Source organism: Vipera berus (genome assembly GCF_964194415.1).
Source record: "Vipera berus genome assembly, chromosome: 5".
Classification (NCBI taxonomy): Eukaryota; Metazoa; Chordata; class Lepidosauria; order Squamata; family Viperidae; genus Vipera; species Vipera berus.
In genome coordinates this window covers 82,093,304-82,165,392 of record NC_138207.1, presented here as the reverse complement: position 1 = coordinate 82,165,392, position 72,089 = coordinate 82,093,304, and the positions used below count along the sequence as shown (strand labels likewise).

General features: G+C 39.1%; 2 protein-coding genes across 7 annotated transcripts in view; both read left to right on the top strand.

Annotated features, from left to right (window-relative positions):
• Positions 1-18,027, top strand: part of CISD1 (CDGSH iron sulfur domain 1) — a 23,643-nt gene extending 5,616 nt beyond the window's left edge. The window contains exons 2-3 of the mRNA XM_081330025.1: positions 14,182-14,387; positions 17,628-18,027. Of these exons, the coding sequence (XP_081186151.1) occupies positions 14,182-14,387; positions 17,628-17,717 (296 nt within the window). The 3' untranslated portion in view covers positions 17,718-18,027. The remainder of the gene's footprint in view (positions 1-14,181; positions 14,388-17,627) is intronic.
• Positions 18,028-22,641: 4,614 nt separating this feature from the next.
• Positions 22,642-46,052, top strand: IPMK (inositol polyphosphate multikinase). Of its 6 annotated transcripts, none has more exons than XM_081329037.1 (7): positions 22,850-22,977; positions 32,054-32,139; positions 35,327-35,423; positions 36,154-36,214; positions 36,905-37,077; positions 39,239-39,320; positions 43,127-46,052. In XM_081329037.1, exons 3-7 carry the CDS (start codon positions 35,337-35,339, stop codon positions 43,723-43,725), a joined length of 1,002 nt encoding a protein of 333 aa, XP_081185163.1. In that variant the 5' UTR covers positions 22,850-22,977; positions 32,054-32,139; positions 35,327-35,336; the 3' UTR covers positions 43,726-46,052. The 6 variants fall into 6 exon arrangements, with proteins under 6 accessions (XP_081185161.1, XP_081185163.1, XP_081185162.1 ...); XM_081329039.1 differs by lacking the exon at positions 22,850-22,977 and adding an exon at positions 29,550-29,600; XM_081329035.1 differs by lacking the exon at positions 36,154-36,214 and having other exon boundaries at positions 22,642-22,977.
• The last annotated feature ends 26,037 nt before the right edge of the window (positions 46,053-72,089 follow it).

Sequence of the window (72,089 nt, the reverse complement as noted above, 5' to 3'; positions counted from 1 at the left end):
AGAGCAGTCAGGGTTGATCTCCTCTAGGACTGACCGGTTTGATCGCCTTGCAGTCCAAGGGACTCGCAGGAGTCTTCTCCAGCACCAGAGTTCAAAGGCCTCAATTCTTTTGCGCTCAGCCTTTCTTATGGTCCAACTTTCACTGCCATACATTGCAACTGGGAAGACCATAGCCTTGACTATACGCACTTTTGTTGACAGGGTGATGTCTCTGCTTTTTAGTGTGCTGTCTAGATTTGCCATGGCTTTCCTCCCGAGGAGCAAGCGTCTTTTAATTTCTTGACTACAGTCCCCATCTGCAGTGATCTTGGAGCCCAGGAAAATAAAATCTGTCACTACCTCCATTTCTTCCCCATCTATTTGCCAGGAATTGAGAGGGCCGGATGCCATGATCTTGGTTTTCTTAATGTTTAGTTTCAACCCAACTTTTGCACTCTCCTTCTTCACTCGCAACAAGAGACTCTTCAGTTCCTCTTCACTTTCTGCCATTAGAGTGGTATCATCTGCATATCTTAGGTTGTTGATATTTCTTCCAGCAATCTTAATTCCAACTTTTGACTCCTCTAGCCCTGCCTTTCTCATGATGTGCTCTGCATATAAGTTAAATAGGCAAGGCGACAGTATACAGCCTTGCCGGACACCTTTCCCAATTTGGAACCAATCAGTGGTTCCGTGTCCAGTTCTCACTGTTGCTTCTTGGCCCGCATATAGGTTTCTCAAGAGACAAATAAGATGTTCTGGTACTCCCATCTCTTTAAGAACTTGCCACAGTTTGTTATGATCCACACAATCAAAGGCTTTAGCATAGTCAATGAAGCAGAAGTAGATGTTTTTCTGGAACTCTCTAGCTTTCTCCATGATCCAGCGTATGTTGGCTATTTGATCTCTAGTTCCTCTGCCTCTTCGAAATCCTGCCTGTACTTCTGGTAGTTCTCGATCCACATACTGCTGGAGTCTAGCTTGTAGGATTTTAAGCATAACTTTACTAGCATGAGAAATGAGTGCAATGGTGCGATAGTTTGAACATTCTTTGGCACTGCCTTTCTTTGGAATTGGAATGTAAACTGATCTTTTCCAATCCTGTGGCCACTGTTGAGTTTTCCAAATTTGCTGGCAAATTGAGTGTAGCACTTTTACTGCATCGTCTTTTAAGATTTTGAATAGCTCAGCTGGAATACTGTCACCTCCACTAGCTTTGTTGTTGCTCAGCTTTTCTAAGGCCCACTTCACTTCACATTCTAGGATGTCTGGCTCGAGGTCAGTGACCACCTCATTGTGATTATCAGGGACGTTAAGCTCATTCTTGTATAGTTCTTCTGTGTAATTTTGCCATCTCTTCTTAATCTCTTCTGCCTCTGTTAGGTCCCTGCCATTTTGGTCCTTTATCATGCCCATTTTTGCATTAAACGTTCCCTTCATCTCTCCAATTTTCTTGAAAAGATCTCTGGTCCTCCCTATTCTATTGTTTTCTTCTATTTCTTTGCACTGTTCATTTAAGAAGGCATTCTTATCTCTTCTAGCTATTCTCTGGAATTCTGCATTCAATTGGGCGTATCTTTCTTTTTCTCCCTTGCCTTTTGCTTCCCTCCTTTCCTCAGCTATTTGCAAAGCTTCCTCAGACAGCCATTTTGCTTTCTTGCATTTCTTTTTCTTTGGGATGGTTTTGGTTGCTACCTCTTGTACAATGTTGCGAACCTCTGTCCATAGTTCTTCAGGCACCCTGTCTATCAGATCTAATTCCTTAAATCTATTTGTCACCTCTACTGTATATTCAACGGGGATATGATTTAATTCATACCTGACTGGCCTGGTGCTTTTCCCTACTTTCTTCAGTTTAAGCCTAAACTTTGCAACAAGAAGCTCATGGTCTGAGCCACAGTCAGCTCCTGGTCTTGTTTTTACTGACTGTATAGAGCTTCTCCATCTTTGGCTGCAGAGCATATAGTCAATCTGATTTCTGTGTTGACCGTCTGGTGATGTCCATGTGTAGAGCCGTCTCTTGGGTTGTTGGAAAAGAGTGTTTGCTATGACCATCGTATTCTCTTGACAAAATTCTATCAGTCTGTGCCCTGCTTCATTTTGTACTCCAAGGCCAAACTTGCCTGTTATTCCGGTTATCTTTTGGCTTCCTACTTTAGCATTCCAATCCCCCATGATGATAAGGACATCATTTTTTGGTGTTAGTTCTATAAGGTGCTGTAGGGCTTCATAGAACCGGTCAATTTCATCCTCTTCAGCACCGGTGGTTGGGGCATAGACTTGGACTACTGTGATATTGAATGGTTTGCCTTGGATTCGAACTGAGATCATTCTGTCATTTTGAGGATTGTATCCCAGTATTGCTTTTCCTACTCTTTTATTGACTATGAAGGCTACTCCATTTCTTCTGAGGGATTCTTGCCCGCAGTAGTATACCTGATGGTCATCTGAATTAAATTCACCCATTCCTGTCCATTTTAGTTTGCTGATACCTAAGATGTCGATGTTCAGTCTTGTCATCTCTTGTTTGACCACGTCCAGCTTTCCTTGATTCATGGATCTTACATTCCAGGTTCCTATGGAGAAAAAATCTTTACAGCATCGGACTTTCCAATACATACAAAGGGAATAAACCTGTGTATAGCAAAACATGTGTTCCTGCAATACTTTTCTTTGAGAAATACTTGATTTTCTGGAAAAATTTCTGGGGTGCCAACAATTTCGAGCATGACTGTATGTATATTATATAAAAATCCAATTTTATGTTATGCTGTATCTATGGTATATAAGTACTTATTTGCCACTTGATAATAAGGAGAAGACAGCTAACTGAAATAGTGCTATTTCTTTAAAAAATACCTGGGCTTTGTACCAATTGACTAGAAATATGCAGAGACAAAGAATTCCCATTGTTAGAGAACTTGTGCTACTGACAAATTTCTCCTCCAGAGGAAAGGGAGAATAGATTGTTTGTCCTTGACTGTACACCCTCCAAGAGGACTTAATCAAGAAAGTGAAATTAGCAGGAATATTGGAAGAAAGTCATTGAAGTGAAGCTAAGATTGAATTTATTCAGACATATATCTTGAATTTCAAAATGGATTTTTATCCACAGTGTTAGATTTTATGGCAAGAGAAACCAAACAGAAAAGGATTTCAAGAGGTGTGGGAGTTATTAAAGAAGACATAGTAAAAGCAAAATTGTTCCAATGAATTAAAAAAAAACAGTATAGCAGAAGAAGCTAATATATGGCTGCCTACAAAGTCATATGGCAATCTGGAACAAAAAAGTACAGATACAAAAATATATTTTTATAGATGGAAACAGAGATAGTATTCTAAAGAATACTACATACAATTAATCTTTGCGGAAGGAAACCATGATAATTTATGGTAGCAAAAAACAGTCTGGTAGCACCTTTTTCAATTAACAAATGTTCTTAAAAGTTATATGCTTTCATGAGGACAAAGCTTCAGAGCATTCAATCTCACAGGATATTCCATTACAGATTTCAGAGTCACTATTTTGAAAAAAAAAATGAAATTTAATTCCAACATTAAGCAAGAGGTAGTTAAATTCAAATACATCCAAAGATTTCAGACAATCTAAGAACGTTTCAACCAACATAATGGTTTTTTTTTAACAAATTGCAATTATTAATTGATGAGGTATTTGGAACCTCTCATGTAATCTGTATCTATATTATCAACCTCGACATTTCTGTTGCCTCAGCCCAATTTAAATGCTATATCAATGTAGCCATCTGATGATTTTTATTTTTATTTTTGAAGAACAGAACCTCCCATTTCTGCATCGGAAGGCCTTGGAACACCCTTCTTCATGAGACTGTGCAGGCCTCACCTTTTTAATCTTCCAGAAGGGTGTAAAACAGGGCTTTTCAACCAGTGGTACGGGTACCACCTGTGGTACATTGGCACCTGGCAGGTGGTACGTGACCAACCTAGAAAAGTGGTAGCGGGGGAGGAGAATGAGCTGAACTGGTGGCAGCACCGCAGAAGCCTGAGCAAGAGATGGCTGGAGCTACAGGGCTGTCAGGGCTCAGCGGAAGCGCCAGGATTAGCGCTTCGGGGCAGTCAGGGCTCAGCGGAAGCGCTAAGATCAGCGCCAGGCTCTAGCTGGAGCTCGGCGCTGATCCCAGCGCTTCCGCTGAGCCCATAAGAAGCACCAATGAGCTGGAATGTTGCAGCATTTCCAGGGTCTTGTGCTTTACATTCAGATGCTTGGCAACTGATTCATATTTATGACGGTCACAGTGTCCCAGGGTCATGTGAAGTGATCAAAACCTGCTGAAACCACCCAGCAGATGGGGGGGGGGGAATAAAAACCAAATACCCCCACCCCACCCCCACTGCCAATCCTCAACAGAAATGCTCACAACAATGAAAACCTTGGACAGGAGGAAGGGCACCACCAGGTAGGCAGGCAGGCAGGCGTCTTGCTCGGCTGTGGCTTGGGGGCACTTTTTTCAGTGCCATTGTAACTTCGAACAGTCACTAAGCGAACTGTTGTAAGTCGAGGACTACCCGTACTTCATCACTTTTTTCCCTTTTTTTGGTCAAGTTTTTGACACCTTGCTAGGTGACTGGTGGTACTCGGATGTTGCCACATCCTAAAAGTGGTACAATGGGTGAAAAGGTTGAAAAGCCCTGGTGTAAAAAACTGGGTCTTACCCCAGGTGCTAGGATAGGGTAAGGTTAGAGTTTGAAGACAGCGGTGCTGGTTGCATCAAAGATGTTTTTTTTCTTTTATAACTTGTTTTTATCACCATAATAATAGAATAGAATTATTTATTGGCCAAGTGTGATTGGACACAGAAGGAATTTGGTACATAAGCTCTCAGTGTGCATACATATATTACTTTTGAATATATTATTACTTGAATATATTAATATTACTTGGATATATGTATTACATATATTACTTGATATTACATATCAATACATATACTGTATTACTTTTATATATTTGAGTTCATACAACTATTGTGATTGGCCCAGATGTATGAATGGCCATAAAAGTCTTTTAGATAAAGATGAATTGCCAGCTAAACTTCATTCTTTATATCCGTTTTTCTTAAAGTTTTACTTTCCCTCCCTTTTCCTGTTGGATTGCCAAAGAAGCCATTTATTCTCCCTATACACAGCAAGAGAATTTTCAGATACTGGAGGCTTCCACTCTTACACGGCTTTTTCCTTTTAAGTAGCTGCCTTATTGGATCAGAATGCCTGCCAGAGTGATTCTCCCTCCTGCTTGGCTAATCAGAAGGCAATAGACTCTTCCCATGCTATCTTAAGGAGCAGTTAGGGAAGCTGAGTGGTTCCCAAATGACAGAACGAAGCTTTGTTTCTTTTCTCTCCCCGCCAACCCACTGATCCAGAGTACCAAGGTCCAAATAAAATATTTGGTCAAACACAAATATAAACAATGCAAATGCTACCATGCACAGACAATTGTGGCTTAAGATTTGGAATGAGATCCAATCTAGTCTTAGTAATCCAAGGATATGGTTAAAGCAGCATTGAATAAATAAATATAACAATGGAGAAAACCTAAACGCAACAAAAGAGCACTTTTAGCCATCCACCAGAATGAGAGGTGATTTACTAGAACCCAGATTTGTCCACTTAGTATTTTTCAGCCCCAGTCTAATAAATAAACTTGAGCCTTGGTGGAGCAGTGGGCTAATGCCTCCTTAAGTAACACCAGCTGCCTGCAATTAGTGCAGGTTCGCATCCCACCAGGCTCAAGGTTGACTCAGCCTTCCATCCTTCCGAGGTAGGTCAAATGAGGACCCAGATTGTTGGGGGCAATAAGCTGACTTTGTAATAATGCCGTTTGGGGGTGTGTGTGAAAGCCCTAATAAGCAGGCATATACGTAGAATGAAGGCTACTGCTAAGCTTGTAAGCCGCCCTGAGTCTTCGGAGAAGGGCGGGATATAAATGGGATTAAAATAAAATAAAAAAATAAAATAAATACTAGGAGTCATTTGACACGGGTCAAAGTACCAGCAAAAGCAGCATTGGAAGGCAGTGTTCTGTTTGCTGGTACTTTGCCAAGTTTCTGCCTCGCGTAGAGCTGTAGATAAAATGACATACCAAGATCCACCAGTAGAAGGCTGTGTTGCATCTCCATCACCAGAGCACCTGGGTATTTTGTACAGTTGGTCCTAGCTGCATCATAAAACTGGAAGACATAACCTCACCACTGAGTCATATTGTCTTCCAGGTGGCCGTGGCAAACACTGATGATCCAGGCCATGCAATCATCTGCTTGCCTTGGTTTAATCAGAAAAGTTCTCAATTCTGTTCAAGATATGCAAAGAGAATAGGAACTGGAGAGGGTTGTGAATCTCAGAAGGGTCAGTTGACATGCGATGTTTCATGTTCTGTATAGAAAATCTGAAACCTGTTAAGATAGGCGTGATTCTCCACAGAGGGCAACCTGGATGAAAATGCCTTGAACATCAAATGGTTCAGAGAGGTTTTTTTATGCTTCTTCATTCTTCTTCTGACCTGTTTTCTGTGTAACATGTACATGAAGAATGCAGAAGTTATTTTTGCAGCCATCAATAAAGCTGAAAAGACACTGTCTGAATCTTTATCAGACATGATCTTCAGACATGATCTTCTCTGCCAGACATGATCTTCAGACATGATCTCATGCAGGTCATGTCCACTTTCCACAAGGGATAGGGAATGTGCCGGCCATTTTTTTTTGCCAGCTATCTCTTGAAATGTAAGACGAGGAACTAAATGTGTAAAGAGAGCAAGGATTGGAACTGGTTAGCTAATAACTTTGTTTTTTCCCAGCAAGCTTGACTACAAGCCATTCTTGCATAGGGACCAGGTGGATTAAACCCTGTGTAGCCTATTGCTACAAGGGACAGCTGTTGCTGCCCTGGCAGGTAGGATGGCCCACTCTACTAGAATCACAGCTACATTGGTTACAGGAAGTCCTCAATTTATGATCACAATTGGAACCAGAATTGCTATTGCTAATTGATGCAGTTATTAGATGAGTTGTGCCTGATGTCTCTTATGCCACGGTCATTAAATGAATCCTGCTTCTCCTGTTGACTTTGCTTATTAGAAGTCCTGGAAAGGTTGCAAATGGTGATCACATGATCCCTGTGATGCTGCAACCAGTGTTACTACATGCTGGTTGTCAAGTGCCTGAATTTTGATCACATGACTGCGGGGTCACTGCAGCAATCGTAAGTGCAAGGATCAATAATCAAGTCGCTTTTTTCAGGAGTCATAATTTCAAATGGTTGTTAAATGGTCATAAGTGAAGACTTTACTTTCTGTACAGATGTCCAGTGGAGTAAAATATGCAGGATAATAACACAGTCTCTACCTGTCAGAAGCACTATGAATGTAGTTGGTTTGGCAGATGAGTCTTGCAACAGGTAGTGCCTTCTTGCTGAACCTCCCCAGGAAATAGATCCATCTGTTGGCAACTATTCCAATTCGTGATATTCTATAGCTAGTAAAATCAAACAGTGGATTTCACTCTGAAGCACTTTTATCTACTATAGAAAGACATCCACACACGTACTCCTTAGTTGAAGACAGGTTTTTCACTGTAGACATTTGTGTTTACATTTCTTTTTCTTCTATCTTATTTATGGATTTTTTTAAGCCTTGTCAGTTCTTTAATTAGTTTTTTTTTGGGGGGGGGTTGTTCTTTACTGCTACCTAAGGACTACAGAGAGGGATGCGGTGGCTCAGTGGGTTAGGACGCTGAGTTTGTCGATCAGATGGTCGGCAGTTTGGCGGGTCGAATCCCGAGTGCCGTGTAACAGTGAGCGCCTGTTACTCGTCCCAGCTTCTGCCCACCTAGCAGTTCGAAAGCACGCAAAATGCAAGTAGAAAAATAGCGACCACTACGGTGGGAAGGTAACAGCGTTCCGTGCGCCTTTGGTGTCTAGTCATGCCGGCCACATGACCACGGAGACGTCCTCGGACAAGCGCTGGCTCTTTGGCTTTGAAATGGAGATGAGCACCAGCCCCTAGAGTTGGAAATGACTAGCACGCATGTGCGGGGGAACCTTTACCTTTAAGGACTACAGAAGACTATTTGATCCTGTTTAAAAGGAACCACCTATCCGCCCTGAGTCCTTCGGGAGAAGGGCGGTATAGAAATATTAATAAATAAATAAATAAATTAATTAATTAACTAATAATAAAAAAGAAATTTCGTGATAAATCTAACATTCCATCCCACTTCATGCTGTATCAATTAGACTCTACCTCAAGTGGTGTTTCCATTTAAATATTTAAGAGTTGTTGGGAAAGGCAACAAGGATATTCCAAAAATAAGTATGAAACAAGACTGAAAGAATTGGGAATGTCTGTTTTTGGGAAGAAAAGGATTCTTTAAATATTGGAAAAGTAACTGCGCAGAAGGCTCTCCCTTATAGAGCACAAGGCAATCATAGATTTAAGCTTCAGAAAGGTAGATTCTGATTAAATGTTTGAAAAAGACATTTTAACAGTCAGAGAGAAATTATTCAGTTCCTGAATAACATTGGATTCCAAGTAGAATTGATTGCCTAAATGACCTATTTCAGCTCTCCAAATATAATATCCCTACATAAATCCTGTTAAGAATTTCAGTATTTTTCAATATTCAGTTCCATATTGTATTTTTTGGGAAACAGCACAATGTTAATAACATACATAAGCATCTTTTACAATTTGTATCCTAGAATAAGTATTTCATTTTTTAAAAAATTGAAATTGGCATTTGAAAAAAACAAACATATTCTAATTCTTCCGGTTCCGGTTGCCCTCCGGGTGAAATTCAAGGTGCTGGTTATCACCTATAAAGCCCTATATGGCCTGGGTCCGGGGTATTTGAGGGAACACCTGCTGCCGGCATCAAACGCCCTTCGCCCAGTGCGCTCCCACAGGGAGGGTCTGCTCAGGGTCCCGCCGGTAAGAGATTGCCGGCGGGTGACACCCAGGGATAGGGCCTTCTCAGTGGGGGCGCCTGCCCTCTGGAACCAGCTGCCGGTGGAGCTGAGGACTGCTCCCGACCTCCGATCATTCCGCCGGGGCCTGAAGACCTGGCTCTTTGAGCTCTCGGGCCCAGGCTGAGGAGATATTTATTTTAATTGGGGTTTTTAATAGTACAGGGTTGATTTAATATTTTTTAAATTGGGTTTTAACTTTTGTATGGTTGATTTTTAACTCCCTGTAAACTGCCCTGAGTCCTCAGGGAAAGGGCGGTATATAAATGCAATAAAATAAATAAATAAAATAATTTATTTCCAGTTTCAGGGACTTTGGGAAATTGAAGGTTTGTAAGAATTCAAAAAACATCAACTGTATTTTTCATGTTACTTGATTATTTGATCTCTTGAGTACTTTTTTCACTTGCTGCAAGAGAGACAGAGACATCTGAGAAGCAAAAAGAGATAAAGGCAATCCAAAGATGCTACAAATTGCAAACACATTATTTTTGATGCCTCAAGATGCTTTCTAATCTGCAACAACTGAAAGTGCTTTGGCAACATTATATACTGTTTATTTATTGGATGCATTTATGCCCAGCTCTGGAATCTGAAATGATCCTAGGGAAGTTGGCAAAATAAACAATAAAAGCAAAGTATTCTGTAACCGTTATTTATTAAATGTATGTGCTGTCCATCTCATCCGAGGTTATAGACCTCTTTGAGAGGCAGATAATAATCACTTTAAAGACTGGTAGATTTTTTTGTTTTGTATAATACCTTTTTTTTTTTTTTTTAATTGAAAAGTTTTAAAAATACAGTTTTCCTTTAAAAAACCCCCTTCCCCCTCCCTCCTCCCCTCCCTACCTCCCCCCTTCCCCCCCCTCCCCCCCTCCCTCCTCCCCCCCCTCCCCCTAACCCCCCTCCCCCCCCCGGACTTCCCAGAGCTAAATACAAGGTATATATATATAAAAAAGCAATCATAAACAACCATATACTAACAACTATAAATTCTAAAATCCATCACTCTCTAACTTATATAGGATCAAACAAAACTTAGCATTATTAAATATATATAGAAGACAAAATAAAAAAAGAAAAAAGAAAACGAAAGAAGACTTATTCAAATGCTAGATAAAACTTCTTGACCCTATACTTATTCTGGATAAACTCAATCCATTTTCTCCATTCCATAATATAATGTTCTTGCGAGTAATCTTTCAAATAGGCCGAAATCTTCGCCATCTCTGCCAAGTCGGAAACCTTTAAAATCCACTCTTGTATAGTCGGCAGTTCCTCTTTCTTCCAATATTGACCTATCAAAAGTCTTGCTGCCGTAACTAAATTCAACATCAACTTAGAGTCCACAACTGTAGCGTCAACAATTATTCCCAACAAAAAAAATTGCGGACAAAACTTTATCCTCCGTTTAAAAATCTTCTGCATATTCCACCAGACTTTTATCCAAAAAGCCTTGACCTTTTTACATGTCCACCATATGTGAAAATATGTTGCCTCTTCATCACCACACCTCCAACATTTAGGCTGATAATTCGGATACATACTTGCAAGCTTTTTAGGATCTAGATGCCATCTATAAAACATTTTGTAAAAGTTCTCTCTTAAACTTTGAGCTTGAGTGAATTTTACATTCCTCACCCAGATCTTTTCCCACGTGTCCATTGTAATAACTTCCTGAATGTTTTGGGCCCATTTTATCATACAATCCTTAACAAGCTCTGTTTCTGAATCGATCTCTATCAATGCAAGATATATCCGTTTAATATGTGCTGGTCCTTGATTTCTAATTTGCTTTATCAAATTTTCATCAGTCGTTGCAAATCCATTTTTTTGGTCTTCTTTCCACCTGGCCTGTAACTGAATATATTGAAACCAAGTCTGAACAACCTTCTCTTCTCGCAAGAAACTATATGATTTCAAGCACCAAATATTCCTTTCCAAACTTAAAATTTCCTTGTAAGTAGTCTCATCATGTTTGAAACCAGCATGTATATTTTCTATTGCGTGTTTTGGGATTGCCCACAATGGTATCTTACTGCTTAACTTATGTCTATACTTCTTCCAAACTCTCAGCAATGCCTGTCTTAAAATATGCATCCTAAACACAGTATCTACCTTCTTATCATACAACAAATATGCATGCCAGCCAAACAACAGATCATGGCCCTCAAGATTTAATAACCTCGATTGTGTCAAATTAATCCAATCACTTATTCCTACTAGTGCAGCAGCTTCATAATATAATTTAAAATTAGGCATTTTAAGGCCACCTCTCTCACGAGTATCCTGCATAATCTTAAGTTTAACTCGTGGCTTTTTCCCTGCCCACACAAATTTATTGATACCACGCTGCCATTCCTCCAAATTAGAGTCTTTCTTAAGAATCGGTATCATTTGAAATAAGAATAAAAATTTGGGCAGGACATTCATTTTCACTGCTGCAATCCGTCCCAACAAAGACAATTGCAATTTTTCCCAACTCTCCAGTTCTTTTTGAATTTTCCCCCATAACTTTTCATAATTATTTTTATATAGCTTTGTATTAGAGGGCGACAAAATCACCCCCAAATATTTAACCCTTTTAACAATCTCAAATCCAGTTAATCCTTCTAGGAGAGCCTTCTGCGAAACTGTCATATTTCTAACCAAAATTTTAGTTTTCTGTATATGTATAATACCTTTTTGACTTGTTTGTTCAAACTAGATTTATACAACATTAACCAAATTTAAATTAGATTTTTAAAAGCATTTTTAATGTTTTGTGTAAAAAATTTATACAGAATTATAATAACTTTATTTTACCTACTAATGTAAAGACGAGAGATAAAATAACAGCCCTGCTAACAAAGTTCTCTAAAAGTGCAAAGACAAAAGAATCAGAAATTTTGAGGTGATGAAGAAGAATCTGAAGAGAAATACAGGGGAAATAAATAAATAGTGAAACAAAAAGATGCAAAACATGCTCTTGCAAATTGATTTTCTGGTCTGCAGTGTACCTTTTATTCATTAAAACTTAATTATGGAAGCCACCTATAAAAGGAAATCCTTTGAAAAGTATATTAATTAAGCTCTTCAGATCATCAGTCTCTCTTTTAGAGAAAGCTAGCCAGATCAAATGAGGATATTAGTATAATTAAAAACTGGTGATAGTTGTAGTATATCATGCTATCAATATACTCCAAACATCCATCACAGTTGATTATTTTATTTTATTTTTATTTTAATCCCATTTATATCCCGCCCTTCTCCGAACACTCAGGGCGGCTTACAATCTAAAGCACAAATCAATGTGCTTAGCAATAGCCTTTATTCTATGTATATTCCTGCTTATTAGGGCTTTCAGGGCCCCCCAAGCGGCATTATTACAAAGTCAGCTTATTGCCCCCAACAATCTGGGTCCTCATTTGACCTACCTCGGAAGGATGGAAGGCTGAATCAACCTTGAGCCTGGTGGGACTCGAACCTGCACTAATTGCAGGCAGCTGGTGTTACTTAAGGAGGCATTAGCCCACCTTAAACTGGTAGCAATCCATATCCTGATGATTTCACAAGTATATACCTTCTTACTAGGTAGTAAAATAATTGCAGTTTATAAATAAAATTTATTTGAAACAATTCAGAATAATATATTTATGTACCTTCTAAAAATGACGTGTGAATTCTGAAGAGTATATTTACGGCTAGATCATACCAAACATAATCCATGTCATTTTTATTAGAAATAAGCATGTTAAAGAATTTTTTATGAGTTAATAATTACTGCTTTAGATTATGACTTAGAGTAAATCTACCACTTCTTGTGTTTAACCAAAAATATGAGCAAAGTCAGGTACTTCTGAAAAAGTGGTGCACTGGATAGTAGTTTAAGGAAGGGCAGCTCTAAGTGATCTCGTTAGAAGAGTTTGGTGGGATCAGCAAACTGCAGTTAGAAATAAGAAATAAAATTAATTCCAAAGCAAACATGTTTTTAACATTGACAATTGGGACATATTTTCATGTTTAATAACCCAGAGTCAATTTTTGAAGTTACAAATTTGTCACATGTAGAATTATAAAACTTTTGTACTTTAGATTCTGTCATTTATTGACTTCTGAATGATCAGTTTGCAGCAACTGGCTTGACTTTTGAGGTATACCACAAAGATGTATATACAATACATCTTAACACAATTCTACATATAATCTAGTATCTTGTTCTGGTGATGGGTGGAGTGTTTGTTTGGTTTTGGATTTTGGTATTTTCAAGCCATTGTTGACTCCTGGAAACTGCCTGGACTAGTCCATGCAGTTTTCTTGGCAAGATTTCAGAAGCCATTATCTTTTTCCTATGGCTGAAAAGATGTGGCCGACCTAAGGTCACACCACTGGCTTTGTGCCTAAGTCAATACTAAATTTCACAGTCTCCTGGTTTCTAGTCTTATCAGTCCTGTATCTTGGTATGTGATGCTCTTTCTAATAATAATTCCCAAAATTAAATAGGTTCTTCCCTTGAAGTGGTAATCTAATGTATGTTTCTTGAAATCCTTGATGCAGTGGCTCAGTGGGTTAGGACGCTGAGCTTGTCGATCAGAAGGTCGGCAGTTTGGCAGGTCGAATCCCGAGTGCCGCGTAACAGAGTGAGCGCCTGTTACTCGTCCCAGCTTCTGCCAACCTAGCAGTTCGAAAGAACGTAAAAATGCAAGTAGAAAAATAGGGACCACTACAGTGGGAAGGTAACAGCGTTCCATGCACCTTTGGCATCTAGTCATGCCAGCCACATGACCACAGAGACGTCCTCAGACAAGCGCTGGCTCTTCGGCTTTGAAACGGAGATGAGCACCGGCCCCTAGAGTTGGAAACGACTAGCACACATGTGCGGGGGAACCTTTACCTTTACCTTTTAACTAATATTCTACCATTAGAACAAATATTAAGATGCAGTCATCTACCACTTACTGAGGAGTAAGCCCTCTTGGTTTGACTGGAATATAATTCTGAGTAGTCATGTATAGGAGGACTGCATTTTATAGCTTCAGTCCTGTACATAAAGATAATCGAAGTTCTGAAGAAAAAAGCATGCAGAGAATTGGACAGGTTTGGAGGGAAAAGGGAAAAATTATTAAAAGACAGATGGCAGAAAACGTCTTGCAACTCTTTGATATTTTTCAGGGTCAGATTGTATCAATGAAAATTTTGACTGGTTTTCTATTTTTCGTCTTTCAGTTGAATGGATTGCTGCAGTCGCATTTGCTGCAGGAACGGCAGCTGTTGGGTATCTCGCTTACAAAAAGTTTTTTAGCAAACGCAAAGGCTGTAATGGAATGGTGAACCTCCATATTCAGAAAGATAATCCCAAGGTAGTTCATGCATTTGATATGGAAGATTTGGGAGAGAAAGCAGTTTACTGCCGATGTTGGAGATCTAAAACGGTGAGAGAAGAACATGCTCAATCTCTTGTAAATTTTTATTGCAAACGTATTTGCTGAATTTCCAAAACAAACTAATGAGTGCTAGATTATAATTGTCAGGAGGAAAAATAAACAGAATGGCTGGTGCTAGAGAACTACATTTTCATTGATCCTTGAAATGATCAGTGTTTTAAATGTAGAAATCCGGATGATGTCTTAAGAGAAATGTGAAGGCTCAGGAAAATTGGGAGAGGGAAAAATGTTCAAAAAGATTTCTGCAAAATCTTTTTAAAGAATTGGAATATCCTGTATTTATAAATTAAAGGCTAAGAGTTCCACAGAATATTTTATGGTCTTAAGTTAAAACTAATTCAACAAGATATACTGTTTTATGTTTGTTGGATGTGCCAGAGATATTTTCATAAAGATTGCGTTTCAACATCTTTATGTTCAGAAAATAAAATGGATCAGGGTACATTTATTCATATGATATTGGTTTGTCCTGTTGACTTGTTTTTCGTTCAGTAGCCATATCTTTGTTAAGCTAGGCTTACAAAGATCAGTATGGTTTAAAGATGTGAATCTACTTTTGAGCTATATATATATAACTAAAATAAGGGATGCGGTGGCTTAGTGGATTAGGACGCTGAGCTTGTCAATCAAATGGTTGGCGGTTTGGCGGGTCGAATCCTGAGTGCTGCGTAGCAGAGTGAGCGCCTGTTACTCGTCCCAGCTTCTGCCAACCTAGCAGTTCGAAAGCACGTAAAAATGCAAGTAGAAAAATAGGGACCACTACGGTGGGAAGGTAACAGTGTTCCATGCGCCTTTGGCGTCTAGTCATGCTGGCCACATGACCACGGAGACGTCCTCGGACAAGCGCTGGCTCTTCGGCTTTGAAACGGAGATGAGCACCGGCCCCTAGAGTCGAAAACGACTAGCACACATGTGCGGGGGAACCTTTACCTTTACCTTTTATATAACTAAAACTTGGAATCTATTAAGAATGATAAATTTTTTGGGCATAAGAACAATAAAAGAATCACTTTTCAAGGTAAAGAAAATGCAGTCTCAAGACATTAATTCAAATTATGTTTATGAACTGGTAATTAACAAAGTTGGAAGACTAATAATTCATAAGTCAAGATTCAATTGTTTGTTTAAATCAGGGGTCTTCAAACTCGGCCCTTTTATGACTTGTGGACTTCAACTCCCAGAATTCCTCAGCTGGGCATGCTGGCTGAGGAATTCTGGGAGTTGAAGTCCACAAGTCATAAAAGGGCCAAATTTGAAGACCCTTGGTTTAAAACCTAGTCTGAATACTCTTATAGACCAGGGCTTTTCAACTTTTTCACCCATTGTACCACTTTTAGGATATGGCAACATCCGAGTACCACCAGTCGCCTAGCAAGGTGTCAAAAACGTGATAAAAAAAAAAGAAAAAAGTGATGAAGTACAGGTAGTCCTCAACTTACAACAGTTCACTTAGTGACTGTTCGAAGTTACAATGGCACTAAGAAAAGTGCCCCCCAAGCCACAGCCGAGCAAGACACCTGCCCGCCCGGCGGCGCTCTTCCTCCTGTCTGAGGTTTTCATTGTTGTGAGCATTTCTGTTGAGGATTGGCAGCGGGGGTGGGGTGGGGTGGGTGTTTGGTTTTTATTCCCCCCCTGCTGGGTGGTTGCAGCAGGTTTTGGTCACTTCATATGACTCTGGGACACTGTGACCGTCATAAATATGAATCAGTTGCCAATCATCTGAATGTAAGTCACAAGACCTTGGAGATGCTGCAACGTTCCAGCTGATTGGTGCTTCTTCTGGGCTCAGCAGAAGCACCAGGATCAGCGCTGAGCTCAAGCTGGAGCCTGGCACTGATCTTGGCGCTTCCGCTGAGCCCTGATAGCCCTGCAGCTCCAGCCGTCTCTCACTCAGGGTTGTGCGATGCTGCCACCGGTTCAGCTCATTCCCCTCCCCCGCTGCCACTTTTCTAGGATGGTCGCATACCACCTGCCAGGTGCCAACATATGACATGTGGTACCATACCACTGGTTGAAAAGCCAGTGGTATAGACAAAGGGTTTTTTATTTTAAAACAGAAAATAAAAGGAAGAAAAAATCCTTTCTCTATTTTATCTTGTTTTGTTTTTCTCAGAAAACAGATTAAACATGAAACATTTTTAACCTTTTAGTTTTAAATGATAGGGAAAGTGAAAGAAATTGGTCTGTGATTGCTGATAGCAATAGTGCTTCAGGTTCAGAATATGAAATCTATTAATATTTTATGGAGCAAAATACATGTCCTGCATTTTCCCTACTTTTTCTGAAAGTTTCTTCAAACCAAAAAATGCGTAATAGATGGAATGATTTATAAGATATTTATTTATATATGTATAGTTGCTACTACTCTGCCCAAGCAAAAGTATTTATCACAACGAAAGCTGTTAATCCTCTTCGGATTAATGCATACAAATCCAAGTTTTCATACTGATCCTGGGAGAGATCCACTTTTACTTACAATGAAAAGGGAAGAAATGGTAGGGCTTTCATTTTGGTAGAACAACATTTATTTGTGTGTTTGTTAAATTTATTTGTTGTCCTATCTCACTGTGAAGCTACTCTAGGTGGCTTACAACCAGGGCTTTTTTTCTCATAGAACGGAGTTCCGGCACCTTTTTTAGATGGAACCTTGTAGGGTAGGCAAGGCGGGTTGTATGACGTGTGAGTTCCGGCACCTTTTTCTTTTACAAAAAAAGCACTGCTTACAACAGTAAAAACAAAGAAATGAAAAGTAGTGTAAACATAGCAGTAGCAAAGTAATGGAACAATGGAATAAACAATGAAAAAGAAAACAGTGAGAATACAGCAATATGAGAATAGAAGATGGGTGGGTGGGGAAGCAGGCAGTGAGGTGGGGTTTGCTATCAAACTTATCAAAAGTGCTAATAGCCACCTCCAATATGGTACTCCCCTACTGGGTCCCCAGGCCAACTGGCAGAGCCAGATCTTCAGGCCCTTATTTACAATGCTGCAGAGTTGATGCTTGGAGCAATCAGCAAGTTCTTTCACAGATCTAGAGTTAATAACAAAAGTTGTCTGTCAGGATTTAGTCCAGACTGCAACTTGGATGAAAAGAGAATGGACCAAGAAGGCAGACATATTTTTGCAGAAAAGGTTTGCCAACAACTGGATAGACTATGTTTTCTTTTACTCTAATGCTGACTCTTTATCTTGCTGAAGGTGTACATTAAATACATGTTTTCCTTTCAGTTCCCCTTATGTGATGGGTCTCATACGAAACATAATGATGAAACAGGTGACAACGTGGGACCTCTAATCATCAAGAGGAAAGACGTGTGAGCAGCAGATAGCTGATTACACCATCAAAACGATATTGTTGTGGTGTTTTCTGCTCACCAGTGATTGGTGTGAGAGAAGATCTTAATTTCGCCGAAGATGTTTAGATGTGGTATACAATACACTGCAGCACATGTAGTTCATGTTGCTTGCTTAAAACACTACAACGTGTATGTTAGAAACAATACCTGTGACTTGCTGATTTTTTTTTTGTCGTGTTAAATGCACATTCTCATTAAGTGTAAAAAAATAAAAACCCTTTAGAAGGTACTTGAAACAATGGAGATGATACATTAAATTATTTTCAAATACACTGTGTTCTCCTAAATTGTCCTTGCCAAGAGTCATGAGATTAAACTATATTTTTGTCAATTTCTAAATAATATCTAGCTTTCTGCTTTATCTGCAGTATGCAAGGTATCCAAAAGACCAAAATGTATACATTTTAAGTATGCAGAAACATTGCAGTTGAAAAGTATATTGCACAACATTGGCAGACACAACAGCTTACTGCCTTACGTATCTCTTCTCTTCTTACATATCTGTGGCAGGGTAGGATGGCTGGCTGGAGGTAAGTGGTTGGGTCTGGGCAAAGGTCATGAATTGTTAGAGAAGGCAGATGACTGTATAAGTCCAAGAACGTGCCAGAAAAGTGGAAAATGCTAGAATGCACCTGTTAATTGGCACATGCTTTAGAAAAAAGCAGGAAGTGGGTTATATTTCAGATGCTGTAGGACATGCTACTGGAGAGGAATCACCCTATTCATGTGGAGTGAAACAGAAAAAGCAACCTAATCTGTCAAGTTCAGGGATATGAAAGAAGACCAGGTGGCTTGTGTGAGTATGGAAAGATATAGAGCAGGGGTCTTCAAGCTTGGCCCTTTTATGACTTGTGGACTTCAACTCCCAGAATTCCTCAGCCAGCAGGCCTGGCTGAGGGATGCTGGGAGTTGAAGTCCACAAGTCATAAAAGGGCCAAGTTTGAAAACCCATGATATAGAGGATCAACTGGATTGAATATGCTGAACCATAGAACTTTGTGAATTAAAAGCTTTAGTAGGAAGACAGCAAGGAAAAAAAAACTTAAGGGACATTCCAGTGCCACTACTAACTGGTATAGGAGTGGAAGAAGAAAGCATACTTTATATACTTGTGGATAAGCTGAGAATTTTAGATGCCAAAATGCACCCCAATAATTGGGCTCAGCTTAGGTGTGGATGGGCTTGCTTGTGAGAATATAACGTGTGGTAATACTTTTTTAAAGGACTCATATCTCAAGTTTTTAACCAAAATACCATAAAGAATGTGGGTCAACTTATCCATGGATGGCATGTTTTTCATGGTATTTTGGTTAAAAAATTTCGAGGGCCAATTTATCCTTGCTTATAAGCATGTATATATGGTAATTACAAGCAGAAAGTGAGAGAGATGAAACAGGACTATTTAAGAAGGTTACAACTTGATTTGTGTGTATTTCTTATTCTAAGCAAATATAGAAAAACATACTGGTTTTGCAAATAATGTTTTCACTTGTATAAATTACTAGATCACACTGCATTAAGGTTTAGTACCCTGAATAAAATCCCTCATTTGTTTAATAACCGGCTCTGCTTGTGTCTATATTAGTTCCTATCCTGATCCACTTTCTGACAATATTGACTCCTTGAGCAGTAAACCAATATCCCAAGTTCTGCTACCTCAGCTGGTTAGTAGGAACCAGAATGCCTGGTTTTCTGTCCTTAATGGGAGTAATAAACCAATAAATCAATTCTACATTGTTTACTGGCTAGTGTATTATACTATTTATGAAGTAAGGCAGTTCTGTCCAGTTTTGGGGGAGGGGAGGCCTTTGAAAAAAGGGATAGCTGGAGTCCTAGATGAAGGACTTACCTCAGGCAAATTGAATTTAGCTGAGAGTGGTCAGAATTGCATTAGGCTTTTTTTTTAGTTAAGAGTGGCTTTTTTGTATTTTATCTTTTTAAAGTGCTCTGTGTATCCTCTTTTGGTACCTTTAATAAAGTTGAATTTTGCTTAAATCCTGGGATTGACTATTTGCCTTCTATCATCCACCTCAGCATGGCTGAACTGTTGACTCCCACATTTTTTGTACAACTTCTCTTTCTGTATTTAGCCAGACCTGAGGTGCCCCAGGTAGTGTGGAAGGGAAAAGGGGTTGTGGTGGGGTGGGGTGGGGGGCGTAGGAGTAAGGATACCTAATTTTCTAATTGCTGTTCACCCACAGTTGCTGAAATACCTCAGGAGAGGCAGATTCAACCCCTGAGGTTGCCTTTTCCCTTATTACAAGGGATTGTATTGCATGCCAAAACATAAGCTTTTAAAATTGATATTCCATATGCAGATTTTGATACCAGCTGTACCTATTGTAGTTGAGTTGCAAGTGAGGTTCCTCTGTGGCACTTAGCTAAATTACACTGAGTATTGTAAGTAATAATGTAAGTGCACTCTTTTTTCCACTAGAGAGAATGGAAAATCTTAAACTACTTGCATCATTCTAAACAGTATTATAATCCCTTGCAGATGATGAGGATTTTTATTAGATCACTCAGTTTGGGTAATTTGTTGCTTGTATAGTTCAGCCTGAGTATGATAGTATGCATCATCTAATGGCTTGGGATACACATTATTGAGCCACAAATGACTAATTTGGTTCTGGTTTAACATGCTGTTGAAAAACTATGGAGTATGTGATTCATACAAATACGTGCAGTTTGTAGTGTTTCAGAGCTTGGAACATACTGTTTTGATCCGTTCCAATTTCAGAAAGTGTTAATGATGATCTGTGCTTAATGGAAATGTTTTGAGCAAAGTTTCTGGTAAAATCAGAATAGTGACAGGATAGTTTCTGTAGAATCGGAATGTTACTTTTGGAACTTCAATTTTTGAATTGACAAAACCCAAATACTTGATTTAATTTGGAAGTAGAAGGTGAATCTGAATCTACTTCCAATCTCATAATTATACCATTGAACAAGATTGACGTTTCCAACATTTCTTGGGGTTCTCTACATTCTGAAGTCCTGCATTTGTAAGAAGGTTTTGCTGCCTGCATTTGCTGTGCACGGCAAGTTCTTATTTGACAATGTGGCCTTTAATTACTTTGACACCAACATAAAATTGGTTGGTTTGTGATTTTTTTAAACCCTAACCTTTTCGGAAGTACAAAAAAACTCCAGTGGCTTATAAGGTTTTTACAGTATTTAGACAGCCCATGGATTTATATTAAAGATGTTGGAAACAAACAAAAGGATTGGGAAAAATGATGGGAAGCAGTTGCAAACCTGGAGGATTTCTTAGTTAAAACTCCATAATTGTCTGTTCTATTATATGGCACATTAAGCTGAAAGTTTGATTATTAAGAGCACTTGTTCCATTGTATTATATTGCTCCTTTTGTTTGCTGTTTTTTTTTAATTCTGGCTTTCTGCATTCTCTGAACCTGAAATAACTGTGAAATAACTATGCCTTGGTGTCTCATAAAACTGACTTGTGTGAAACTCAATCTCAATTTGCGCATATCCAAAATGTAATTACAACTTTGGCTCAAGAACACACTTTGATGGGGGTTAATTTGGTATGATGTGCCATACTTTCCAATATTTTGAAGCTTCCCACAGAAAAACTACAGTATTATACACCCAAGTGACTATATTTCTCTGCACGTGATGGAACAAAGTAAAAAAAAAAAAACAGTCAGTCATGCAGCTAATTTATAATTCAATATATTGTGTGAACCCATCCAACTGGGACAATTGAGTAAATTGTGGTCATGGTAATTATGAAGAAAGCTTTGGCAAAACACATTGTACGGTTACCAAGAAAACTACACAGAGGTGTCCATTCAATCACCAGAAATCCAATTCCCTCCTTATTTTTTAACCACAGGAAAGAATGCAACGGGAAACTGAGCCAACTGGATTTGACAACCCAAGAGCCAATAAAGAATGTTTAAGAACACAAGCGTGATTTATGGCTAAACGTGCTTTAAAAAAACTTAAAAAGACAACTAACTCTGCTCTTTTAACTCCACCACAGTGAATTGAACTATGGTTTAGCCCTAATAAGCAGGCATATACATAGAATGAAGGCTACTGCTAAGTGGGTTAGGACGCTTAGCTTGTCGATCAGAAGGTCGGCAGTTTGGCGGGTCGAATCCCGAGTGCCGCGTAACAGAGTGAGCGCCTGTCACTCGTCCCAGCTTCTGCCAACCTAGCAGTTCGAAAGCACGTAAAAAATGCAAGTAGAAAAATAGGGACCACTACGGTGGGAAGGTAACAGCGTTCCGTGCGCCTTTGGCGTCTAGTCATGCCGGCCACATGACCACAGAGACATCCTCGGACAAGCGCTGGCTCTTTGGCTTTGAAACGGAGATGAGCACCGGCCCCTAGAGTCGGAAACGACTAGCACGCATGTGCAGGGGAAACTTTACCTTTACCTTAAGCTTGTAAGCCGCCCTGAGTCTTCGGAGAAGGGCGGGATATAAATGGAATTTAAAAAAAAAATAGCACAGGGGTAGGCAACCTCGGCTCTTTTATGACTCACGGACTTCAACTCCCAGAATTCTTGAGTCAGCTATGCTGACTCAGGAATTCTGGGAGTTGAAGTCCGTGAGTCATAAAAGAGCCGAGGTTGCCTACCCCTGGTTTAGCACGAGACTGTTAACCCGCTTGAAGAGCCGAAGCCACTTTCAGAGATAGCAAAGGAGGAGACGGCGCATAAAACACCTCTCTACCAGTCACTAAAGCACCGCGGCCGCCAGCGCACGCTTCGGATGGCTGCCCAGGAAGCACACAATTCAGGGCACTCCGAGCCAGAGGCGGCTTCAATCGCCGCCAGCGCGCAGGCGCAAGGCGAACGACGCGCCTGCTCAGCAGCGCCTGGGTAAGGTATTCTTTTGCCTCGCCGAGCTGAAGAGCGCTCAGCTCCCAGCGGGAGAGAAACGGAGGCGGACGCGAGATGGAGCCGCGGGCCTGGCCGGGTCCTCAAACGGCCGGCCGGGGGGGCGGCGGCGGCAAGCCTTGAGGCTGAAGCGGGAGGCGCGGCTCTCTAGGACATGGCCACCCAGCCGCCTCGCTGTGTCGAGGCCGAGCGGTTAGACGGGCTTCCCGGCTCGGCGGCGGCGGCGCCGGCGGGGGCAGCGGCAGCGAACGGGGAAGAAGAGGTCGAAGCGACGGCGCGGCTCCTCGACGGCTGCGTGCCGCTTTCTCACCAAGTGGCCGGGCACATGTTTGGCAAGGATAAGGGCGGTAAGTGGCCGGAGGAGGAGGAGGAGGAGGGAGAAGGGAGAAGAGGCGAAAGTTTGACCCGCGGGGCTGTGCCTGTCGGCGGGCGGGACAGCGGTCTCGGTGGTGGTGGTGGTGGGGGGGGGGTGTTTCTGAATCCCCCTCGCCGCGGTGTAACTTCCTCCGGCCTGGTGCCGGGAAATCCATTTGCAACGGGGTCGGTAAGGCATCTTTGTTGTTGTTGTTGTTGTTAGTTGCGAAGTCGTGTCCGACCCATCGCGACCCTATGGACCAGTGGTCTTCAAACCTGGCCCTTTGATGACTTCTGGACTTCAACTCCCAGAATTCCTCAGCCGGGCATGCCTGGCTGAGGAATTCTGGGAGTTGAAGTCCACAAATCATCAAAGGGCCAAGTTTGAAGACCTCTGCTATGGACAACGTTCCTCCAGGCCTTCCTGTCCTCTACCATCTTCTGGAGTCCATTTAAGCTCACGCCTACTGCTTCAGTGACTCCATCCAGCCACCTCATTCTCTGTCGTCCCCTTCTTCTATTGCCCTCCATCTTTCCCAGCATTAGGCTCTTCTCCAGTGAGTCCTGCCTTCTCATTAGGTGGCCAAAGTATTTGAGTTTTAGCTTCAGGATCTGGCCTTCTAAAGAGCAGTCAGGGTTGATCTCCTCTAGGACGGACCGGTTTGATCGCCTTGCAGTCCAAGGGACTCACAGGAGTCTTCTCCAGCACCACAGTTCTCTCTAGTATAGGAAATATCTAACAGATACATACCAGATTCTATAGTCTTCAACATCTAAATGTGATGATTTAGCATTATTGCCCTCAATCTTTCCCACCATTAGGCTCTTCTCCAGTGAGTCCTTCTTCTCATTAGGTGGCCAAAGTATTTGAGTTTCAGCTTCAGGATCTGGCCTTCTAAAGAGCAGTCAGGGTTGATCTCCTCTAGGACTGACCGGTTTGATCACCTTGCAGTCCAAGGGACTCGCAGGAGTCTTCTCAAGCACCAGAGTTCTCTCTAGTATAGGAAATACCTAACAGATGCATACCAGATTCTATAGTCTTCAACATCTAAATGTGATGATTTAGCATTATTGCCCTCAACCTTTCCCAGCATTAGGCTCTTCTCCAGTGAGTCCTTCCTTCTCATTAGGTGGCCAAAGTATTGGAGTCTTAACTTCAGGATCTGGCCTTCTAAAGAGCAGTCAGGGTGGATCTCCTCTAGGACAGACCGGTTTGATCGCCTTGCAGTCCAAGGGACTCGCAGGCATCTAGTTCCCGGTTTGGGTTTGCCTCATCTTTCTCTGGGGTTTCCTCTCCTCTCCTCTCCTCTCCCCCTTTTTGCATCGATGCGTGTTGCAAGGTTTCCATAGGGGAAAAGAACCGGGTGGATGGGAAGAGCTGTCCCGGAGGGCTGGGTGGGACCCAACCAACCAGCCAGCCAGCCCGCCCACTCTTTTTAATGGCACGTCGCCTCGTTATTTGCGGTCCTAAACAGCTCAGGAGACAGCCTGCATGACTGACTGACTTCCTTTTGTGTACCAAACAATCCTGTCGGAGCGGTGGGAATGTGACATGCAAAAAAAGAAGGGAGGAAGTCAACAAGGCAGCGATTTCGGGCTTTTTCTGGCTCAGCTGATCCAGTGAAGAAGAGGCTTGAGTTTGGTGAGGCGAGCAAGGTGGTTGACTAGGGAGGGACGTCCAGTTGAATTTCCTTGTTCTCCGGATCAGGAGGCGCCTGATAGCCGCTTCTCTCTCACTACCTCAAAACTTTCCTTTTCCATCAGGCTGACCTGGATTGACGATGGGTTTTTAAAATGTTTTAATTTTTAACTGTGTAGTTAATTTATTTTGGGGCTGTTATTTAATTCTTTTTTAATTTTTGTATTGTTGTTTTTATTGCTGTTAGCCGCCCTGAGTCCTTCGGGAGATAGGGCGGCATATAAGTCCCAAAAATAAATAAAATAAATAAATACTAAAGGCATTTTGTTTTCCGCTCACTCCCGTCAAGAGCGAGCATAATCTGGCTAAATTGATGTAGGGTTTAAGTTGGGATGAGGGAGGAAAAGAAAAGGAAAGAGAAGGTTGGTTATGTAGAGGCCAGCAGATTACCAATGCTTTTAGTCCTCAACTTGTGACCACCGCTGGAGCCCAACATTTCTGTTGCTAAGCGAGACGGTTATTGTGTGAGCTTTGACCCATTTTGTGACCTGACTTGCCACAGTTAAGTGAATCACTGGTTAATTAAATAAATGATATTATTTAAGTGAGTCTGGCTTCTCCATTGACTTTGCTTGTCAGAAGGTTGCAAAAGGTGATCCCATGACCCCGGGACACTGCAACCGTCGTAAATATGAACCAGTTGCCAAGAGTCTGAATTTTGATGATGTGGCCGTAGGGATGCTACAGTGGGTGTAAGTGTGAAAATGGTCATAAGCCAGGTTTTTTTTTTTTGCAGTGCTGTTGCAACTTTGAACGGTCACTAAACAATACAAACGGTTCTTGTATTCTGTATTTGGTGAATGTCTTATTAAATTCTACTGTGCGTTCAAAGGTTTCTACCCCATCAACCTCAATCTTGACATGTGTGATACACACACACACACACATAAAAAAGGTAAAGGTAAAGGTTCCCCCGCACATGCATGCTAGTTGTTTCCAACTCTAGGGGCTGATGCTCATCTCCGTTTCAAAGCCGAAGAGCCAGCGTTTGTCCGAGGATGTCTCCATGGTCATGTGGCCGGCATGACTAGATGCCAAAGGCGCACGGAATGCTGTTACCTTCCCACCGTAGTGGTCCCTATTTTTCTACTTGCATTTTTACATGCTTTCGAACTGCTAGGTAGGCAGAAGCTGGGATGAGTAACAGGCGCTCACTGTTACGTGGCACTCGGGATTCGAGCCGCCAAACTTCCGACCATCTGATCAACAAGCTCAGCGTCCTAACCCACTGAGCCACCGCCACTTGTCATCTTCAGGCTGGTGTCTTCGGTTTCTCACAAAACCGAAGACACCAGCCTGAAGATGATGAGTGGGACCTCGTCGAAACATCGCCAAGACACCCTCAATCCTACACGGGAAAAGACCCGAATATGCCAACAGGTAGAAGTACTTGTACTTTGTATTTGAATGTCTCATCAAGTTCTCTTGATTTCAACAACTTCCATCCCATTAACCTCAGACTTCACCTTTACGCAGACTACATCACTTTCTTGATGTTATCATAAGTTTGTAATCTGACTCACTTGTAACCTACATCTACCCATACATAACTAGCCTTCTTCCCCTCTGTTTTTCCAATCCCAGTTTAAATCCTTCAGTTTAGCTACTTTGTGTATCTAATGAAGTGAGCTAAAGTTCACAAAAGCTTTTCTTTTAATAACCTTAGTTAGAAAGGGTACTACTATTTCTGATTTTTTTAGTATAGGGCAGGGGTAGGCAACCTCGGTTCTTTTATGACTCATGGACTTCAACTTCCAGAATTCCTGAGCCAGCATAGCCAGCATAGCTGGCTCAGGAATTCTAGGAGTTGAAGTCCATGAGTCATAAAAGAGCCAAGGTTGCCTAACCCGGTATAGGGTAAGATGACTGTTTTTCTATTTCTTCTCAGGCAGTCCGACTTTACTGACAGTTTTTGCATGAACCCAATACTAATTGCATGAAATTTATCATTACAGTAATTGTTTTAGCAAAATTTACAAAGCAAAATAATTGAAAATTTAAAGTTCTGAAATTCATATAAACTTGTCTTTGCTTCTAGACTTTTATCATCAGTTTATCTTGTTATTTGTAATATAAAATGATAACTTACAGTAGATACATTTTCATTTTTTATTTTCATTTTTTAATATTTATTAATGGATATAATAGACTGGTGTGTTTTCTTTCCATTATCTCATATGACCTCCTTACTGTATTTGCTGAGAAACCTGCTTGTATGCTTGGTCTTCTAAGTTTCAGGAAATTTACTTATTTCTCTGCCTCCCACAATGAAGTTTTTAAAATGGTTTCAAAAGTAATGCTACTGATTTTCCCGAAGAAATTATTTTAAAAAATGGTTATTTTGTTAGGAAAGATATCTCTTCTAAGTTTCTACTGCAGACATGTCAAACACAAGGCCCGGGGGCCGGATCCGGCCCGCGAAGTGGTTTCATGTGGCCCGCGAAGCCATCCTGGAAACAGTGAGGGAATGGCCCCCTCTGCCTTGGCCCTGGCCCAGAGACCCTCCTTCTTCCAGAGACCCTCAGATCTGTCCCACTCCTGCCCTTGATGTGAACAATGTAGAGCTGGCCATGCCCACCCAGTAGGCCATATGCACTCTAGCCACGCCCACCCAGTAGGCCACGCCCACCCTGGCCATACCCACCTGGCCCCCTGAGGGCAACCGCAATGCTGATGCGGCCCTCAATGAAATTGAGTTTGACACCCCTGTTCTACTGGAAGCAGAAAAATGTGGGATAAATGCTTTTTTAAAAAAAAACATGGAAGTCTTTATACATGTGTTAACTGAACACGTTGGTTTGTTTTTTTCTGGGTGCTTTCTGTCTTATAAAAATTAGACATGGGTGGGAGTGACCAAGAGGAAGAATGAAAACGGAGTGGGAAGAAGAAAATAATGAGCTATTAAAGATACAGTCTTGGTTGTTTTTCACAGTCAGTGAACTTCAAAAGGGTTTATTGGAAATGTTCTCAGAAAACAACAAATGAAAGAAGACTTGCATGCCCATTTAGAAGAATTTCTAAAGCTGCTTTGTCCGTTTTTCCTAGCCTGATTTTTATAGACTTACAGTATATCAGATTGGAACAATGTAAAGCAAGAATTTTAGAAAGAACTTTAATTAGTAAATTGCCACCATTCGAAGTCAAAACTTTTATTAGCTGCAGTCTCCAGAAGAAATGTGTATTGGTACAGTTGTTTAGGCTACTCCTCTTAGATTGGACTCAGTATTTTGTCTAACTGAATGTGTTTAAGTTATCTGCCTCTAGGAAAATTGATGCCATTTTTGTTTAAGAGTAAAATTTATTTCACGTTGACAAAGGGTCTAACATGGGTGTTTTTAGGATAAGTTTTTCTTCCAGTGGAACTTACAGCTCTGATGTTTCCTGTTGATTTCTCACATGTTAACCTTGGCTTTTTGAAATCAACCAGGATTGCGTGGCTGTAGGCACTACAAACTATGAGTAATAGGTTTATATTCAGGCTGCTATGAAAGTCTTGTTTATAGTTTTGATTGTGGAATTAAACTATTTTAGCAGCTTGTTTTTTTTTAAAAAAATGTTAAAAACAATTACGGCATTTGGGATTGTGATGGTAGGATTAAAAATGGCACAGAAAATGGATTCTTAATTCTCAGATGCCAAAGTAATAGTTGGAAAATATTTCTTGGTTAGAGATGGGGGCTGGTGCTCTGCATGGTTTCCCCTGCCCTATCTCCTCGAGAACTAGCAAAAAACAGAATCTGTAATAATGTGAAATTATTGTGTATAAATCTTTTAAAATAAAGTTATGAGGAGGAATAAATGTTAACATTATATGTACCACAACAATTATAAATTGAAATAATACCACAAATCACTGCTGCTTTGACAATGTTGTTACATAATTCAGTTATACCTGTAAAATTTTATGCTTTCTCTAGAGTTCAAAGAGTGTTTTTATAATCATAATACATATATTAAAATAGGAGTCTTGGTTATTTTTTAACTGGGTGTATAAATTAAAGAGCCAATTCGGTTAATGATTAAGGTGTTGGATTAGGGGGTAGGAAAACTTGGATTTTAGTGCTGCCTTAGTATGGAAACCAAATGGGAGTGGCTTTGAGACATTCATTCTCTCTTAGCCCTCTAGGGCATAGACATGTCAAACTTGCGACGTCACGTGACGTCGCACAACGCATCGGGACAGTTTTGCCATTGCTGGCAATGGGATGGGCGTGGCTTCCGCATGACGCATCCAGCCCGCAGGCCGGCAGTTTGACACCCCTGCTCTAGGAAGAGGGCAATGTAAACTGCTTTTGAAAATATTGTCAAAAAATTGCATGGACTTTTCCATAGAGTCACCAGGAATCAAGACTGGCTTGAAGACACACACATGGTGCCAGATCATTGTTATTTTTTTAAAGAAGAATATGGTTTTAGTTAGGTTTAGCCAGCCATATATATTATACGCAGTTGTGTGGTGGGATCTGGTGCTGAGTTGGGGAGTGAAACTGCTGACTAACCTTGAATCACTTGTGGAGAGGAAGCAGCTAAAGGGAGATTCTCCTTAAAACTTGTTTCAGTATTCATCTAGTTGTAGTGTGTGCTTTTAGTCTGGTGAGATTCCTGTGTATTGGTGAGCAGTAATAAACATTCCACTCTGATCAGCTCATTGTGTTCTTTCTGGTTGCTTGTGCCTGGCATATTATTTGCAATAAGTAGGATTTCTAATAGCTAGTGTTCACATCTGGAGTAGCAGAGTTCTAATCTATGAAATCTTACATGCTAACGTTAGGTTTAGGATTACTATTTGGCTACTAAAATAAATCAAGATTTTTTATTTTTTGCTGTAGCCTGCTAACATGCTGTCTGGCAAAATGTGATAATAGAAGAGACAGGTAGACAAGAAAGGAAGTGGCAGTGGACTTGAAAGTTACAGATGTAAGATTTATGGAAACAAAGGAATATGTATCATACAGAAATATGTTTCTTGCTTGAAGTATGCTGATTAAATGGCACTCACCTTGGATACAGAGACCCATATTAATTCTACCAGCGTTTCAAGGTTGCCAGTTAGGAAATTTCTCAGTGAGAGGCAGGAGACTAAGAGTTCCAACAGAGAAACTAGGATAACGTTACAGTAGTACTGTAGACTGCTGTGAATCAGAGTGGTTCTAATTAACAGACAGGTGGGCTAGGCATAGATCTAGCTAATGTAATTCTTGTAACATAAATCTGAAAGTATAGAATCTGTCCTGAATACAATAGGCTTTAAATGTAATTTTTTAAAGATAAAATAAGCTGCAGTTCAACATCACAGAATTGGCACAACTGATGTTCAGTACTAAATTTAATTTGATGCCCAGAAATGTACAGATAGTGGTTTCCCCCGTGGGCAGCGCTGTGCCTGTCTGTGGCCAGTTCTCCTCCTGCATCCTCCTCCTCCTGTGGGTGGACCACGGCTTACCAAGCTGGGCGGCGCCTCTCCCCACATGCGTCCTCAGGTGGAGGAGCCGGGCAGCCGTGGCTCTCTCTCCCCTCTGGCCTCCATCTGCTTGAGGCCCGAGCTCGGCACACCCAGCTGGCCGGTGACAAGCTAGAGAGCATGGGACGGCAGAAGCTGACCAGGGACGAGGGGTAGGCAGGGTGGCCGCTCCCAATGTCCGCAGGGGAAGAAGTGGCATGGAGGCTCTGTGCCCAGTCCACCCCAGCCCCAGCACGGCACAGAAAGCAAGGCAGCAGCCCCATGTGCGTCCCCATGTGCGAGCACACCCCCGCCCTGCCAGGCAAGCGGAGCCGCGGCTTCTGCGGCAGAAGAGCGGAGGCGGGCAGCTGCCGCGGCTCCACTTGCATGGCATGGGAGGGCACACTCGTGCACGGGGACGCACGTGGGGCTGCTGCCTTGCTTTCCATGCTGTGCTGGGGCTGGGCCTGTTTCCTCCGCCTGAGGACTCGTGCGGGGAGAGGTGTCGCCTGGCTCGGTATGCCACGGTCTGTCCACAGAAGGAGGAGGAGGAGGGCTTGCCAGGGATTGGCGCAGCGCTGCCCACGGGGGGGGGGAATCTGACCAGCCCCAGCTTGGAGGGAGGGAGAGGCCGAGGGAGCCCGAAGGGAGGCAGGCGTGGTGCTTAGGGGTAGCCACTCTCCCCCCTCCCCCACGCTCCTGCAGATGGGCTGGCTGGCTTCGGCGTCACCTGGGCAGGCCTGGTCATGCATCTGCCCAGCTGTGCTGGTGGGCCCAGCCTTCCTCCCTCCCTCCCTTCCTTCCTCCCCCTCCCTCTCCCTTTCTACAAAGTCCAAACTTAGGTATCCTCCTTCCCCCGCTAGCCTTCTGCAAAGTACAAACGGACACCGCGTCCTACTTGTCTTCTCCAAACTCACACCCACCATCGCTTCCAAAGGCTGTCTGCTCGCTCTCTCGCTGCACTCTCCCCCCAAACCTGCTTTTATAGGTTCCCCTCTCCCCGCCCAGCTCTGGCAACTGTTCCCGCAATAGCGCTACTGGATTCGGTTTCCCTGCCCTCTCCAGTTCCCACTAGTCAGGCGCACGTGGATATGGGGAGGGGAGCGTCCCTCTGGTGCGCGTGCCCGTGCCCAGTCTGTCACACGTGCCGTAGGTTCGCCACCACAGCCCTAAATAAATCCAGAAGTATAGTACTATTGAAAGCCCTGAGAAGGAGGGCCAGAATGGTTGTACTAACACACACACACACACACACACACACACACACACACACACACACACACACACACACACACACACACACCAAAAGTCATCCACAAGTGCAATCTATGCTGTTTCACTGCTATACCAGATCTGGATTCAGGCTTGAGTGGGTCCAGATAATTAATTTCTTCCAGGGCCTCTGGAACTGTAACCTAACCCTCTTCTTAAAAATTTGCCCAAGAAAGTTGAAAATAACCAATAATTAGGTTTTAAAATTGCCATAGTTTTTATATACTTACCATGTGAATTAGTTAATTCTGAAAATTATATTAAGTTTCAGCAGTAACTTTGCTCTGCAGTTTGTAATTAGATCTGGTCTGTCTCTAATCAAGTTGAAAATAATGAGAAACAGTGGATCATTTGCTTTTATGTAGCAGAATTGCACCCTGACAACATTATTGTTCACTAACTCTCATTTTGGGTAGTCTCAGAAAACATTTATTTACTATGTTGGAAAAACTAATTCCTATTAAAATTCACAAGTCTGCCTTCTCTGGTTTATTTATTTCAAATAAATAATTAGAAATTATTCTAAATTAGATTTCTTGGACTTTTATGTTAAAAATTGCTCTTCTGTGTTTGGATTTCTGTTCATTATGAAATAAAACTGAAATTATATTGTAGGTTGAAGATCAGCATATATGGTTTTGTTTTGTTTGTCTCTCAGGCATATTGCAGCATCCGGATGGCACTGTTCTCAAACAATTGCAGCCACCTCCTCGAGGGCCCAGAGAACTAGACTTCTACAATAAGGTAAAATAATTCATTTCTTAAAACAACTGGAAGCAATGACATTTTTTTTTGCAGAATTGAACAACCCATTTTGTGTACTATCCTTGTGAACACGTCTTGCATTTTACTTTTATGCTGCTTTCCATTATTCTAAATTGTATAATGGTTCTGAAAGCTTTAAATTTTTGACCTAGTGCGTTTAACTGTTGTATGTCTCCATTCCTGACGTACTTACGGTAATCACATTTTCCAACGCTGATCGGAATACCCTCTTGACTTGGGAATTTATATGCCATCTTGGGATACCAAAGGATGTATCGTTAAAAGTATTGCTGTTTTGAAACAATTTCTTGAAATTTTTCTGTATTACTTTTCTTGTTTAGAGATTATGGCATTATTTTTTTTACTATTCTTCTGAGAAAACCCAGAATGTAGCTCACAATAATACAAGAATCATAAAAGATAATAATAATTAAAACTAATTTAATATAGTAAAAAATCATTTATCATCAATAAAATTGTCCTTAGTCTACTGCTTCTGTTTAGAAAGCATAGATAACCCTTCTTTATTTAGACAAGTATATGTAAAGGCTTAACAGGACTTTAGTTTAATTACACATATAAACTATAGTTATAATTTCTGTGTATGTCAGAGTTGAACCAATATGTGACATGTAAAAATCATCACATTTAGATGTTGAAGACTACAGAATCTGGTATGTATCTGTTAGATATTTCCTATACTAGAGAGAACTGTGGTGCTGGAGAAGACCATAAGAAAGGCTGAGTGCCAAAGAATTGAGGCCTTTGAAGTATGGTGCTGGAGAAGACTCCTGTGAGTCCCTTGGACTGCAAGGCGATCAAACCGGTCAGTCCTAGAGGAGATCAACCCTGACTGCTCTTTAGAAGGCCAGATCCTGAAGTTAAGACTCAAATACTTTGGCCACCTAATGAGAAGGAAGGACTCACTGGAGAAGAGCCTAATGCTGGGAAAGGTTGAGGGCAATAGAAGAAGGGGACGACAGAGAATGAGGTGGCTGGATGGAGTCACAGAAGCAGTAGGCGTGAGCTTAAATGGACTCCAGAAGATGGTAGAGGACATGAAGGCTGGAGGAACGTTGTCCATAGGGTCGCGATGGGTCAGACACGACTTCACAGCTAACAACAACAACAACATACTAGAGTGTGTTTAGAATGAAAACCTACATACTGGAAAGAAAAAATATATATCAGTGATATGAATCATTAATCACATTTCAAAATCACATTTTAAAAAAGTAAACATTGTCAGAAGTATTCATGGCTGTGTCATATGTTTATATAGCAGTTATTCATGATAATTTAATCATGATTTTGTTGTAGTGATTTATAGTGTTCATATCTTTTATAATAACCTTTTTAAAAGGTATGTTTAGACATTTGAATGTAAGGTAAAGGTGATACTGTGGTAGAGGCTAGTTTGATTTTAGTTAAATATTCATGTTCACCTATTATCCCAAAATCATAAAATCAGAAAGTCTATAAGCAACTGAAGTTGTTTGACCCCATCTTCCACCCCTAACTAATATTTAAAATGTGAATGCTTTTTTTAGAAAAAAGAATGTAAAATTCTTCCTGAGTTGGAGAGAGTACATAATGTGTCTTCCACTGGAATTAGAGTAACAGTAGTATGAACTTAGAAAGAACTGTAAACAGTTAATTACTGTAGAAGTTCTTGAACAGCTTGCTCTGAAACATTCAGTTCCTTTTTCAAACCAGTTCATGATTCAGTTCCCTTTTCAAACCAAAATCCATCTGCAGCTGACCCATTTAGGATGATTTTCATGCAACAAAGTTTATTTTCTAGGCATGCTGATTAGAACCTGCAATTTCTGTAGTAAAATAATTGATTCTCAATGTACTTCTGCAGATTAAGAGTTTGGAGAGGAAATGATTTTGAAATGAATAAAATAATTTATGTTATAAGCAGTCTAAAACTTCAAGTTATCAGGCTTCTAAAATTAACTTGCTAACAAGCTTAATCTCTTTCCTAATTTATGTAAGAGTAATATAAGCCAATCTATATTCTGCCTGCTTTTTTTGTCATTGGTTAGTTACATTTTCTATCAAAAGAACTGAAAAGTTTTGTTCAGTACTTTTCAGATAGCTTTCCAAGGGTATATGGTTATTGCAATAGAATTTATTTTAGGCGTTTATACAAATAAAAATGTTTAAAGATTTGACTAAACATCTTCCTTGTACACAATTTTGTCACAATTTAATACTTAAAGGTAAAGGTAAAGGTTCCCCCGCACATGCGTGCTAGTCATTTCCGACTCTAGGGGCCGGTGCTCATCTCCATTTCAAAGCCGAAGAGCCAGCGCTTGTCCGAGGACGTCTCCGTGGTCATGTGGCCGGCATGACTAGATGCCAAAGGCGCACGGAACACTGTTACCTTCCTATTGTAGTGGTCCCTATTTTTCTACTTGCATTTTTACGTGCTTTCGAACTGCTAGGTTGGCAGAAGCTGGGACGAGTAACAGGCACTCACTCTGTTACACAGCACTCGGGATTCGACCTGCCAAACTGCCGACCTTCTGATAGACAAGCTCAGTGTCCTAACCCACTGAGCCACCGCATCCCTTTAATTTAATACTTAGTGGGTCCCTATACTTTATTTGTCCTTACTGCTGGCCAGTTGTATGGAGCCTATAAAGCTATTTAAACTCTTTTGGTTAGTTATATTTCAGCAGTCCCTCGGAGAATGGTTCTCAACCTGTGGTCTGCGGACCCCTAGGGGGACTACAGTGTCATCACAGGGGGTCCAAGAAGGCTTGAAGAAATGTTATGATTTAAATCTTAAGTCTTGGGTGTGCATGGCCAATTGGCCATGGTCTTTGGCCACAAAACGTATGTAAAGGGGATCTGTGATGAAGAAAAGCTTGAGAACTACTGTCCTAGGAAGTTGGATACCTCGACTGTGACAAAAACTATGATTTTTTAAAATAATAAAATATAAAATCTGTATTTTTGATAGGGATAGATAGGTTAGCAATTCATTATTGTCTATGTCTATATCGTTCATACTGGAGGTATCCCTCATTTTTACTCCTATAAATTTGGTATTTATATAAAGTAAGGTTCAAATTTCCAAAGTTGCTATCATAGCAGAAAGGTAGATAATTATTATAGGATCCAATGTATTTCACTAACATTTATTTTATTTCAGGTATTTGCTGATGGGTGTGAAGACTCTGTGTTTCTTGAACTACACAAATATTTGCCAAAATATTATGGAACCTGGTCATTGCCTACTGCACCTAATGGTACTATTGCTATATTCAGTGTGCTAGACATGAATTTGATGGAAATTACTGTGGAGGGTCTTCTAAGAATATATACATGTGGAGGGTCTTCTAAGAATATATGCATTAAATTCTATCATATAGAACTTCATGGAAAAATATTTCAGAGCTGATGTACTTAATTAAGTCCATTTCCGGTCACCACGATTCAGAAAAGGTACTGAAACCCTAGAAAGAGTGCAGAGTAGAACAACAGAGATGATAAGGAATCAGGAGCCTAAATCATATGATGTACGGCTAAGGCAGAGGTAGGCAACCTTGGCTCTTTTATTTTATTTATTTATATTTTATTTTAATTCCATTTATATCCCGCCCTTCTCCGAAGACTCAGGGCGGCTTACAAGCTTAGCAGTAGCCTTCATTCTATGTATATGCCTGCTTATTAGGGCTTTCACACACACCCCAAGCGGCATTATTACAAAGTCAGCTTAATTGCCCCCAACAATCTGGGTCCTCATTTTACCTACTTCAGAAGGATGGAAGGCTGAGTCAACCTTGAGCCTGGTGACTCGTGGACTTCAACTCCCAGAATTCCTGAGCCAGCCCAGGGGTAGCCAAGGTTGCCTACCCCTGGGCTAAAAGAACTAGTTATGTTTACCTAACGAAGAGAAGGCTCAGGGGAGACATGATAGCAGTCTTCTAATACTTGAAGGACTGTCATAAGAAGAGGGTGTTGATTTATTTTCCATAGCACCTGACGGCAGGACAAGAAGAATGGGTGCAAGCTTGTCAGAGGGAGATTCAACCTGGAAGTAAGAGCAATTTCCTGACAGTGAGAGCAATTTGTCAGTAGAATAACTTGCCCTTCTGAGTTGTGGGTGCTCCATTACTGAGTTGTCTATGGAGATTCTCAGTCATTACTGGAGGTTTTCAAGAAAAGATTGGACAACCGTTTGAGTGGGATGGTATAAAGACTCCCATCTTAGGTAGGGGATGGATTAGAAGACCTCCAAGGTCCCTTCCAGTCCTATAGTTCTGTGAGGGGAAGATTGTGTAAATAAATCCCAGGCTCATGAATCAATAAGTGTTCCTGATCTCTTACCATGATTGTAAAACCAGAAGCCAGACCCACCTCACTCAGAATTTCTGTTAGAAAAATAATTTCTCTTGTTTCTCTAATGTTAATCTTAATCATTTTTAAATATAAAATCTGCAGCGCTATCGGCTATGGTTAATATTAAGCAAGATTTGAAATTAGTTGCAAATTTTGGTTAAGAGGAACGATGGCTAGACATAACTGTTGCTAAAATCAATAGAGAAAAAGTGTATGATTGACAGTTAATATTAAGAGTTTTCATTCATAAACTGAAGAAATATTGGGATTTGGGCCTTCCTTTCCAAAACATGGAATAATTAATAGCCTGGTATGATAGCTGTGGTGTACGGAAATCACTTTTTTCCCCAGATACTGACAAAGCTGAGTTATCCTTAATTGTTTACAGATTTGTACCTAAAACTGGAAGATGTGACACATGGATTTAAGAAACCATGCATAATGGATGTAAAAATAGGCCAGAAAAGCTATGATCCATATGCTTCAGAAGAGAAGATAAAGCAACAAATCAGCAAATACCCACTAATGGAAGAGATCGGGTTCTTGGTGCTTGGCATGAGGGTAAGCTGTCTCTTGGATTTTAATTAGAACGTGCCCTTGAAGAGATGTGTGCAACATAAGCTCGCTCCAGATGATTTTTTTTTTTGTGAAGAGAATTAAGGATGGGTTTGGAGTTCATATATTTTCCTTACATAAGCAGGAAACATTTCCTGTTTTCCTCATTACAGGTAACCCTCAAATTATGACCAAATGTTTAATGACTGTTTGCAATTACGACAGCCTCATAAAGGGTGCCACTTCCGGAAGTCTATTCTAGGCCTCGAAAGCCTGGAGGACGCCTCCCAGGCATAAAAGCCCCCCCCCCTCGGAAGTGCGTGGATGCCAATTCTTGAAGTCTGTTCTAGGCCTTGGACGCACAGGCCTGTATCCACTCAGAGAACCGGGTGTTCAGGTATTTGAATCCCATCACTGAGTAGTTCCCTTCCATGTTCCAAAGGGACTGGTGGGATGGAGAAACAAAGCTCCAAACCCAAAGGTCCTAGCTCCGTTCTGCAGCCATTAGTATTCTAGGATCTTTGTGGTTACCTTTTAATTATTTGAGTGGAATACTACATAAGTAGTACTGTATAAGCCAGAAAATAAACTAGATGGTTTGTTTCTCCTCAGTGGAAGAATAAATACGTCCATGTTGAAGTCTGGCATAGATTTTATACGATTAAAATCTGTAGGTTCCCTTACTATATAGACACATACTTTGTGAGAGATTTACACTATATTTGTTACCATTTCATGCACCTTCAAAGTGTTTACAGTAGCAACATTATTGTCCTCTAAAGGGCTTTGGTAAGTTACTTACAACTTTATTGTAGAAATATATTTTGGATTTAAAAAAAACCTACTTATTACATCAAAATTATGGCTGGACAAGAAAAATGATTTCTCCATATCCTCCTTTTTGCTAAAAAAAACTTGACTTTCAACATTGAAATGATAAATTTGTGACTCCACATGGCAGATTGAAAAAGTGATGTTACTCTACGTGTATAGTTCTTCTTCTTGCAATCGGCTTATACAAGTAATCCTTGTTTAGCTACCACAATTGTGACCAGCAACTCAGTCATTAAGCAAAATGGTCACTAAGTAAAACTGCAGCTGCTTATGATCTTACAGTACTTCAGTTTTTCTTTCTTTACAGACCTGCAAAGGATTTAATTGTGAAGACTAGATGCAAACATTTCATCACTGTTGTAACTATGAATGGTTTTTAAACAAGGACTGTCTGTATACAGAGAGTTATAATGAAATATAGTTACCTTTTATTAAAACTGTTGAGTACAGTTTTATATTCATGTACAGATAGATATATGACAAGTCCTTAAATATAGCAATAGCAAATAGACTTATATACCGCTTCACAGTGCTTTACAGCCCTCTCTAAGTGGTTTACAGAGTCAGCATATTGCCCCCCAACAGTCTGGGTCCTCATTTTGCCCACCTCAGAAGGATGGAAGGCTGAGTCAACCTTGAGCTGGTCAGGATCGAACTCCTGCAGTGAGTTAGCCTGCAGTACTGCATTCTAACCACTGCGCCACCATGTCTGTGATATTGTTTGGTGATTTGTGATTATTTTGCTGTTTATTTAAATGTATTTTTGCTATTATTATTATTATTATTATTATTATTATTATTATTATTATTATTATTATAATGCGTTTTATAAAAGCACAGAGTTTAAGCAAGAAATTTCTAGATTTTCTTTCTAAATGTTTTCTAGATTTTTTTAAAAAAAGTTGCTACTGTATAGCATTGTATTTTTGGTTTAGTTTCTAGAAATTTGAATGTACCAAGTATTTATATTGTTCTCTGAATCAAATTTTGCTTTAGTTAATTTAGATTCTCAATAAAACATAAAGCTCTCAGTGTTCATAGGGCAATTGATTTGAAGGAATATGTCTGACAATTCCTCAATATTATACAGAAAATATTCATTTGCATTCATTTGTTTTTTTGATTATACTGTAAATAAAGCATTATGATACTTCTTCAAAAAAAATACCCTATTCTTGTGTTTTACAAAGATCTAACTAGATCTAACACCTCGAATTCTTTCAGACTTCTGTGGTCTAAAGCAAAATGTTTTAATGTAAATGGAACATTAAGCTAGAATAAAAATGAAAAAAAAAGTTTCAAGAAATGAGCTAGACATTTTTCTTTTTTAAAGGTTTATCATGTCCCTACTGGTACCTATGAGACACAGAACCAGCATTATGGAAGAGGATTAACAAAAGAAACGATAAAAGATGGTAATCTTTGTATAAAAGCACTATATTAAACAAATGACTTTTTAAAAAGGAACAGTCAGGCTAGAGTTTGTGTTATGGACTCCGAACCATGTGTGCCTGGTAATTAAGAAAGTAGTTGTTGATAAAAAAATGAGGTTTAATATAACAGAATGCCAAATGAGACAAAGAAGTAGCAATGTTTTTTTAACCAGAGTTGGTGCTGTTGTAAAATATAGTTGAAGACATTTTCCAGTAGTATTTATAGACGGGATAAAGCGGTATTATGGACAAATCTCTTACTGTGAATGATGAGTAAAAAGACTGAGCATTAATATTGTGCTTTATATTGAGAACAATGTGGTATAGCACTTAAGGTGCTGGAGTTGGATTCATCCATTAGGCATACAAGTCATAGTTTAGGTGACTTTGCCCCAATCACTTATTCTTAGGACAAGAGTTGGAAAAAAAGCTATATACCAGTCAGTATTGGATTAGCATGAGGCTCCGGAACCTTCTGGGAAAAGGCCTTCATTCTGTAGTATATGCTTTTTTAAAGACATCTGTGATTGAAGCAGCACATAAGCCTTAGTAATAAATAAATTACAGCATATCAGGAGAAAAGACCGTTATAAATCTGAAGAATAAATGAGCTACCCATCTTATTTATTCATTTATTTATGTAGATTTAGAAGCACACCTGAATGCCAAATGACACCTTCTTTTACATAATTAAAAAGAAAGGATAACAAAAAAAAGAAAACCGGTGCAGCTGAACAAAGCATGTTTTATCATGTTTTAAATGATAAAAAAAATCTGCCAGGCCTAGAGTACAGTTAGGTTTTTAAAGACTTGTGGAAATCTTATAGGGTTTGGAGCTGTGTGGAACTTGTGGGGAGGAGGGAATGCTGTTCTAGAGGGCAGGTTCTGTGGCAGAGAGGGCATGCTTCTGGGGTCCCACTAGATGGCATTGCTTGGTAGAAGGTGCCCAGAATGCCTCCATTCTGTCTGATCTTGCCAATCTTTTAGCTATGTTTATATATATAAACATATGGCTGACTGATGAAAACTAATAAGTTTGAAATGCATATCAGTCTCCCTTAATTCTTTGTTAGCAATTTAAAATTTACACAAATATGAGCTGTCACCGGAGTGACTACTGCCTGTCGATGGCCTTCAGGTTAGGCTGACACAGGAAATAAGATTTGTCCCATGTTTGGGGCCTAGCAAGGTAATCTAAAAATAGTTAACAAGCATTTGACATATATACTGTATATGTCCGTCCAGTGCGCTCCCACAGAGAGGGCCTCCTCAGGGTGCCTCCGATCAAAGAATGCCAATTGGTGGCCCCCAGGGGGAGAGCGTTCTCTGTGGGTGCGCCAGACCTGTGGAACCACTTACCGGTTGAGCTCCGGATGGCCCCCGACCTTCGCTCCTTCCGGCGCGATCTCAAAACCTTTTTTGAACAAGCTGGCCTGGTCTGACGGGATGGGGTTGGGTTTTTTTTTTATAATTAGTTTTAACTTTTAATATGTATCAATTACTACGGGCATAGTTGTTTAATCACTTTTTAATTTTTGTATCCTGTTTTTTATTATGTATTGCCCTGTTCACCGCCCTGAGTCCTTCGGGAGAAGGGCGGTATACAAATTAAATTATTAAATTATTATTAAATTAAATTATTGAACTCATTGAACCGAGGTTCGCTGTCTTTGAATAAAAATGTGAAGTCCTCTTAAGACTATGAACTTTTAAACAGTAAAAGTTGAATCGAATATTCCAATCAATAGATCATAATTAGAAGTGAATTTGAAGGCCTTCTTCAATTAAAAACAATCAACAAATCAACAAAAAGACAAGTAGCTCTATCCAACTCTGGGTTATGGAAGCAAACCATAACCTAATTATAAGAGGTCTTTGCCAAACTCAGAAAAGGAGTTGCTAATAATTAGCAGACTGGAAAGGGCAACAAAATTTTTTGGTCACCCTCAATTTCTAGTCAGATTGACAGTATATCAATTGAGAAGTACAATACCATCTTTACTCTGCCAGGAATGGTTGCCCAATAAAAAACATCCCAAGAACAAGGTCTGCACTAATTTGCATTATAAAGAAAGCACTGAAAAAGAACAGTATGCATGAGAAGATTTGATGTTGGAATCCTCCCTCCAGAAAACATTGCTGTTCATTTCGGGTTTTCTGAAGACCAACTGGATGACCCAGAGGCCGCACTATGGGCAGATAAAATGAATGGGAATTTTGGCATTAATAACAAATTTTATGTTTGGAGGAAAAAACAACAACATTGAATTCCAATAAAGGATTTCATCCTTTAGACCAGACATGTCAAACACAAGGCCCGGGGGCCGGATCCGGCCCGCGAAGTGGTTTCATGTGGCCCCCGAAGCCATCCTGGAAACAGTGAGGGAACGGTCCCCACTGCCTTGGCCCTGGCCCAGAGACCCTCCTTCTGCCAGAGACCCCTAGATCTGTCCCACTCCTGCCCAGGCCCCCATAGGCACCCTTGATGCCAATGATGTAGAGCTGGCCATGCCCAGCCAGTAGGCCGTACGCACTCCAGCTGCGCCCACCCAGTAGGCCGCGCCCACCCTGGCCATACCCACCCGGCCCCCCGAGGGCAACCACAATGCTGATGTGGCCCTCAATGAAATTGAGTTTGACACCCCTACTTTAGACAGTCACTCATGCCCTAGTTACCTCAAGATTTTCGCAGTGCACTTTATGTAAGATTGTTTTCAAATGTCTTGAAAACTACTTGGAAGCTTCAGCTGGGCCAGAACACAGCAGTGCAGACAATGAGGGGTATTCTTATGTGAGACCTCTACTCTGTGAGTTGCAGTGGTTTCCTCTCTGCTTCTGGGTATGATTCAAAGTTCTCTTTATTATTTACAAAGCCCTCCATGACATAGGGCTAGCTTACCTGAGGGACTGCCTATCTCTTATTGTTTCTAGCCAGCTTCTACAAGTCAAGTGTTGGGTCTCTTCAATAATCAGTGTCATCTATTGGGACCCCAGAAGGGTATCTTGCAACACTTATCCTTTGGATTGAATTCTCCCTAAATTTGCATGGCTCCCACCATACTGATGTTTTAACTCAACACAGTGGATTAAAATAATTGTGTGAGGAGGAATAAGGACAAAGCACCTTTAAACCATTGTGTGAGGTGGATGAAGACAAACAGGAAACAATTTTGCAATCATTGCTGCTAAAGGAACTGCCACTAGTTAGTCTAAAACAAGGCTCTTCAAACAAGGCAACTTTAAGACCTGTGGACTTCAACTCCCAGAATTCTTCAGCCAGCCAGGGCTGGCTGAGGAATGCTAGGAGTTGAAGTCCACAGGTCTTAAAGTTGCCAAGTTTGAAGACCCCTGGTCTAAAACTTCACACACTTTTTTCAAGCAGTGACTGAACTTTGGTTCAATGTATTCAGTAAGAAAATATATTTACCCCAATTTTTGTTTATCTACTAAAACAACTCAACTAAAACTCAGATCACCTTGCAAGACATCAAGCTGCAAGGTTGTAGGTAATCCTAAAGAGTTCACTAATTCCTTTCACCACTGTATATAATTGAGTTTTGGAAACAGAAGTACATATGGTACCGTATACTTGGCAACTGTATGAACCTCTGATTATTTCAAGCCTGTCATTTGTCCTTTCACCATAAATTTCTGCAATTCATTTTAAAAACTAAAAATGGAAATTGAGGGCAGTAATATATATTGCTGAACTTTTGTAGTGCCAATTTAATCCTGAATTCTGTTAGATTATGATATTTGCCTCCTGATTGTTTTTGTTTATTTTGTAGGTTTGGCTCGGTTTTTCCATAATGGATTCACCCTGAGAAAAGACGCCATAGCTGTTAGTATTCAAAAGATTAAAGAAATCTTGCACTGGTTTGAGAGCCAGAAGCAGCTTAACTTTTATGCAAGTTCTTTACTATTTGTCTATGATGGTTGGTCTCCATGGTTAAATGATGGCTGTTTGGTTGAGAGGAACAAAGTAGCCAAGGACCAAGTGCCAAGTGATAGTACAGATAATACATTGGAACGCAACAACAATATTCATATCATCAATGCCTCAGAAATGGGGAAGGTAGAGACTTCAGATGGCAAAGATTTTTCTAAATCATATACTTTTCACAACAGGCACCAGAATCAGTTTTTGTTAAGAGACCATCTATGGAAGAGCAGTTCTTGCTTTTCACAAAAACATTTGAACGGAAATGTTATACCTCAGCTGGAAAAAGTTTTCAGCCAAATGCCCACGTCTCTTCCAGGAAATGAAGAAGTTGAAGTCCGGATGATAGATTTTGCTCATGTATTCCCTAGCGATACGCGAGACGAGGGCTACATTTATGGGCTGAAAAACTTAATTACTGTCCTTCAGAATATTTTAGATAAGTAAATTTTTGCAGTGATTTTTACGGAGGGCCAAATATAATGAAAAGCAACAACATTTCTGCACTTGTGATCCTTGGTTTATATTGTTCTACATTTTCTTGTCTTTATACTTTTGGTAGAATTACCAGGTATTTTATAATGTTACTCAGGAATATTATTCTGTAATTAGTAAAAGAAAAAGCTAATGAGATTTAACTGGTAGTTATAGGAATTTACAGTTAACAAACAAAGCCTATCTGATATTGGATATATCTTGCGTTGGTTGAAATGACTTAAGTTATTTTACATACTTACATATTTTAATTGAAAACCTGTCATGCAGCCATAATGTTGAGCCATATCTCTCCTGGGATACTAGAAAATCATTAGAGAATACTAAAATCAAAATTTAACAGACTATTCAGGATGAGGGGGCATCCATTAAATCGAAATTTATATCACTTTTGTGAATTTACATTGTTTGCATAATTACATAATAGACAAATGATGTCATTTGCAGTAAAATAATGTAGCAGAGAAATCTTTCATTTGACAGAAAAACTTGCATTGGAGTCTGAGCAAAAAGTTAGACCATTATATCAAAAGACTACCAAACTGGGGTCCATTAAATTAAGAGTTTACTGTATTATGCTTGAGTATTTGATATATTTTTAAAACTGGAGCTAATAATATTTTTAAGGAGTACATATTTAAAATGTATTCTAGTTTAACTGATTTTTTTTGTTAGTGAGAGATAATCATGTTCTCCATTATTAAACTTGGGTAGAGGAGTTAATCTTTTCAGGGCCAAATATTCTTACCATGTAATATGTAACATTCCCCTCTAAATTTATGAAATAGAAATGAGCCATCTAAAGAAAAGCTTGCCTTTTGGAGGTTCTATTAGAAAATGAATAATAAAATAGTTAATCAAAAATAGTTTTAGTTATTGCAAAGGGGGTGCAAAGTGTAGTCTAATGTCTGAAGCTACTTTTTAAATAACTTCTTGGTATGAACAAATGGTATTCATTATACAGGTGTGGATTTGCAAATGGAATGATTGGATTCGCTTTGTAGAAGAAAGAGGAATATTGTAAAAAGCTCCTTTGGAGGAAAGGATAACAGAACAGTGATTTTCATTTATCTCTTTCCCCTATTTCATTCCTAAACAGTATGGAAAGTAATGCTGGGGATTGTAGAGGAAAAAAATGGAATTCATAACAATTGTCCTTACATTTATTTCCTTCAGCTCAGCAGAACTTTGTACTGATACGAATTCAATTTTTAAACTGGTGGATAGTTGACGTTAAATAGCAGTGGTTTAAATTTTACATTTATATTTTATATTCCAAATGTGTTATATAAATCTCAATTAAGTAGTTTTGTTATAGGTTATAAAGAAAGCCTTAATATCAGATGTTCCAAGGTGATTTTAATTTAAGAGTGAAATCAAGAATTCGGTCTTCTGTCAGTAATTTAAGCCATATTGTCGAAAAATAATTGCTATGCAGAATTGTCCGAATCAGTTTTCTTGATCATTGGTAGTTTATTCTACTGTAGTTTCTCATTAACTGTTATAAGTTAATTTGGCTATATCTGTATATCTGCTGCAGCCTGGGAATGTTTCCATTGTAGGCCAGTTAAGAATATATAATTTTACATCTTTCGGGCAGTAACTTTTGTGCTTCATAGTATTTGTAGTGTAATTATTGTTTTGCTAATAGTTTAAGGTTCTGGAATAGTAAGTACTCAACGTCAATTTTTCAAGTTTTGTAATTGAGTCATTACAAATATAGTTAATGTAAATGATTCTTTTTGGAAAGTAAACTGCTTTAAATTGGAAGCTAGGGAGAGTTGGTTACAGTTGCCCAAGTAACCCCTCATTTTTTTTAATCTGATGAAAAGCATATTCCAGTTACTTTTATTGTCTGCCAGTTTTTAAACAGTTGTGAAATAAACATTTTGCAATTTTCATATGTGAACAAATCAGAAAACCTTATCTAGAATAGTTTGGTTTCCTACACTTCACTGGCTAATTCCATCACTTCCATTTGCTTATTCATAAGAAGCCCTGTAATGTGATGCCCTTTGGATATATAAGTGTAAAACTGATCTTTATATTTCATTTTCTGTTCTGATCCTTCAGCTTATTCTGTATGTTACAACTCTGTGTACAGCGGATACAGATGAAATCTTTCGTAGTCACGTTATGGAGGAATTGTCTCAGTTTTACCCATTTAACTGTTTGCTTCTAGTGGAAGTGAATTTGAGAGCCTGCATGTTAAGAGTCTGTAAAATAGCAATTATTTTGAGCTTCAGATTTAAGTCTGTAGTTAGAACAAGGAGTATTTTAGCATCTGATCTAAAGTATGTTCAAATTAAGTTACATTTCTTTGGAAGGAAGATTTCTAAACTCCTTAGGAATAGATATAAATAACAGCTAATGACAACTACTTTGTAACTGTCCCAAACACCCCTGACTTTGGCAAGCTTATCCTTACCACTAATGCAGAATCTTAAATATTGCTTCCAATGAGATTAAGAAGATGCTATGAAAAATTATGTACAAACTAATATAAGAGTTTAAATTCTATAATTTTTTTTATAAGTTTGATTCTTGGTATTTTGGATATTTTGCTTCTTGTTGCATAGATCTATTTAAAACTATGCTGTTATGAAATGTTAAAACTATTTTATCTAACTAATTTTGCAGAATTATGCAGTTGTGTATAATCATGTTTCATACGAAGGGCATATATTGAGATGGGAGTTATTTTTGTTGTACAGGGAAATGGAAATTTCTGCTTATGTTAGATACCATTCCATAATAGATTATGACATTTTAGGAAGGGACTATTTTCTGTTAATGTGCACCTAATACAAAACTTGGTAGATTATATCCTTGACTTCTCTGAAAGTAAGTCCCCTGAAATTCGCAGAAGTCGTTATAATGTTAAGCCCCCATCTGAAATAGTAGAATTAAAGTTTATATAGAAACATGTGATCTTTATCAAAGCGGAAAGGACTGCCCAAGTTTTGAGAGAAAAAACAAAACACATCAGTTGTACTAGTTTAGAAAGCGAAAAGGGCACAGCCACTAAGTCTTTCATGTAAACCATTTCCCAGTGGTTTATATTACCCTTTTAAAAGACTGCAGCTTGTATAAATAGTCATTCCTTCTTATCCAAATTATTTTTTAAATTAACATTATTTGCAATAACATCCCCTACTGAGTGCCTTCTGCTTCATGTTTGGTACCATTTAAATGACATTATATAGCATCCAGGGTGACAGAATGGAATGCTTTAATTGAAAGCTTGAACATAGTAATGCCCCACTATAGTTCGGGAACACTGTTGTAATATTTTGATGTTCACCTTAAAACCATTTTTGCTGGTGAAAGTTCTATGATTATGAATCATGTTTACAAATCCACAAATTAACCACACATTCAAGAACTCTTTGTCCTGCCAGATGTCGTGCGGGTCATGGGGATGTCGTGTGGGTCTCTGTTTACAGTACCAGCAGAGGCAGTGACATCTGTAGCCAGAACAATTTGGGGAGTGACACATTTGACAGAAGGGAAATTGGGATGTGGACTGACATATTATCCCATCTTTTCTTCCCTGGATCTCCCTCATACCTGACCAGAATACTTAAAAACTAGAAACTTAATATGCAGTCACATGGAACCCTATGGCTTGTTGATGCTCAATTAGAATTCGTTGATTATAATTTTTGGTTAGAGAGATTTCCATCTTTCTGACTATGAATAGGCCTTTAGATTTATGAATATGAGCTGAATATGAGCCTTCACGTCATACCTGGTAAACAGTTTGAACAAGACAAGTTTGACTTGTAGATTAAAGTAAGCAAGATTGTTTTGTAATTCACACTGACTTGAATACAATTTTTCCCCTTAAAGTGGAATTCTTGCAAATCATCTCCCTTGAGAAGCTTTATATCATTTTTTTTTCTTATTTCTGTATTAATATTTCTTACTGGCAAATCATTGCATTCCGTTGTAGAATGATGGGCCATTCAACTGTGAAATGTTACTCCATGACATATCTACAAGCTACATACTGCACACTTATAATTGTGAATTATGGTTCACGGAAGAGTTTATGCACATTTAAAACTTCCATACTATGAATAGTCATATTAATCCTGCCTCTTTTTTAAACATAAATTAATTTATTTGTCCTAAGTTTTGTAGGAACGTTTTCTTTGTATTTAAAATTGTTCATTATGCTAGATCTTATATATAAGTTAGCAACAGGAAAGAGAAAACAACAGTGATATTCGGAACAAATATATTTTTTCACATTGTCAAAGTGGTATGCTTTCAAAACATAACATTGGCAGTGAATAGAAAATCTCAACTGGCTGAACTGACATTGAATTAAAACATCCAAATACGATGATATTGCACATCTTACCATGAATGATATGAGTGACATAAGCACTTTAATATTGTGGGAACTGTACTGGAAATATACATGGAAACATATGAAATTGCACCTATAGCTACTGTGTATTAATTTGCAGTTTGTGATGGGTGGGTGAAAGGGAGAATTTTACTACTTTAAGTGTATTGTATCTGAATGAATGTACTTAGTCTGATCTCATTTATTTCTTATTCAAGAACCTTGGATTGTGTTGTGCAGTATTCTTTAATGGGTTTATTTGTATTATAAATGATAATTTAGGCAGGGGGGTACTTACAGAATTGCAGAGATATGTTGGTTATTTTATCATTAAAAATCCCTATTATGCTATATATATATATATATATATATATATAAAGTAATCATTTTGTAATTTATGCGATATTTAGATAATTCTAATAGCTGTATATTTGGCTGACTATTAAAATTTCTTTAATTTATCTTGACATTTTCCTTGTTTTAAGTAATGCTTCTTTTAGTATGAGAAAGCATTTTTCTATCTGTTCGAGACATGGAAAATCCCTCACAAATAAAATCAAGCCTTTCATAGCTTCCTTACTAAATATCAGTATCCTTGATGATAGAATAAATTAGGTAAGATGGAAATTTGAGACATTTAGATGAAAGTTGTAGAGGGAGAAAGAACACATAGCAAAAGAGTAGATGGTGAAAGGGGGTGGATAAGCAAAGGTAAGATGGATTCCTGTTGTATAGCTAAATTCCGTTGTGTCAGGACCTCACTAAGAAATGTCTTGACAAGCTGCTTCTATTTTAGGTACCACTGAAAACATGTTTATTGCAGAAAATGTTTTGATTGACACCGCTGCTTTTACCATGAATATTAATGTTTAGTTTTGTGGTAATACGGTGTAGACTTCTATTTTAGGCTGCTAACTTCCTTGATCAAGCAGCAAATCAGCTGTTTTATTCACCTATTTACCAGCTGTTTTATCCACTCAGGACCACTTATTATCCTATGCAAGAGCCATGGCTGAATAGATTCTAAAATATTGTCTTGATCTTTAAGCTTTTCTCTAAATGCTGAGATAATCGTGTCCTGGTTCTTGGAGGAGTCAAGCATCCTGGTGATTGCTTTGGTAACAAGCAGTCTTGCTCAGGAGTTGGCAGTCTAGAGGTGCAATTATAAACTGCAAAAAGTTGAGTGTGAAATTATTTGGGATTTCTCTTAGTTTCTCTTAAGTTTGCAGAAAGATTAAATTCCAACTCACAACTCTAGGAAACATGTATAACTAGACACACACACCCCCTTGTGGCTGAGCTGTTCATCTAAAGGCACAATAATCAGATTCTCAAGACAAGCTTGTAAAAACTCGGAAAATTGCAAAATGCCAATGCATCAATCAAATCCGATCTGGATCTTCAATGTTTAGGCATCCACTTTAATTTCATAGCTGGGATGAGAACGTTTTGCAATTTTGCAAAACTGAATAGGTGAAAAGCTTTGGAAAAATCATCATCTAATGGTCAGAATCCTGGACTTGGCTTTGTATAAGTTGAACAAGGTTTGGCAGTATGCCCAACTCTCTAAAACTATTCCTCAGCTGGTTCCTTGAGACATTTAACTGATCAGTGAGTTCATTGATACATTTAACTGATCAGTGACAACCAATTAATTCATCAAAGTTGGCAGTGCGCCTGGCCAAGCAGCAATTGAAGGAGCTGTGCTAGTTGGAACCCATCCCACAATCCTCTTTATGTTGAGAGGTTTCCTAGGGACCCTAATTACTTTTGAAAAGCCCTTGTGCAGTGTTGCAGGAAAATTCTGCCCACAGCCTGGAGTTCAATCCTGGTGGAGCTCAAGGTTGATTCAGTCTTCCATCCTTCTGAAGTTGGTAAAATGAGGACTTAGATTGTTGGAGGCATTATGCAAATTATGTTTTTACATTGTAAACCCCAGCCCCAGAGAGTGCTGTAAAGTGCTACGAGGCAGTATATAATTCTAAAATGCTAAATGCTGTGCTATTGCTATTCCCATTTTTCCTTCGACAAAGCCTCTTGATGCTGTAACTTTCGTTTCTACTCTGTATCCTTACGGAATGTTGAAGCTGAACTTGCTTTCATTTCTCTAAAATAATTGCTTTCTACATCTCTGGGAAAGACTTTATTTTAAAAAAAACAACAACATTCTATTCCATACTGCCGCAAAGAGAATGGATTTGCTAATGAACGAATGAGACAGCCATAGATAGGCACCCCCATCTTAAACCTGTAGCATATTATTTTATAGATTTGATCCTGGCAGGTCTTCTACACTGCTGTGGGCTATTGCTAAAATCCTTTATTTTCTCAAAAAAATGACAAAGCATGCAATTGGGATACACCAGTCCAGTAGCTGTCCCTCATGCTGCTTAGGTCCTCTTCAGATACCACCTTTTTTCTGTTAGAATAATGTTTATGGTATGAAGCAATTTTGCTAGTCACTACAATTATGGCCTTAATTTGCTGCCCACCTTTGACTACTGCTCCCTTTTCCCTGACCTAAAAGTAGCCTTCTCTTACAAATTGTTACATGATTGAATTGTTTTCAGCTTTGATTATATCCTGATTCGGGAATATCAATGGAAGGCTTGCCTGGGTGCCTGGTTGATGGGATCTCACCAAGCACTGTTGACAACAGTGCTGTATAATATGACAGAAGGATCTCCTGGATCCATGTATTACATTGATGGAAAGTTACAGTCCTATAAGACCAACAGATCTCCTGTACAGACTATTCCCCAGGACGGCCAACTCCTCCCTCTTTCCATAGAAGCACAATAGCCCAGCTGCAATCATGAATAATCTGATTTTTCCCCCCAATTTCTTTGGACTCATGGCGTAAAACATGCAGCCTTGAAAATATTTGATTCAACATATTTCTGCACCTCAACGTTTCTGAAAACTGTTGATTTCAATTTATTTTTAAAATTATTTAAACAATTCTGGCCATTTACAATGGGAGAGGAGATTATAGTAGGGAGCTGAACCAGCAGATTATGAAGTTTTTCAAAGCTTGGACATCTGCTTTTGTTCTTTGGGATAACAAATGGTTGGCTAATCCACATCGAGCTTGTATACCCAATGCCATTTACTTCCCCCCCCCCGTTCCCTTTTCCCTTTTTGTGTACATTCATTTAAGAGAAACATCTGGTGACATCTGCACATGCTCACTGCAAGGTATATGCAGTACAAACGTAAATGCAGTACAATGCAGTGAGCCATGTGCAGATCTGTACATTGGGGAAACAAAACAACCACTTCATAAATTCATGGCACAACACAGGAGAACAAACCCATCAGGACAAAATTCAGCAGTCCATCTGCATTTAAAAAACAAAGGCCACTCTTTCAATGGCAGCAAAGTCCACATTTTGGACAGAGAGGACTGGTGGTTTTAAAGAGGGGTCAAAGAAGCCTTCTATGTCAAAACTGAGCAGCCCTCTCCCAACAGAGGGGGTGGGATCCGCCATCATCTATCTCCAGTCTACAATGGAGTCCTTTCAACAGTTCCAAGAAAGCTCCACTTCCATTTGCACTACTCAGGTGACCCTGAGGACACAGGTAAGGCTCCAGGTAGCTTTAACGCAAGGTTCTTCAAACTTGGCCCTTCTATGACTTGTGGACTTCCAACTCCCAGAATTTTCTCTAAAAGAATGCAAATGGCCAGCTGTCTGCAAGAAGTATAAATCTTTCCATTCCACACCATCCAGTCAGAGCTGAAGAAGCTTCTTGGGTGAGAAGTGAAACGTCTTCAAAGAAAAACAAGAAAGTCCAGTTGCCTCCTGAAAAAGCACCTTTGGGATTCCAACTGTATAAGCAATTTGGCTGTTTTAAGTTAGATCACAGATTGGGTTGACTCCCTTTATGCTTTGGCTACCTCTACTGAGAGAGCAGGTTTTCCAGACGATTTATACAAATACGTTTGGACTGATGTCATGTAAACATAAACCAACAATCCACAATGCAATAACAAGCAGCATATTAATAGTTTGCAATAAATTATGTCCATGTATTTGTTTTCATGCGGAGAAAAGGACAAAGAAATTTGTTCAGTGGAGAGTCAACAAATTGTATAGACTGCAATATTTGATTATGAGTAACTCTCTCTTGAGAATTCCTCTTTGGTTAGCCCAAACCAACAAACTTCAGTTTATTTTGAAATTGTTAATGAAATAGGATTTGGAAGCTGAATTAGTTACAGAATCTATGATTAAATGGATGTAGAATTAAGATGTTATTGACATGCAACAGTGGGAACGCCACTGTTCCACTTACAATGAGTATAATACTCTGAGAAAACTAGTACAAGATGTTTTGCAGCTGATGCATTATTCCAGTATCAATTGCTAAAATGGACAGTTGGTTCTCTAAATATTGTTTAGGAATGTATTAACCAGGTTGAATTTTTTTTTAACATGTTCAGTGACATTGTTATAAGGCTCAAGAATTTGGAACTCTTTAACAGCTGTTTTATTCCTTTTAAAATAATAATAGAAAAATAACAAAAGCAAAAGGAACAAAATAAAAAATACATTATTATAAAAAGTAATGTAAATATAAAATAAAAATATAAAGCTCAACAATTTGAAAAATTGCTTAGGCTACAATGAAAGAAATTTAAAAACTAACATTTTTTCCCCAACTTGCTATTTTTAAATATTGCTAAACCTTAATATTGTGCGTGGAGCTTGTCCAAGGATACTCTACACTTCCTATTGGAAATGTCTATGGAGATTCTCAGTCCTCTGAAGAAGCTTCTTGGGTGAGAAGTGAAATGTCTTCAAGGAAAAAGAAAGTCCAGTTGCCTTTTTAAAAAGCACCTTAGGGACTTCCTATTGGAAAGTATATACAATTACCTCTGTGGAAGTATGGCTAATTAAGTTATAGGAATATGCCTTGATGTGCAAAATAATTTCTTATATCTTTTTTTAGTTATATAGTTTTATTCATTTATAACATAAAAATATGAAAATGCAAAAGCAAATAGTAAGGAACAATAGGGAACAGGGAAAAAGGATAGTGTGGAAAGTGGGGGGGGAGAAACAAAAGGGGGTCAACTTCGGACTCCCTCTATTGCAGTAAAATAAGGCATTAAGATCAAATCTCAACTTTTTACATTTGCAATAGCATGAATTAGCCATTTCTATATCAATAAATCAATCTAATTAGTAAAACCCAAAATCATAGTATCATTTTTTTTCCACATCAAGCACGAAGTCCAGAAGCGGTTTCCAAGGAGAAACAAAATTACTCATATTTTGTTTTATCGAAACAGTCAGTTTAGCCATGTCTGCTATTTCCATCAGCTTCCTTCCATTTTTGTGCATAGAGCAGTCTATATATGCCGTCACCATATACCGTATTTTCCGGCGTATAAGACGACTGGGCGTATAAGACGACCCCCCAACTTTTGAGATGATTTTCAAGATTTTTCGTCTTATACGCCGGAAAATCAGCGAGCCCGGGAAGGCACGCCCTCCCCTCTCACTGTGGAGGAAGCAGGGCAGGCTGGCGTCTGGCAGGAGCCGGCAGGGCAGTCCTGCGCACGCGCGCGCTCTCCGGCTGTTAAGGACCACTCCTTAGCAGCCGGGGAGTGTGCGCGTGTGCAGGACTGCCCTGCCGGCTCCCGCCCGACGCTCTTCCCTCTTGAGGCAGCATCGCTCCCCGGCTCCTAAGGAGTCCTCGGGGATGCTGCCTCAAGAGGGAAGAGCGTCGGGCGGGAGCCGGTAGGGCAGTCCTGCACACGCGCGCACTCCCCGGCTGCTAAGGAGTGCTCCTTAACAGCCGGGGAGCGTGCGCGTGCGCAGGACTGCCCTGCCGGCTCCCGCCAGACGCCAGCCTGCCCTGCTTCCTCCACAGTGAGAGGGGAGGGCGTGCCTTCCCGGGCTCGTTGATTTTCCGGCGTATAAGATGACTGGGCGTATAAGACGACCCCCCAACTTTTGAGATGATTTTCATGGGTTAAAAAGTCGTCTTATACGCCGGAAAATACGGTATAAACTCAAAGTTCCAAATGTTTTTCCAAGTCTTTTTCCATTAGATCCAGAAGGAAAATTTCTGGTTTAATCTTTATATTCACTTTAAGAATTTTCTGCACTATTGTACGAGTCTTACTCCAGTATTTCTTTGCTTTATCACATGTCCACCATAAATGATAAAAAGTCCCTTCTTTACATTTACATTTCCAACATTCATTTGAGATACCTTTGTACATTCTAGGTAACTTATCTGGTGTTAAAATACCAGCGATACATCATCTTGTTAAAATTTTTCTTTTAAGTTACAATTTAGTGTGAATTTTAAGCCTTTCATCCACATAGTCTCCCGTTGTTCAAGCATCACATACCCCAAATTTCTTGCCCAATGAATCATACAGTGTTTTACATGTGTAAATTCAGTTTTAATAACATTTTATAGACCTTTTCAACAATATTCTTATATCAAATATACATCTGACACAAAATATAACTCAACTTGGAAACCCAAACTGAAATTTGGGTTTTGCTTAACATAAAAAGTGTGTTTTTCAAATTTGCTGTTTGGGGAATTCTGGAAGTCCACACCTATTAACGTTGACAAATTTGAAAAATAAAATAAAAACCTGGCATAAAGCTTATCATTCTTGCTTTAAAAATGGTTAAATCAGAATAGATCTTAATGTTGGAAGAAATTTACTGTATTTTTAGTGTTATTTTACAAGTCATGCCATGTTGGCTACTGCTATTGATAACTGAAAGGTGATAATGATTTCTTTTACTTAAGGCAGAGGTTGAGAACTTAGAAGATTTTAAAGGTTAAATTATAATTGGAACCAGTGCCTTTAGGGACTTCTCTCTTTAGTGGACTGACTGTTTCCTTGTCTTTTTTTTTGTTATTTATATGTTGAAAGGAACTTTTTAAATTATCTTTGCTTTTGTTGCATCACTGGAGGTTTTTAAGAAGAGGCCGGACAGTCATTTTTCTCAGATGGTTCTCCTGCTATAAAACTTCCAAAGTCCCTTTCAGCTCTATTATATTCTAAAGACAAGCAATTTTAAATAATCACGGAACTTTGTTTTTACATATGAGAACTGCAATTGCAACTGAAGCAATTATTTGCACAAATATTGCAAGTTTCGACACTACCCACAATGAAGGAATAGTTGGTGAAAATGATGGAACTTGCAGAGATGGTTAAATTAGCTTCCTTTTTAGAGAGGAAAAAAACCCCAATATCTATAGATGGTTTACTGGAAACCCTTTAGAGACTTTTCCTATAACATGGAACAACATGCACTTATGGTTTGTGGTTTTGATTAGGAAAAAAAGCAGATAATAGAAAAGAGAGAGCTTTTTTAATCGTAGTAACAGGTATATTTGTAATTGTATTTATATTTGCTGCAAAGGAAATCAGAAGCTTCTATTTCTTTTAATTCTTTCTGCACTTTTTCCTTCCTTCCTTCCTTCCTTCCTTCCTTCCTTCCTCCCTCCCTCCCTCCCTCCCTCCCTCCCTCCCTCCCTCCCTCCCTCCCTCTTTCACTTCCTTCCTTCCTTCCTTCCTTCCTTCCTTCCTTCCTTCCTTCCTTCCTTCCTTCCTTCCTTCCTTCCTTCCTTCTTCCCTCTCTCCCTCCCTCCCTCCCTCTCTCTTTGTGATAGTTTTTATGCTCTTTGTAACACTTTTAATAAAAAATAAGGAGGGATTGGCAATCTCCAGCTCAACACCCCAAATCATTTTGCCATTAATGCCAAAAATAAATATATTCACCTGGACCACATGGGAGAGGAAAAGAATGGTCATCCATACAATCTCTTCCTTTACATGGCGAAGAATCAAATCTCACACCCAGGACTGAAGGCAGAAAAACAGGAGGAAATGGTGGCAGAGGTGATATGGCCATTGGCCCCAAATGCAGACCATATAGTCATTCACAGGTTATATTCTAATTCTGAACAGCTCCGATGATCACATCCAACTTTCAAATTATTATAACTATGGCCAAAGTCGGGATGTGATGGCTCAGTGATTAAGACGCTGAGTCTTAGACCGTTAAAGGTTTACAGTTCGGCAGTTTGAGAGCCAAGTGCATGGGGCGGAGTGAGCTCCCATTGCTTGTCCCAACTCCTGCAAACCTAGCAGTTCAAAAGCATGTAAAGTATGCAAGCAGATGAATAGGGACCTCATATAAATGGGCAGAAAGGTAACAGTGTTCTGTGTTTTGTTGCACACTCTGTGCTGCAGCATGATGTCATGCTGGCTACGTGACTGTGGAACAGACAACGCTGGCTCTTTGGCTTAATAAACAGAGATGAACACCACTCACTAAAATCAGTTACGACTAGCAGGGTAAAACTTGCAGGGACACTTTTATCTTTATAGCCAAAGAAGAACTGGATGGCCACAGATTCAGCACACTTGCTGCAACTTGTAAATCCCATTACTTACCCTTTGGTCAGGCTCTCTGATATCTGCCTGCAACAAAAATAATTATTTCCCAAGCATGATTCCCACAGGATGCCTTTAGCAAGATTTATTGAGAAGAAAGCATAGGGTTACAAACTACTTCCCATTTAAAAATCAATATATTCCTATATACACCGGAACACAGACATCTTTCTCTTTTTCCTAATTCCTTTACAGTAAATGAATGAAGTGGCAGGTCTCTCCGTTGATAATAAAGGATTCTTCCATTGGTTATTTGTGTTTAACATCACCTTTATCAGTCTGAGAACTAACCCTTAGAGCTTCTTTTGGACCAAGTAATTTTTCTAGAAGAAAGCAAAGATACATCAGTTCTAGACGGATGTCACAAAGGCAACACTTAGATGCCCATTAAGTTAACAGGAATTGACTTTGACGTAGGAAATAAAAAGTTTTGCTCTTTTTAAAAGTAATTTTTAGTACCTCCCAACTTCGAATTTCCATGGCTTCCCTGATGTAGGAGTTGCTGATAAATGGCAATGAAGGGTTGTTTCTCTTAAAATTAACAAAACGTTATGAATAATTTTTGGAATAAAACATTTTATAATGATCCTGTTCAGGGTAGGACATTGCTTTACAATTAAATCGTTTCGGTATCTGATGGAAATGGAAGAATGTATGTTTTGCTGCAGGCAGCACAACTGATACAATCCTATATTGCTTTTTCCAAACTCATTTATTGCCGTCTGACAAAATAAAATTTTCTAGTGATGGGAACAGAAGTCTTAGTTGTTGCTGACTGACAATCAGTGTACTAGTAATGTTAAATTTTGATGGAGTATGGAGCCCATCATGAAATTGCTGTCATGGTCATACTTTTGTATGTACCTAGAGCTGCATTCGAAAAGCAATTCATTTACAATTTGTGTAGTTCTCATTAGATATACTGCCAGTGTACTCATTTGGCATTTTAAGCAAACTCACTAAAACTCATTGAACTGCATTGTTTGCTCTTGAATATTATTTACCAGGAACAGTTTCGCGACACATGCTGCTCTTGTTTGGTGTAAATTATTATTATTATAATTATTATTATTATTATTATTATTATTATTATTATTATTATTAATAATAACAACAACAACAACAACAACAACAACAACAACAACAACAACAACAATAATAATAATAATAATAATAATAATAATAATAATAATAATAATAATAATAATATTTGTATACCGCCCTTCTCCCTAAGGACGCAGGGCGGTGAACAGGGCAATACATGTTAAAAGACAAAATACAAAAATTAAAAGAGATTAAACAAAATGCCCACAACTCTTAAATTATGCTTGCGGAAAACGAGTATGTCTAGTTTAATGAAGAAAAGGATGAGGGATGACATGTAGCAGTGTTCCAATATCTAAGCGGTTGTCATAAAGAAGAGGGGATCAACCTATTCTCCAAAGCACCTGAGGGCAGGACAAGAAGCAAATGGATGGAAACTAACCAAGGAGAGAAGCAACCTAGAACTAAGGAGAAATTTCCTGACGGTGAGAACAATTAACCAGTGGAACGGCTTGCTTCCAGAAATTGTGAGTACTCCATCATTGGTGGTTTTTAAGAAGAGATTGGGTAGCCTTTTGCCCAGAATGGTATAGGATCTCCTGTTTGAGCTCCTGTTCGGTTAGACTAGAAGACCGCCAAGTTTCCTTACAACTCTGTTTCTGTTACTATGTGAATGATTGTAAGTTTTCCTGCCAATGACAGTCAATGACAACTCAATCGTAAATAGGCAAACTGTGGAAAAGCCATCCTCTAACTCATCATTGACCTTTAGTGTTGTTGAAAGAAAAATCTTCCTCAGGGTCCAATCCAAGCCGGGAATAAACAACATGGAGGCCACTTTAGAAAGAAGGTTGTAGTTTATTGAAGAGGAGAACCAGACAGGAAGGTGGCTCTGGAAAAGACAACTGACCACATGGAGCAGAGTGGTGGGCTTTTATACCTTTTGGGGCTCTTGAGGTTGTTTCCTGTTCCTGTTTGAGCCTTTGTATTTCCTGTGTCATGTACTTTGACCTAAGTCTGAATGTGCCCTTTTGGTATTGGTGGGTTAATCCTATTATGTCCTGTCTTCAAGTATGGGTGGGGTATGTAGATTTTAAGGGTCTTTGTCTTCCTAATTTCTTCAGTTTCTAGCTGGAAGGCTCCAACCTTTATGAAAGGATTATTGAATTTGTATTTCTAAAAGCTGGCTTCTGTCTAGGGCAGGGGTAGGCAACCTCGGCTCTTTTATGACTCATGGACTTCAACTCCCAGAATTCCTGGGAGTTGAAGTCCATGAGTCATAAAAGAGCCGAGGTTGCCTACCCCTGGCCTAGGGGCCGGGCTGATTTCTGGGGTTGGTTTCTCTCTTTTTAAAGTTTTCCATTATTCCTTTGGGGAAATATATTCTGCCTTTTTAATATTTCCCAAAATATTTCTTTCTCTGGATTCTTTCCACAGCGTCAAAGAGCATCTGACCAACTTACAATTCTGTTCTACTCCTTGGTTCAGAATATGAAACTCCTACTTTTGTCTGTAGTTCAACAAGGATATCTCTCAGAATTGTACCCTGCCTTTGCTCTTGAAAGGAAGGAGAAAAGGCTAATGGAACATTTCTTATTGCCGGTATATCTTCTATTTTCTTCGGGGTTAGGGTCATGCTATTCCTCATCACCATGCTTTTATCCTGTGAGATAGAGTAGGCTAATACTCTGACATCACTCAATAAGATTTATGAGTTTGGATCTGAACCAATCCTATTTCAAAATTCAGTGGCTCAACTGCAACGGCAGGATCAGTGTGCCAAAGAGAAAAACAAGTCATTTAAATGTGTGTTATTATGATAAAAATATCCCAAGGAACTTTTTAAAAAAGAGCCTTGGTGGAGCAGTGGGCTAATGCCTCCTTAAGTAACACCAGCTGCCTGCAATTAGTGCAGGTTCGCATCCCACCAGGCTCAAGGTTGACTCAGCCTTCCATCCTTCTGAGGTAGGTAAAATGAGGACCCAGATTGTTGGGGGCAATAAGCTGACTTTGTAATAATGCTGCTTAAAGGTAAAGGTAAAGTTTCCCCCGCACATGCGTGCTAGTCATTTCCGACTCTAGGGGCTGGTGCTCATCTCCGTTTCAAAGCCAAAGAGCCAGCGCTTGTCCGAGGACGTCTCCATGGTCATGTGGCCGGCATGACTAGATGCCAAAGGCGCATGGAACGCTGTTACCTTCCCACCGTAGTGGTCCCTATTTTTCTACTTGCATTTTTACATGCTTTCGAACTGCTAGGTTGGCAGAAGCTGGGATGAGTAACAGGTGCTCACTTGTAATAATGCTGCTTGGGGCCCCCCAAAAGCCCTAATAAGCAGGCATATACATAGAATGAAGGCTATTGCTAAGCACATTGATTTGTGTTTTAGATTGTAAGCCGCCCTGAGTCTTCGGAGAAGGGTGGGATATAAATGGGATTAAAAAAAATAAATAAGACACCAATGATATTCCGGCTGCAATGTGGACAAATACCCTCCATATACAGTAATATGGATCAGGATGCCCATCATGCTCAGTCAGCATGGCCAATATATTGCTCATATTTATGACAGTTGCAGTTTTCCAGAGACATAAATGGCAAGTTCAATCTCTGTGATTCTGCATCCTAGTATCTTCTGGCCATTTGCACATCTGCACTAATACTTACAGAGATTCTCAGAGGAACTTTTTGATGACTTCAAGGTGGTGTTTTTTTTTTCATTACTCAGGAGCAGATTTTTGCCAGTGCAGTTATAATACAAACATCGATGTTGATGTAAAAATTCTCAACATTAAGCTGTTTGCAGTATTTCCCCCCAGCTACTAACTCTGGGCTTGAATAAAAATACCCATAGAATAAGAATAAAAATACTTCGGGATGTGCTGTTGATGATTTCTCTTTAACAAGGCCACCACTAGATGGTACTACGTTCAAATATTTGGCGCTTTAAGTTGCTTGGTGAGTTTGCCAATTCTTATTAAGGACTGGTAGTTTTCAGAAATCTTTCTACACAACAAATGTGTTGCTTCTTCAAGTCTCATTCCAGCGTGATTTTTTATTTATTTAATCATCAGAGTATTTTGCATCCACCTAACCTGCAAGACAGCTCATTAAGCCTGTCCTAGATGGGTTTACTGCATTAGGCATTCTGTTTATAAATATGAGATAGCCCCAATGCAAGAACTTTAATGAAAGTAACTGCAACAAGCTCCCATATTGTAGGGAGTTGTGGCGAATTGGGACAGCATTGAATTATTAATAGTGAGAAAGACTGAGTTCTCCCAAGGGCAACTGCTCTTCGTGTGTCTTTGTAGCCATTACGCACAGGTTTTCATTTCAACAAATTGGGTATACAGTACCTGGCTATTTTAAAACACATCCATCACAAATACCTCTGTCAAGATATTCTGTTCTTCTACTGAGGGGTTGTTGGCATGGAACTGAAAGTTTACTTTTAGGGAGTGGATAGCAGGGTGGATTGGCTAATAATAATAATAATAATAATAATAATAATAATAATAATAATAATAATAATAATAATAATAATAATAATAATAATAATAATAATAATAATAATAATAATAATAATAATAGATTAAAATAATAAAAATAAAGTTGGAAGGGACCTTGGAGGTCATCTAGTCCAACCCCCTGCTTAGGCAGGAAACCCTATACCATTTCAGACAAATGGCTGTCCAGTCTCTTAAAAACTTCCAGTGTTGGAACATTCACAGCTTCTGGAGGCAGGCTGTTCCACTGATTAATTGTTCTAACTGTCAGGAAATTTCTCCTTAGTTCTAGGTTGCTTCTCTCTTTGGTTAGTTTCCATCCTCTGCTTCTTGTCCTGGCTTCAGGTGCTTTGGAGAATAGCTTGACTCCCTCTTCTTTGTGGTAAAATGAAACAAATACAATAAATCTCTGCTAAATGCTAGTTATCTCAAAGTGTGTGCCATTGTGAGGATATACATGTACACAACCTTTCAAGCTGTGGGTTGATAGTATTGCTTGGGTGTTTTTGACCCAATTCTGTCCAAACCCAAAAATTAGCATAATAGCAATTTTTTACATCGTGGTGACCAAAATTGGATGCAGTATTCCAAGTGTGGCCTTACCAAGGGATTGTAAAGTGGTATTAACACTTCACATGATCTTGATTCTATCCCTCTATCCAGTGGTGGGATTCAAATATGTGAACAACCGGTTCTCTGTGTGGATGCCACTTCCGGAAGTCCATTCTGGGCCTGGCAACAAAAAATTAGCTACCGGTTCTGCTGAAGTGGTGTGAACTGGCTGAATCCCACCACTGCGTCTATCCCTAATGCAGCCTGGCACTGTGTTGGCTTTTTTGGCAGCTCTTGGAAGGAGTTGTTCACACAGCACACTCCCCCCTGGTTTACTTAATCCCAACAAATTAAGGACAACTAAGAATCAGGGACGCGGTGGCTCAGTGGGTTAAGACGCTGAGCTTGTCGATCGGAAGGTCGGCAGTTTGGCGGGTCGAATCCCGAGTGCCGCGTAACAGAGTGAGCGCCTGTTACTCGTCCCAGCTTCTGCCAACCTAGCAGTTCGAAAGCACGTAAAAAATGCAAGTAGAAAAATAGGGACCACTACGGTGGGAAGGTAACAGCGTTCCGTGCGCCTTTGGCGTCTAGTCATGCCAGCCACATGACCACGGAGACGTCCTCGGACAAGCGCTGGCTCTTCGGCTTTGAAACGGAGATGAGCACCGGCCCCTAGAGTCGGAAACGACTAGCACGCAAGTGCGGGGGAACCTTTACCTTTACCTAAGAATCATTTTCAGATTTTGGTTTCACTGCATACTAATCCTTCATGATTGTCCATGAGGAAAGAAGCTTTTCACTAAGACAGGGGTGCCAAACTGCTGGCCTGCTGGCTGGATGCATCATAGCGAAACCGTGCCCACCCCCTTGCCAGCAATGGCAAATAAGTCACGCTAAGTCGCGATATGTCAGTTGTTTCAAGACAATATCCATATTAAACTCCAAATGTAAATTTTTCCACCTTGTTTGACAACTTCTGAAAAATCATTCAATCTTTTACAAGCAACCAAATTTTGCTTTATTGGGCCAATTTCATTCCACATAGAAAGCTGACATTTCCATTCATTAAACTAAATGGGTATGCCAGTGGTAAATGTCCCAAAAGATTAATAAAATGCCTTCTTGTAATTTAAAGCCATACAGTGCATGGTAACATTAATAGTATTAACTTACCTTGAACAAAATCCTAGTCTTTTAGATACACTAAAAATTGAAGGTTTTTTTTTTCAGCTACAAAGGTAAACCTTGTAGGGTAGGCAAGGCGGGTTGTATGATGTGTGTGAGTTCCGGCACCTTTTTTTTTTTTTTTTACAAAAAAAGCACTGCTTATAAGTGTTTTAGAGGGTGGAGGTCATCATGGAAGCTTTGCCTGAGGTATTAACAGCTCGGATCCTTGTGTTGCATTAATGCTTTGCCCTAAGAAAAGAAGTTGCGTTGAATGTGAAGCCTATAAAGGTTTTTAAGTAAGACATAGCACCTGAATACCGCTCTCGTTTATTTTGCCTACAGCTCAGATAAACACTTAAAGAGATAATGCCTTGAACAACGAACAATATGTACTAGGATTATTAGATTCCATTCTCTGTAATTTAGCTCTAGAGCAGCATTCTGTTCTGTGGCTTTGGTTCCTACTAAACAGGGAGGGGGGGGAGATTAAAATTTGGCTTTTTCCAAAGATGCTTACTCTTTTTAATTTTATAGTGAGTTTCATAATGAGCATAAGAACTAACACAAACTAATCAAGAGTAAAAGCAGAAAAGAAAGAAAAGGAGAGAGAAGTTAATAATTATGCTGATAGGTGATTTAGTCTGGCAAGATTCCTGTCTGTAGGCAAACAACAATAAAGAAACTACTATGAGTAATTCCTTGTGACATTCTTGGTTCCTTGTGTCCTGATGCTCTGTCAGCCAAAGCCAATATAGAAAATGAAGGAACATTGAGTTCCAGTGCTAATGAGAGTTCTCACAGTGCCATGCTAAAATGATCTGGAATATTCACATGGAATTAAAATAAGTAAAGATGGCAGCTGGGTCTGAATGTTAAGATATAATTATTGATTGCTTTAGTAAATCATATAAGGTTTGTTTGTTTATTTATTAAATTTCTACCCCTCCCATCTCACCTAGGTCACTCTGGGCAGTTTATAAAAGCCTAATAAAACCATATAAATACAAGACTAAAAGTCTAGTTTAAAAAAAAGAGTTAAAAAGAAGTTAAAACTCATGAAGCATTCTTTATAATTTAACATGTTTTAATATAATTTAGTTTAGCTTCCTTATAACTTGTGTTAGGGGTAACCAAGTAACTGTTACACCAAAGCTAAACAAAATAACTAACAAAAAGAAATCTTTATTCAAAGAACTTTTTCATTTAACTATATAATGATTTTGGGCTAGGTTTTCATTTTACAGTTACTCTGTCTCTAACATTTCCAGAAAGATTTTCTACTACATTGCAAAGAAACCATCTGGTATTGAGATTTATTCCACTTCAAGTTTCTGTAATTAACCTATTAAGTTAATTTGTTGATCTGTAAATTTGATAAGCTGTGTTGCATTTAAATATTCTTTAATCCATTAACTCGCATAATGAATGAGATTCAACAGCATCAGACCTTTCCTTCTTCATGCTAAAAAGCTTTTATTTCTTTTATTTCTAAAAAAGGAATCACCAGAATCACACAGACCTATTTTTTTTCTTGAATGTAGATTTCATTTTTATGACAATACTTACAAAGAGATGAAATAGCTTTTTAATTGAATTAATATATACTGATCAAACTGGATTTCTTCTAAAGAGATACATGATAGACAATATTGTATATATTTTGTATTTGTATTTTATTTTCTTACTGTTTCTTATGTCATTTTTAAAAAAAAATCACAGGGAGTTTAGAAATTATAACCGCAGAAGCAAAATAAACCACTTAATTCAAAGAATTGAGAGTGTAGTGGCTATACTGGTTTTTTGAGCCTGCGGACTTCCAAACACCAGTTCCTGCTGCTAAAATTTAGCGATCAATTGCTAAATTCTGTGGTTATGATTTCTTGCTGCTTTTAAGTGGGAAACAAATAAAAAAAATAGTTTTTTTTAAATCATTTTTTAAAGAATAGTTGGGGATTTGCTTAGCTTAAAAACAACAGAGCCTACTTCGGTAGTTTTGTGTGTGTGTGTGTGTGTGTTTGTCTCGATAATGGTAGAAAGTTATATTACCAAATTTCAGCAGTAATGATCAAGATTAGATTAGATAATCTTTATTGTCATTTTTTTTCCTGTGGGTACAACGGCACACATTAAAAATGAAATTTAGTTGCTTGATCTTAAAGTGTACACATGCATAACATACATTTAAAACATACTATATGTTATGTTCCAATAGATGAAACCCATGAAAAGAACTTCGAGGCAAAATTATTCCTTAAAGAACATTTATTCGGGAAACAAAGTATTGGCACTACATAGTTGAACCCAAAAAGTAAATTCCCTTCCCCGGACACAAAGTAATAAAGTACAATTCCCACCCCCAATAAACTGTCATAAAACACATTTCCCAATTAGTTTTAAGTGCGGGCTTTCTCCTCAGCTCCTCAGCCTGCTAAAACGTTATCAGCTTGTCCTTGGGTTCCCACAGCAGCGTTATTATTACGGCTAGCTGAGCTTACATCCCAACACACACACCCCGCTGCACCTGATTTCTAAAAGCAAGAAGAAGCATGTTAAAGGAGAAGAGAAAATGGCTGCGTTTTCTTCAGTCGTCAGAGCAGGAACATCCAATGTTAGCAGCGTTGACACTATATATAACATATGTATAGACCTACACCCTTACATATAAGTACATATAAGTGTTAATTAAGAGGTGATTTAGGACAGCAAAAAGCTAAGGTGGAGCTGAAGCATTGTTTGGAGATCTCCAATGGAGGACAGTACATGTGCCAAGTTCAGATACAACTAATTATCTGTGTCTTTCTGATCTGCGAATTTCATTTCCAAGAACTGATTGGAAAACTGGACTCCATTAAATCTGAAGAACGCCAGTTTGGAGATTGTTCTTCTTAATTGTCTGTATATGAGATGAGGTAGACGAGATGATCTAAAGAGGGACTGTTTGAGAAAGTTTAACTAAGGTGCCAGACTTTTAATGTTTCTAGCTTTGATAGATATATGTATTGTTTTGTTTTATTATTGATGTTTGAATTGTTCATTGGGAGCTGCCCAGAGTATAAGATGAGTGAATATATAAATATTATCTATCAATCAAGTATTGTTGAATTGTCTTTAATATGGTACTGTGTTTTGGCACATTGAATACTGCCCACCAGAGACCAGGTTAACATTTTCAAAAATGAAGTAGTTTTTTTAAACATTGTGAGAACAATGTGTTTACCTCCTTATAGGTAGTGCTCAGTTTATAACTGTGTTTGACCCAGGAATTATGGTTAGGTTGTTAAGAGAGTCACCATGTGACCACGGCTGATTTTATGACTTTTTTTGGCAGTGGATTTCAGTGAATCACTGTGGTCATTATCTTTGGTCTCTTAATTTTATCTTGGGGTTTTTAGAATTGTACTTCTATTGTTTTAACTAGGGCAACTGTTTAATCTTTTTTTAATGTTTGTATTTGGTATTTTATTCTGCCCTGTGAACCGCCCTGAGTCCTCAGGGAGAAGGGCGGGATATAAATGTTATTAAATTAAATTAAATTAAATTAAATGTAGCAGTTGTTAAGTAGATTGTTAAGCAGTTGTTAAGCAAATCCTTTGTCTACAATGGGCTTTTTTTTAACCAGGAACTAGAAGTAAATGCTGTTTTTTGGCAAAAGGCATGGCAAATCACGGTCATGTGACTGTAGGATGGTGCAAATGGCTGTAAGTGTAGCCTGGTTGCCAAGTACCCAAAATAATCATATGACGGGGAGGGGGGGGCGGCTGTCAAAATTTTGAATCTGGGCATTAAGTAGCCCAGGTCGGTAGTAACTCTGAATGGTTGCTAAGTGACTGGATGTAAGTCAAGGACAACCTGTATCTCTGCTTTAACTTTTGTTGTTGTTGTTCTTCTTCATATAAGGGTCATAAAGGAAATCAGCCTGTGAGCATTTCGAGCCTGGTTAGGTGGGAGGAAATAAAATGGTTACATTTGTGGGAAACAATTGGAATCTTATTTGCATGCTTATTCTTTTCTGACCTTTCTCTGTTTATAGAAAGCTTTTATGGAGATGGCAATTTATAAAGAAAGATTTCCATGGCCTCTTAACACTGTTATTTCCTGTGTTGTTTTTTTAAAAATAGAAAATTAGTTCTTTAGGTTTCCCACTGAAAAGTCAACAAATCTGATTAGAGTTGAGGGATGTTATTTGACTTCCAGGTAACATGGACTTCAGTGTTCTGGAAAGTTCCAGCCACTGAAATTCAGCATATCTAGAAGGCACCAGGTTCAGAAAGATTATCAGAGAAGTTCTTTGTACTAAACTGGATTTACCAAGCTGTGGATCTGCATTGATTTCTTACTGTAGCAGCCATAGCTGATGCTGCATCTTAATTTGACTCCAAACGAAAGAGAGACTAGCTGCTTTCATTGTCTTCAAATCTACCTTATATGATTTTCAACAACATAACAAATGAATATAGTTGGGTCCCAAGTAACAATTTGTTGAATTGCTACACATCAAAAAGAAGGGGTTATTTAAAGGAATGAAAATAACCTACCTTACTAAAGATAGGGATATTTGAAGTTTGTCAGACTTAGCTATACCATTCCACGAAAGCCGATCAAAACTTGTTATATTTCAGAGAGGTTAGTTAATAAGATTATTAAAAAAACTCTACAGCTGTTAGAGCCAAATACCAACTTGGTGTATGCTGGGGCTAGCAGAGGACTAACCCCCCCATCCTCTTGTTGATTTTGTTATGTTCTTTGGTCTCAGAATAAAGGTAGGCTTACATTATCAGAATGTGTTGTGGAAAGCCTGCCTAACAATAAGCTGAAGGACAAACTGTGTTAACAGTCAACATATTTGAGCAGGTTTCTGAGAAATGTCCCGTATGATGAATCTAATCACTCTGCAATACTTTATCTCACAATTATATAAAGTCCCAGATTTCTTCCTTACATTGTTTTTTTTTGGGGGGGGGGGGCTAAATTTATAAAAGCTAATTGGCTTAAAATATTAACTGAAATGTGTCTCACCAGAGGAATTACTATGGATACATTGCATTATAGCACCCTTACTGTTCATAAATGGATGTTTAGAAATTAGGCACTATATCAAGTCTAAATTTGTCACTGGGAGGAATAGCTTCTAAAGCACAGTTGGTCATCCTCAATACATGTGGGCTTTATAGAAAGTCCAAATTGGGGAAAGGTTATTTTAGCCAGCTTGAAAAGAGCATAATATTTGATCCTTGACGAGGATGGTGAACATGATAGCTTCTACTTAGTTCATATTTGAAAATGAATCTAGCGAGATAAGTTTATAGGTAAGAGTTAAGCAGTTCAGGAAAGCCCTAGGTTTGTATTGCATGTGAAGGATACGAACTTCAAAATTCAGATTCAGAATGTAAAATATTGTTACTTTAGGTACTTGTCTGAATAAGAGAAATGAGTCAATTCAATCATGCCTGGTAATTTAGTTAATCTGATTAATTAAGGGTCTGTAGCTATTTTAAACATTTTAGTGTATGATTTTGAAAGAGGGTATGGTATCTATGCAATTAATGGTATAACATGCTAAAAGCAAATCTATTTTGCAACCCATTGATTTTAACATATTCCCAGCTCTTTAATGTAACCAACAGCATGCTGAAAATGACTACTGATTTTCGGTAAATTATTCTTTCGTGTGCCTTGGTTTGTTTAGCAGGTAGCTATCCATATCACTGAGTAGATATGTAGGCTTTGAAGCATACAAGGGAAATTTCAAGGGACTATCAGCTTAGCAATGCCATTACATTTCTTTTCTTTACATTGTTAAAGGTTTCTTTTCTACATTTCTACTTATGTACCAAGATCCATAAAATGGACTTTAACTTAAGAAAGAGGATCATTTAAAAGATGTTCCTTGTAAATGATCAGTTTTTGCCTGATCCTAATCTGCTTTTATGTTGTGCAGAAGAGGAAATATCTTGGTAGATCAAATTGAGTGTCTCTCTGAGATCCTAAACCCTACTTCCTTGTTACATCTTGTAAATTTTTATTCAATATTAACTGTAATAGAATAGGTTGAGAGATTGATGTCCTCTCCTGGGATATAACACCCAAATGTACAAAATGCATGTTTCGAATATGGTTGTTTTAAAATACTACATTCAGTGAGGTTTTTCACATTTATTGGATACTTTACAGAATGTTTGTAAAAGATTGGTTGTCAACTTCAGTATGCTGGAAATATAAAATGATGCAGAGGTATACAGAAATGTAATGGGCCTGCCCCACTATCACCTTGCTTTATTTTAATATCTGTAAGTTTGTTAATGCTTTTTGAGTAAGAGTAATGTGGTCAAAAGCCATGAATGTGCATTTATATCCTTACATGAAGGGACTCAGCAAAAACAATTCCTCATTCGTGTTAGAAAAACAGCCCTCCCCAATTTACAATCTTGGATTAATAGTATGTGTTTGCTTTCTGCTTATGAACGTTGCAGTGTAGATGTAATGAAAAGACTGATCAATATTACTCTGAGTGAACAAACTGTAGTGCAATATTTGAAATCTGAGCTGCTTTGTCTATATATTATATTTTCGCAACTTTTTCTGACAGTTTTACTATTTTGGATCAGGTATTTATTATTTCTGTACACTAAAGTATATGTATTATTTTATAATTATAAATTATAAATCCATATGTCATTTTATAACTTACGGTGATTACGTATGGCATGCGGCATAAAGGTATACTAATATCCTGCAGGTACAAATAATGTTTCCTTTGACAAGGGCTTGACACACAAATGAGGAACATATACAGGCAGTCCTTGGCTTACAACAGTTCATTTAGTGACCATTCAAAGTTACAACAACACTGAAAAAACGGAGTTATGACCGTGTTTCACACTTAGAACTGTTGCAGAATCCTCATGGTCATGTGATCAAAATTCAGATGCTTGGCAACTGACTTGTATTTATGACGGTTGCAGTGTCCCGGGGGTCATGTGATCCCCTTTTTGCATACTTCTGACAAGCAAAGTCAATGGGGAAGCCAGATTCACTTAACAACCGTGTCACTAATTTAACAACTACAGTGATTCACTTAACATCTGCGGCAGAAAAGGTCACAAAATGGGTCAAAATTCACAAATGTCTCACTTAGCAACAAAATTTTTGAGCTCTATTGTGGTCGTAAGTTGAGGACTACCTATACAGGGCAACTTGTGAAGAACCTTCCTACAATCTGTCTTTCCATCATAGTAGTAGACAAAGTTGTTGCTGGACACTTTCAATTATTCCAGGATTTTCTTAAAAGGTCAATTATATTGCCTTTTATAAAAATATTTTTGCAACTGTTTAAATAGCTCACTTGAACCATACAGTAACATACAAGTTCCTAAGATTGAGAAACATTAGGCTTTCTATAAGCCAGTGGTAGCGAACCTATGGCACGCGTGCCAGAGGCGGCACTCAGAGCCCTCTCTGTTGGTATGCGCGCCACTGCCGGCAGCAGCAGGTCCATCAGGCTGCTACCGCCGCCCAGAGCAGGAGCCTCGCCTAGCAGAAAGGAGGCGAAGTGGCTAACTAGCAAGCTTGAGCAGAGGTGGTAGAGCAGAGGTCACCATCCATTGTCTATTGGTGGACTGGAAGAAAAGGGAGGGGGAAGCATATTACATGTGTGCGTGCACGGGGCCACAAGCATGCATGTGCTGCAAATGGGGTGGGGCTAGTGCCTGCATGATACTCACTAGCCCTGCCCCGTTCTTGCGTGGTGCAGTGCCTTATATCAGCGCCTTGCAGCATGGTGGCCCATTTTTGCGCCCCTGGTTTTTGCATGCCAGAGGCGGCACTCAGAGGCACCTCCCTGCCCCCCCCCGAGGGCACCATAATGCTGATGCACCCCTGGCACTTTGCAATAAATAAGTGGGTTTTGGGTTGCGGTTTGGGCACTCAGTCTCTAAAAGGTTTGCCATCACTGCTATAAGCAATCACTGAATTTTGATGTGGCCAGAAAAAACACAACGTCTGAAAAGATATAATTGGGCACTTCTTTGCCAGAGCATGGTGGCTTAGCAATTAAGATACTGGGCTTGCCGACTCGAAGATTGGCAGTTTGAAACCCAATTACTGTGCGATGGGATTTGCTCGTGTTTCTGCCTCAGCTTCTGCCAACCTAGCAGTTGGAAAGCATGCAAATGTAAGTAGATAAATAGGTACCACTTTGGTGGAAGGTAGCAGGATTCTATGTGCCTCAGCATATAGTCATGCCGGCCACACGACCATGCTGGCGTTCAGATGACTGCTTGAAACTTAGTTTAATAATTTGTATCACACTACTCTATATGCTGCTTTACCATAAAGTCTGAAATATAATTACCACAACTTTGTCCCATATGCGAGCCATTAATACTTGAGAGAAATAAACTTGGCCTTCCTGATATAATGTAATCAGATTAATTCTATCAGAAGTTGTCCACTGAAACATGTGGTTTGACAAGCACATAGCAAAAAGCTTAAATGCCCTTAGACTGGAAGTATTCTTACAGGGAAAATAAAATCTGTAAATCCTGATTGACCCAGATTTCTTTCCACTTTATTAAATTTAAACCAAAACAACTGTCAATCAAATAAATCAATAAAATGCCCTTTATTATACCCTAGGAATTCAGACAAGGAGAAAGTAGTGGTGAATAAATTGTTCCTGACATTTCCGATTCCCATATTTCCCTGGTGATCTTAACTCAATATGCTTTTAAAACATCATGGGAGAGACAGTAAATCTTTTATTGGAGTTTGGATAATGTCCCTAACAGTAATAAGAAAAAAAAAGGAAAGACATTTTTGCATGTTGAGCAGAAATGTTGTGGACTAAAAATAGATCATGTAGATTTCTGTATAATATATCCTCATTCTGTTATAAGCAATATTCCAATTTAGATATCTGGAGATAAGAGATCTTTCTGGAGAGCGTTGGTGAATTTCATGTTTTCTTTTCTTCATTTCTTTCACAAACCTTTCTCCTTTCCTTTCTTGTGCAACATGGTGACATAACACCTGTTTGTTTGTTTTTTGTTATTGGACCATAAAATAAAACTTTTATTTTCTGCTGTTGAATATTTACATTTAACTCTTACTTTAACATTATAGTATAGTTTTTATTTGCTCCACAAAATAATTTTTTCCTTTTTAAAATTTTAACAATCATCAAATCCGTATGTCATAAATTTATTTTCCCCCTCTCCTGCAAAAAGCCCACAAAAGGCTTGCAACTAT

Excerpts from the sequence above, each read along its gene's own strand:
- IPMK (XM_081329035.1), top strand. The coding sequence starts at position 22,785 with ATGGCCACCCAGCCGCCTCGCTGTGTCGAGGCCGAGCGGTTAGACGGG. Across the intron at positions 32,140-35,326 it reads AACTAGACTTCTACAATAAG|GTATTTGCTGATGGGTGTGA; the intron begins GTAAAATAATTC and ends ATTTTATTTCAG. Across the intron at positions 35,424-36,904 it reads ATTGCCTACTGCACCTAATG|ATTTGTACCTAAAACTGGAA; the intron begins GTACTATTGCTA and ends AATTGTTTACAG.